General features: G+C 33.4%; 3 pseudogenes; 1 reads left to right on the forward strand and 2 right to left on the reverse strand.

Moving 5' to 3' along the window:
• Window positions 1–35,603: 35,603 nt before the first annotated feature.
• On the forward strand, window positions 35,604–54,378 carry LOC120195089 (annotated as a pseudogene).
• A 2,806-nt stretch (window positions 54,379–57,184) lies between these two features.
• LOC120195120 lies at window positions 57,185–62,031 on the reverse strand (annotated as a pseudogene).
• A 2,281-nt stretch (window positions 62,032–64,312) lies between these two features.
• LOC120194920 lies at window positions 64,313–71,495 on the reverse strand (annotated as a pseudogene).
• Between the last annotated feature and the right edge of the window lie 594 nt (window positions 71,496–72,089).

Consider the following 72,089-nt stretch of genomic DNA (forward strand, 5'->3'; position numbering starts at 1 on the left):
TCAATCCGTCATTAATAACTAAATGAACGATGACATGATAATTGCATTCGTGACGTTATTGATATTATTACCTCATCAAAATGATGTCATTTTAATATAATTATTGTGGTACTCAAAAAGCCCAAAATAACCTCATTTTTATTGATATAAGTGATATTAATTTTTTCAAAAAAAATCATGAAAAAATCTTTTTTTAAGAACCCTACATTTACAAAAATCCCAATTTTTTAAAATTCTTGAAAATTCCAAAACAAATTCAAAACCATAATCCTTAAATTCACTCATCATCGTTGCCGATAGCATAGTGTTGCCACCACACTAAGGTGTCCTTTATCTGCGCATGTTATTAGTTATTTGCTCGTTGATCAGTCATAGTTCATAGTTCGACTGGTTCATTTAACAATCGATGTTTGACAATTGATTAGCATACTATTTTTCGATTTATGTATATGAGAGAGTAGAATAATTAGTGGTAAGAGTTTAACAACAAATGTTATGGGCGATTGCCAATGATTCGTCTACTAGAATATGTGAAATTAGGAGTTTGATATTTAGAGTTTTGGATTTTGGGAGAACTTGAAGAATTCGAAACTTTTATTTAAAAAAAATATTATTTCTATTATAAATTATATATAAAAATATATTATATGTATTAATATTATTTATAATATTATATTATAATATTATATATCTATATTATTTATTATATATAAATATTATTTTAGTTTTAAACATAAATTATAAATAGTTTGAATTGTATAATATGTATATTGTATAATATGATTAAGTTTGAATTAATATTTAAGCAAAATGATGTTATTTTAGCTTTTTTTAGGGATAATTCTACAGCTTTCGACGAGCAGCGATGAGCACTGCTAACGACAAGCACAATTAATTTAATTTATAAAAATTTAAATTCCAAAGGACTCAATGTATAATTTTAAATTAGTTAAAAATTTTAAGAAAAATTATTTAAAAGAAAGGACAAACTATACCAGGACCATCTAACTATTGCCCATTTTCATTTTGATCAATATTTTTGAAATTTTATCAATTAGGTCACTCAATTATTTAAATGCATTTAATTAAGCCACTTAAAATTAATATTTAACAGAGAAGATGATGTGACAGTTAAAATATTTGATATAATTACACATTTGATCATTGTTAGTTATATATTCTATCAATTTTATAATGTAACATTGCATGTTTTGTGTTCTAGGCGTTCAAAGATACCATGATGTAGCTGTGTTTGTTATTTTGTGTGAAATCGTACCTCGCGACTGAAAAGATTTATTTTATAAAGGTTTTGATTGGTGAACTGTGGGTGTCAAAAGAATAAATGTTCTCCCTTTTTTGGTAATAGCTTCTATAATATGTTTACTGCAGAAGTATAGGGTGACAAGAGAAGCTGAGAACTGTACGTGCTTTGTCGAGGAACAATAGCAAGCAAAGCCACGGGAACATAGTCATCATGGATATGTTGTCACATCCTTTTGTAGCGTAAATTAAATTCAATAAATTGTACTTTTATTTAACACAAATATAATTGCAATTGAGCTTTTGTTTTTTCCCTTCACTTTCTCATGAAGAACTTACTACATTTGATCCTTATTATTTAAGATTATGAGGTGTAGTCTTATATTTTTGAGTAAAATTATAATGTTTGATTCATCGATATTATGGGCAATTCATATTAGTCAATTGATAAATTAAATAACGATAAATTAACCTTACTTCATTTGTATTAGTCAATTGATAAATTAAAAAAATGATAAATTAACATTACTTCAATTGTATTAGTCAAGTAAAAATTTTGTTTTGTTATAAATATAGAATATGGCATAACTTTTAAAATTAAAGATTTGAAGGTTAAGTTTATTTTAATTTATTAAAATTAGGACCAAATTGATAGAGTATATAAGTAACACTGACAAAATATTTAATTATATCAAATATTTTAACTGTCACACCAGCTTCTCTGTTAAATATTAACGGCAAGTGACATAATTAAATACATTTAAATAGTTGAGTGACCTGATTAATAAAATTTTAAAAATATTGGTCAAAATGAAAAGGGACATTAATTAGGTGGTCACTGGAATAATTTACCCTTTATTTTAAATAATTTATCTCTAAGTATTTAACTAATTTATAAATACACGTTGAGTCATTTATAATTTAAATTTTTATAAATTAAATTATTTGTCCTTTATAATTTAAATTTTTTATAAATTAAATTATTGGTGCTTGTTGTTAGTGGTGCTCGTTGCTACTTGTCGAGCGTAAAAGAATCATCCTTTTTTAGACATCAAAATATTATGCCAAAATGATGTCGTTTTGATTAGACAATCACATTGGCAACGTCGTGACGCACAACTATCATGTCATCATCCCGTTAGATCATTAACGACATAGTGACATAACTACACTTAAAAGTTAGCGTTAAAATTGATAAAATAAAAGTTTAATGGTATAAATGAGTCAATACTTAATGTTCGACGATATATGAATTAGTTTTCCCTTTTCTAAAATATTTTGAAATGCACTATTTTCACTGAATTAAAACGAAAATAAAACCAATTAAGTTGTCTCAATAATTAAATAAATTATTGATATTTTTACATATTCTAAATTCGAGAAATAATAATTTTAATATATTTAAATATTTATTATCAAATGATTAAAAATCACAACAACAGTTACTAACTTCTATAATCCATTCCAGTCAACATAGTCATCATCATCACCGTACTATGATATGTTTCAGTAATTACATTAGTGGGTAGGGCGATTGGCCTTTATTCTGGGTCCCATTGGAAACTCGGTAGAAATTCATGCACTTGCCAATGTTGGGAATGTCTCAGGAAGATTAATATACGGTTAATATATGATGTCATTAGATATATTAAAAGATATTTAACAAATTTAGTTTAGTACTACCGGAAATATTGACTAATAATAGTGTAGTATGTCTAAGTCATGAAGAAATATTAAAAAATTGTACAACCGGTAAACTTAACTTGTCGGTTCGTGTCGATCCAAATTAAAAATGTATCGATCCACAACGATATAACAGGTAAAACTATGACAAAACCAGTATTGAAATGATAAAACCGGTAAAGCGGTACCGAATATATTTAAAGTGTCGGTATTTTAATATAAGGATCGACACTTCGTTAATTTAAAAGAGAAGCGGTTTTAGCGTCTATAAAGTGTCGATACTTTCAAAAAATATATCGATCAACAACGATATAACAAGTAAAAATATGATAAAACTGGTATCCAAATGATGAAACCGGTAAAACGCTACCGGATATATTGAACGTGTCGAAACTTTATATAAGGATCGACACTTTGTGAATTTAAAGAGAAGCGTTTAGCGCCTATAAAGTGTCGATACTTAAAAAAAATATCGATCAAACACGATATAACAGGTAAAAATATGATAAAACCGGTATCAAAATGATAAAACCGATAAAATGATACCGGATATATTAAAAGTGTCGATACTTTCGTAAGTACGTGTAATAAATTATCGATACTTTCAAAGAAATACGTAATTATCATTTCGAAAGTATCGACACCTGACATAAAAGTATCGACACTTTTGTATTTGTATCGATTAATATAAATACATATCCGATGAAAATATAAAGGTCATAGCTAAATACCTCTGAAAATAGATAGAACGGACGAGTTTTTGAAATCGAATCGTAATTGTTGCTGCATTTCATAATGCGTTTCTAAGCGAAGTTTGTTTGTTTGTTGCTGCAGTCAAATCGAAAAGTATGTTGTCGAAACCCTAATTTTTTATTATTACAATAATCGCAATAGGGTTTTTATGTGTTGTTTGGGGGTTTTGGAGTAAAGAAGCATTTGAGACCGATTGCAGATAGAAAGTGATATTCAAGGAAAAAATAAATGTCGATACTTTATTAAATATTATAGGTAAAAATATTATAGGTTGTATAAATGTGCCGACACATTTTTGTAGTGGCCATCAATTCTTTTGAAGAAAACCGTTTTACACAAGAGTATTATCTATATTGTATATTGAATAAAGTGTATGTAACAAATAATTTGATTTGCGTAAACTGAATATAAGGTCAGAAAAATGGAGTCATGGGTTGGAAATTGTTGGTGGCGCATATGACTTTGAAATTGAGGCCGAGACTCGAAAGCAACCAAGGGGATATTTACTTCTAGTAAGTATCAATGTCTTTTTGTTATTATTGTTGAAATGGTAATTGCATTAAGTATCGTAAACTTTAAATTGATACAAATTTAAATGTTGACAGTATGGTCGAATGCAAAAGGAAGAAGATGGCACACAGAGCGGTTTGATATGTAAAATGAAATTGACATTGAGTATTATTTAGTGTTAATGTATTGATTAAGAAACGTTTATGTTTAATATTAGGTGACAAAATGTGAGGACATGTGGAGGTCTATATTGTACCCAAAGAGTCCATTGCTGCTTTTATCCCGGCTCCTCGGTCTGAAATAATGCATACTCGTTCCCTGGTGACAACATGTAAACGTAAATTTTTAAGGAAAAAAGCCCAAGACTCAGTGTCTTCTCCTTGAACGAGGGCAAACGCAACAGAAGAATATGCGGTTCCATATTGACCACAACCAATAATAAAACTTGCTTGTATTTCCCATACAAGAAGTACCATCAATTTGGACAACTGTTTACAGTACTTGACTGCATTAATACACTGAGGTAAGTCCAAAAGACACGGTAAATTGGCAGCGATCGCGAACCATTCGATCATTCACGTAATGATGTTGAGTTTCGACTCAACAATTGTCCCGGGATTAAGTCTTTGCACAACATAAAACCAACTGGGCAGCTCGTTGTAAGAGGAATCTCATTCGCCATGAAGTTTGCAAATGGCATTCTGTTTGCCAACCACGCTTTTTTATATGAGAGTGTACCCATATTGTGACTGTATAGCAGAAATCAACACTGCAACAGCTATATGAGAGCTTTGCTTCACAATGGGCATGATTGCTTGACAAATAATGTTGGAGTCCAAGTTGGGATGATCCTGGTTTATACCTGTTGTACAACATGTATGAGGATCGTTGTATCTGGTTAGTTCCCATAAGTTGTTCTTCATCTTCCTCTTTGATACACGGACCTCCATTGACATCCGTTGTCACGTTGGACGTAGTAGTAGCAGACATATTTTCCTCTTTGATACACGGACCATCCATTGACATCCGTTGTCACGTTGGACGTAGTAGCAGACATATTTATCCGTGTTAGATCGATCAACTCGGGACTTAACTGAGTTACGAATATTGTAACTCTTTATTGCCATCATTGATTCCTCCTTCGATACGAACTCCATTCCAATATGTAAATTACCGTCATTGACTAATGATTGAAGTCCATAGTTGCCAACATCAGGAAGATCTGGAAATTCAGGCTCATACATTGCATCATAATCAGCCTCATACATATGTGCAGGAAGTTCGGCTGGTGTTGTATTTATCGGAACGTCATCCTCATTATCATCAGAATGTACGTTAAACTGTGGTGAGTCAGATTTAACGAATAATCCTGTTTCAGCACCATCTGCACCTGGCTCCCGAAGAGGTTCTTCTGGTGGAGATGAGGGTTCTTCCGATAATCCAATGTTGAGGTCAAATAAGTTCCCGCTTGCGTGTCCTCCCCTTGAACTTGAGGCCATTGTATCATATGAGATGTGAATAGACTGCTGTCTCGTTGGCATTTCCATATGTAAGTCAAAAATATTGGCAGATGAATGTCTGCCCCTTGAAGTAGAAGAGATGTTGCCATATGGATTATTGGTGAAGCCACGTGGGTTGAGATCATAAGCAGTTGCAGATGAATGCCTTCCTATTGAACTTGATGGCATGGTATCTGGCGTTGGATCAGCCATTAATGATGTGAAATCATTATAGATCAGTTGTGTCGAGCTATCAACTTGATCAACTTGATATGCAATGCCAAAGTGAGAGGAATATGAGAGACCATGAGTTGCACAAACCTCAATAAAAGTGGCATACATTTCAATAAGAGATTGTGAACTCCCCATATGAGCATCAACCATCATAGAAAATCATCATCGTTTGAAAGCTGAAATGATGTATACGTGAGCGGAAAAAGTTCAGTAGGAAATCTGTACTGAAGTGAAGATAGTCTTCTCTGGCCTGCTACACGAATCTTTAACAAAATTTTTGTGATTAACTCCTCAATTGTGATGTTTCTCTTCAAGGTTAATGGGATATAATGATCTGACTCAAAAACAACCCCCTCTTCAGCTTCCTTAATTTCCTCATCATACAAAACAACAGCAGAAAGATGACTCATTTTCAGAGAATTTGACAATTTAGAGTTTGGGAATTTGAGAATTTGAAAGCTTGTGAACTGAAGTTTGTTTTGAAAGTTTATAATACGTTGCATATAATAATGTCTATAATCGGAGTACTATTCACATGAAGGCGCGTTCCCGGGGACGCGCCTTCCATTATTTTGTCAGAGAATATGTTATCATTGCCCTATTATGTCACTCATGTCCCTCGGGGACACTATTCATATCAGTACCTATTATTTCTCAAGGGACTTGAAGGCGCGTTCCCGGGGGCGCACCTTCCATTATTTTTTCAGAGAATATGTTATCATTGCCCTATTATGTCACTCATGTCCCTCGGGGACACTATTCATATCAGTACCTATTATTTCTCAGGGGACTTGAAGGCGCATTCCCGGGGGCGCGCCTTCTATTATTTTGTTAGAGAATATGTTATCATTGCCCTATTATGTCACTCATGTCCCTCGGGACACTATTCATATCAGTACCTATTATTTCTCAGGGACTTGAAGGCGCATTCCCGGGGGTGCGCCTTCCATTATTTTGTCAGAGAATATGTTATCATTGCCTTATTATGCCACGCATGTCCCTCGGGAACACTATTCATATCAGTACCTATTATTTCTCAGGGACTTAAAGGCGCGTTCCCGGGGCGCCTTCCATTATTTGTCATAGAATATGTTATCATTGCCCTATTATGTCACTCATGTCCCTCGGGGACACTATTCATATCAGTACCTATTATTTCTTAGGGGACTTGTAGGCACGTTCCCGGGGGTGCGCCTTCCATTATTTTGTCAGAGAATATGTTATCATTGCCCTATTATGTCACTCATCTCCCTCGGGGACACTAGATGGATTATGAAATCAGGTAAATTATAACCAAAATTTAACTTCTTTTGAAAGTTCAACAAGTTAATAAATTAAATACATATAGATTAATTTAAGTTCATAACTTAAATTAAAACGTTATATGAAGTTTGAATAAATTAGATAAAATGTTATGAATAAATTGAATAAATGTGACGTGATAAGTTGATTGTGACATTGAAATTGTATGGAATGAGCATCGAGATTTTTTTACGAATAAATGTGAAGTGATAAGTTGATTTTAATGTATACGTTTTAATATATATATTAATGATAAAATCATATGTATGGATAAATTTAATTTCAATTTAAGTATTGTGAACTATAATTGGAATATACTTTTAATTTCGAATACAATTGGAATATTATGTTGAATTTAATGTTAAATTTCGAATACTATAATTTATATTTTAATTTTGAATTTTGAATAATTTTTTTATTTTTATTTTAAATTTTGAATAAATAATTTGTATTTTAAAACATTTATCAAACATTTAATGTTAAATTCTGAAATATAACTATTTAAATAACATTAAAATACAACTAGATCACCGATGTCGTCTTCTCGAATGAGTTCCACATGGCGGTGGTTGTCTATTTCGTGGAGGATTTCTTCGTGGAACTTGTTCTTCAGTCTCATCATCTTCACTATCATCATCAGCAGCATTTTCTTCATTTGGTGTAGATGACGCTGAAGGGGCTGAAGGGCCTGTATAAAATAACGACCCTGGAGGAGTGCTAGTAACAATCCCACCGCTCCCCGGGAACTGTAAAAACTGTGGAAACATTGGCATCGATGTCTATGATCCAGATGGAGATTGAGGTGTCTGCGGAGAAGCACCACCAGCCAAATAAGATGCATATGAACCATATGCTGGATCATTAAACATATCGTATATGCACCTCCATATGGTATAAAACCCTACAGGCTAGGCATGTAACCTGGCGGGCTAGGAATGTAACCTTGCGGGCTCGGAATGTAACCCTGTGGGCTCGGAATGTAACCCTGCGAAGATGGCATATGAACTGGTGGGCTTGGCATATGAAGTGGAGGGCTGTGCATGTACCCCTACGGCATCGACGGATAAGGATGTTGTGGTGGGACTGATGCAGAACCGGTAGCGCCTTCTCTCCGTCCACGCATCGGGGGACGATGATATTGAGACGGTTGACGTCTTTCTCGGTGCCTAGGAATGTTAACCCCTTGTGCTTCTGCCGAAAGTAGAAACGGCTTCCCATTTTCATTAAACCAGTTCATATAGTTATCCGTAACCATATGACCAATTTCAGCGTAATATTGTCGAGGGGCCAACAGTGTATATCGGTTCTCCCAAAGCGCAATCCAATCTCTGTGTCTCACCACCCAGTTAACATCTTTCTTTCCTCGTCTATCTATGTTATGCATGTCGTCTAAATTCCTAGGTGCTCCAGGAATATATTGCGTACAACCATACTGACGGAGCACGCGAACAACTGGATGCCACTCAATAATAGCATAACATATAAGAGGTATAACCGATATCCATACCTCTAATGACCCACTAAGGTGGGGTGGGATGCAAGCTTTCACTTCATCGCTCGCATAAGGTATCCACTGAAACTGAAATATAAATATACAATTCAAATAAATAAAATATTCTAATTATATCTAGCATTTTAAATTAAAATATTAATAATTAAACAAATTTAAAAACATACCTCAGACCCAGCTTTCGTATCAATAAGTAAACGAATTTCCTCTAACCCAGTAGGTATACTTTTATGGTCATTTCTTTTCATCGACCACCTATGAAATATAATATACACTAATAATCACCCTGTAACATCCTCAATACCGGGTTAGTGACTCAATTGTAAAGTTTCAGAATTTGGTGACTAAAGTATAAGAATGAAATAGTTCAATGATTATTGGATGTATATGATGAAGGTTAATTAGTAATTATTAAAGGAAATTAAGGGTTAAATGGTCATTTGACCAGAAAGATTTTTATATTCCTTTTTAAGGGTAATATAACGTGGGATATGTGAGAACCATCCAGAGTGCTCTTCTCCTTCTTCTTCATACGTGGGAGAGCAAGGCAAAGGTAAATTTAATTTCAGTTGGTTAATTCTTGAGTTTTAAGCTTAGTTTTGATTCTTTGGGTATTAAATAAGCTTAAGGAAAGCTTATATGGGATTTAAACAATAAGATAAAGGAATTATGAAGGAATTTGCAATATGAGTTTTAAGATGAAATTTTGATATGGTAAGGTTTTTGAAATTCTAAGAATGAATTTGACTTGTCATCAATCTAATTAAGAAGTATGAAGTGTTAGAATTGGAATTAGAACACATTGAAAATTTGGTATGATTCTTGAATCTCATATGGAAGATGGGATTTTGAGGTTTAAGATGAAATAAATGAATATAGATTGGTTTAAGTATGTGTACTAGAGTTAAGAATGAAAAGGGGATGATATATGAAGTGTTTGAGAGAAAATGAAGTAATTTTCGGGATGAAAATATGATTTATGGGCAAGGGGAATCGGTACCCATTCAAGGGGAACCGATATCCCTTCAAACGAACAACATTTCCAGAATGTCATTAGGGAATCGATACCCCCATAGTAGGGAACCGATTCCCCCTAAAGGAAAAATGTGTATATTGGTTTAATAAGTTCGTTTAAGTTGCTAGTATCCAATTACAAGGTGTAGGTATCTAATGATTGCCTCAAAATGTACATTTATGTAGATTCTACGCATAAAGCAATTCCGGAACGTTTGGCAAGTAAGATCGATCAAGGGGAAATATAAGAGATTGGAATTGACTAGTGAGGCCAGGTGAGTGCATATTCAATAGTATACGATGTGCGATGGGAATAAGACTTGCGATGAGTCTATTTCCTAAAGTGTTACACATGAATTCATGATTAAGGCATGAGTGGAATATGCATGTATGTATGCTTGATTATATGGATTGATCTGTTCTTTTATGTGTTAGATGATAAAGTATAAGTAATTACATAAGAAAGGTTATGAAGTTATATGAGAAGATTATAGGAGTTATATGAAATTGATTTAAGTAAACAGATTAGATTATATATATAAAGAAGTAATAGAAGTGAGATGTGTTATAAGTCTGCCATAGATGAATATGAATATGAATTATAAGAGTGATATGATTTATATTAGGATAAATCGTGAGGATATATATATATCTAAGAGAAGGCATAAGAGTAAGATATAAGCAATGTGACTATAAGTATATGTGCTCTAAGTGATATGACTTATAGGTATTTTATTATAATGTTACATGATATGTTATGTATGTTAATGAATTATGTGATGGTATAAGAAATGATATGAAATATATATTTGAAAACAAGTACATGTTATGAGATAAGACCTACGACTATAAGCTACGTGAAAGTGTATAGGTGTTTCTATATATTATATGAAGTATATGATCTTATGTGAATAGATATGATAAGTATGTTTACATGAATAAATGTGATTGGGTGAGAAATGATAGAATTTACGAAAAATGATATACGTGACATGTGAATTATATGGAAATGATCTACGTGTAAGTGAACTACGTGACTATGTGATAATATGAAAAGAAGCTATGTGATACGTGATATGGGAAAGTGAATTACAAGTTTATGTGAATATTTTGAAATGAAATAAATGATAACGCCCATGTTATGTGTCATGAGAGCTAGGGGTATAGTTGGCATGCCAAGAGTCGAGGGTTTACCTATGTTCTACGGAACATATGGACAGTTTTACCTATGTCTTTCGAGAGATATGGACAGTATACCTATGTTCTAAGGAACATATGGACAGTTTACCTAGGTTCTTCGGGACCTATGGACAGTTACCGAGGATCTTTATGACCTCTGGATAGTTACCGAGGATCTTTATGACCTCTGGATAGGTCCCGGGACATTTATGAGCTGTGATGAGCATAGTGGTGCACAACCTCAATAGACTCACATATCTACAGTTCTCACAGGTGTACATGGGCTAATCAAGAGATATAAACAAATATATGCTAGTGATATGATAAATGTATTACAAATGATATGATGTTGTGTGTGTATAGTGTTTGATTGAAAAGGTTAAGCATAAAAGTATGTGATTACATGATAAACTGCTAATGATGATTTATGTGTATGTATGTATTTATTGTTAATTAATCTGATAAAATTTTACATGATATGAGGAAGTCATGTAATTTGGTATAGTATGATAGAACAGAACATGCATATATATTGATATATGTTATAAAGTGCATTATAAGTTTTTATGCCTCACTAAGTCTTCGACTTAGCGTGTGATTGTTTCACACGTAGGTTTCGCGAAGAGTAAAGAGGAATGCGGAGCAAGACAGGTCAGTTTTCCTTACCAAATGTCAGATCAGAAAATATAGGTACTGTTTATAGAGTGTAGTTGGCATGTAGTCTAAAGATAAAAATTGTATGAACTCTGATATATTTTGTAAATGTTTTGAATAAGTTAAATGTTATCAAAGTTTTTAAATTACTCACTATTTTATACGAATAAATGTTTGAAAAGTCAATGTGACACTTCGGACTCGTATCCGGGTCGGATACGGGTTGGGGGTGTTACACACCCTATTTAATTGAATATATTTAAATCAAAATTTAGTTCGAAAATTACCTCAAAAATAAGGGGAATACGTATGGTTCATTCACGATCGAGCATAAGAAAGGCATGCGGAATCACGCCCATGATTGTAGAAGCAAGAGACATCCACCGATAGCAGTTTTCTTATAATTCGTCGCCCGACACATTTCTCTAAAGAGAAATGCCAAAACTGCAGCGCCCCAACTATATCTTCCAGCTTCATCAAAATCGATCAGATGCCGCAACCACATACAATGCACCTGGTTGCGAGATTTATCGGGCATCAATATTCCTCCAATTATTCGTAGAATATATGCCCGAGCACATGCCTTTGCTTGATCCTCTGAAGCATTTTCATTTAAAACCTCAAAATTAGCTTTCAACCAAGATAAAACTATTCTACCTCCATTAAACTCTGGCGGAGTAGCTCCAAGATAATCAATGCACATTGACTGCCAATAACCATCCGCCATACCACACATAATATTTCCGTTGACGGGAAGCCCCAGATGCATAGAGACATCCTCTAATGTAATTGTGGCCTCTCCACATGGAAGGTGAAAAGTGTGTGTCTCGGGCCTCCACCTCTCAATCAGTGCAGAAATTAGGACAGGTTCGAGTTTGCAACCGCCAATAATTGTTGCAATATACCCGAACCCGGCAGAAGCCAAATATGGCAAAAATACGTTCGGTATACGTGGATTTTTAATAAAAGTCTCTAAAATACGATCAGTACTAAATAATATACATTATAAAAAATAAAAATTAATATAAATTCATAATAACTTTAAAATAAATAAATTTAAATATTAACATTAATTATAAAAAATATTACCATATCGCTAAAATGTCTAGAGATATGATCAATATCCAATCGCAACAGCATTTCGTTTTCCATTATAACTGTAGACAAAACAATATAATTAGCACAAAATAATTAATAAAATAAATAATAATTATAAATATTATTTAATAAAAAAAAATATTTACATAATATATTAATAAATATAATAACTATTTAAAAAAATACTAACATAAAAATAAATTCTTATCATTAATAACAAATTTTAAACTCAAATAGTTGGAGAATTTGAGTTTATAAGAGGAGAATATGATTTTGTGAAGAACGAGGGAGGGATGAGGGGTTTATATAGGGGAGGAGGAGCGGTAGTTAGGGAAAACGGATGGGGGCATTTATAGCATTTAATGGAAGGCGCGTCCCCGGGGATGCGCTTTCCACACGTGGCAGTCGAGTCAGTGAAGGCGCGTCCCCGGGGATGCGCCTTCCACACGTGGCATCTAACTCAGTAAAAACAAGAGTAAAACGCGTCCCCGGGGACGCGCCTTTCGCCAGCTCAGCCGAAAGGGTGCCACTTCAAAAAATATATATTAAACGGTGCTAAAAAAAATTAATATTCGTTAAATATATATCAGTTTGATCAAATCGTCCTCGGTAGAAATTCATGCACTTGCCAATGTTTCATCATAATCTGAAAAAGAATCTTGGGCATGGAACACATGACAGGCACCGGCAATTGTCATTGGCCTTTATTCTGGGTCCCATTGGAAAATCAGTAGAAATTCATTCACTTGCCAATGTTTCAAATAAATGATTTTGTTTCATCATAATCTGAAAAAGAAACTTTGGACTTGCCATATAAACTTAATACCCGACTCTTACACATAATTTATTGGCATTATTACAACATAATTTAATTCTACACATAAACAATAACAAATATTGACATTAAATTTGAGAGAATCAATTTTAAAAAATAAGAACATTTTTGAGTCATTAAAGTAATTTTTTTTATTTTTAAGGGTCATTATATAGCTACATGATTTTTTTCAAAAAAATATCTAAAGGTCATGAAGTAAATTTCTTTGTTTCAAAATTTTGGGGTTAAGACCTTGATCCACCTGTAAAAACAACCCCCCAACTTTTGACGTAGACCAGCTTCGAAGTTGGAGGGACATAAAATCTAAGGGAGACTTGAAAGCTTCTCGAAAATGCAGGCGATTTTTTCCAAAAATCACCGGTGATCGGTATATATATCGATCTACCACCGGTCATATTATATTTTCCGATCTAACACCCGTAGCAGTAAAGCGCCCCCCTGAACCGCATTATATGTTGATTTGGTGTCACGTTGAGTATAGCGCGCCCCCTGTACCGCGCTATACGCTGACTGGGTTACACGTGGGGTATAACGCGCCCCCTGCTCCGCGCTATACGCCACGTAGGGGTATAGCGCGGATCAGGGGCCGCGTTATACGCCGTACCAAAATTATATTTAACGCGGTACTGCACCGCGCCTTATATGTTTATAAATACATCCGGTCTCGCATCTCGCCTCACATCTCCTCGCATCTCTCATCTCTTATAAATTAATACAACAATTCCGTCAACGAGTAATAATTCTGGCAATCTTCTTATATTTGATTTAATTATACTTATTGTTATTATCATTATTTGAAAAAATGTTATACTAATTATTTTTAATTAATTTTTATGTTTGTAAATTAAAAAGCGAGAGCATACGTCGAAATAGTTTTTGCGGTGCAGGTAATAATATAAAATTATATTATTTAAATTATTTACGTTGATGTGTAAAAAAATTTGTGTTATATTTTCGTTTATATATAATTTATTTAATCAGGTTTGTTTACGTTATTTTTTTTGCAGATATAATATTGTCGCACTTTTAAACTCAAAGAATGGCGCGACTTTCAGCTATTGTTTATTATAATGGTGAAATTCGAGAAGATGAAACTGGCATTGTTTTCGTATCAAATGAGCATGTTAAAATATCATTCAAGAGAAACATAACTCTTGAGGAGCTGATAACGAAGATTCCGAGGAAGATTCATGTTGGAAGTAACAGAAGAATGTCGTCGTTGCAGTACAGATTTCCAACATCATTGTTGCCATTAACTTATACAGCGTTCAAACTTTCGAACAATGATGTTCAAATGATTTGAAGCTCAAAGTAATTATTCAGACGCCGCTATTGAGATGTATGCATATTTTGTTCAAGTGCGTGCTGTTCGGGGTCAATCTTTAAGCTCACACTATTGGCTGGCTGAACAAGTTGATCAAGTTGACAGCCTGACTACAGTAATGTGTAATGATTTTAATGCCATAATGGGGAGACATTCATCCGCAACTCCTTATGATATGTACCGAGGTGGGTCCACGAAGAATCCGTATGGCAACACCGCGACCAGTTCAAGGGGAAGGCATTCATTGCAAATATCTTTGACCATATGGAGATGCCATCGACGCAACCATCTGTGCAGTTTCCATTTGACACGATGGCTTCAAGCTCTAGGGGGAGGCATTCGACTACGAGCTTTTTCGATCTCAATGTCGATATGCCTTCCAGTTCAAGGGGAAGGCGTGCAAGTAGTAGGTTCTTCGACCTAAATGTGGAGAGCATGAAGGAACCATCATCTCCACTAGAAGAACCGCTTCGTGAGCCTGGTGCTGATGGTGCTGAGACTGGACTATTCATTCACCCAGAATAATCGCAATTCAACTCCGATGATGATGAAGTTCCAGGAAATGTGGCACAAACTGACCCTCCTGCACACATGTATGAAGTTGATTATGGTGCAATGTACGGGCCAGAATTTGCGGATATGCCTAATCTCGGTGTTATGGATATTACTCATCAATAAATAATGGTGAGTTATCTTTAGGCATGGAGTTTTCAAGCAAAGAAGAAGTGATGATGGCTATAAAAAATTACAATATCCGTAATTCTATTCAGTCCAGAGTCAACCGATCGACGACCGAAAAATATGTATGCTACTGTGCTCGACGCGAAAACGGATGCAATTGGATGGTTCGCATATCGAAAATGAAGAGGTAAAACAACATATGGGAACTAACATTATACAACGGTCCTCACACATGTTGTGCTGGAGGGGTTAACCAAGATCATCCCAACTTGGACTCTAAAGTGATATGCCAAGCCATCATGCCCATGGTAAAAGCAAGCTCTCATATAGCTATTGCAGTGTTGATTTTAGCTATACAATCGCAGTATGGGTACACCGTCTCCTATAAAAAAGCTTGGTTGGCAAAACAAAATGTCATTGTCAAACTTCATGGCGAATGGATGCATCTTACAATGAACTTCCAGGTTGGTTTAGGTTGGTGCGGACGTTGAATCCTGGGACAATTGTGGACTTCGAAACCTCCTATGCATACCATAATGATCGAGTTCTTCGCGATCAATGCCAATTCTACCGGGTTTTTTGGAGTTACCCACAGTGCGTTAATACAAGCAAGTTTTACGTGCACTTTCTTGTATGGAAAATACAAGCAAGTTTTATTATTGGCAGTTGTCCAAGATAGCAATCGCAACATTCTTCCAATTGCTTTTGCTCTTGTCGAAGGAGAAGATATAGATTCTTGGGCTTTTTTCTTCGAAATTTACGTGCACATGTTATCACGAGGGAAAAAATCTGTGTCATTTCAGATCGCGGAGCTAGGATCAAAGCAGCAATGGAGTCTTTGGGTCCAATGTGGCAACCACCCTTTGTCCAACATAGGTATTATCTCCGACACATTGCTGCGAACTATCATGGAAGGTACAAGAAGAATGATGAACGTCAATTAATTGTGCGCATGGGTAAGTGAAAGCAAGTTAGTAAGTTATACATTTTTTGATCATTTTAATTTTGCAAAGAAAGCAAGTTATTAAGTTATACATTTTTTGATCAGGTTACGAACTACTTCCTCGAACGTTTGAATCAATGCTTCAAGATTTACGGGTGAAGAACGAGGAAGGATACAATTACATCAGCCTCATCGATAAAGAAATGTGGACGAACACATATGATGGTGGATATCGATATGGACACATGACGACCAACTTGGCTGAGGCAATCAATTCAATCTTAAAGGGTGTACGTCACTTACCTGTAGCGGCTTTGGTAAAAACTACATATTTTCATTTGGGGGCGCTTTTTGCGAAGCTCGGGGGACAAGCTCAAACCTGGATGCAAGGCAGTCATGTCTATCACCCTAGATTAGTTGAAGATCTACAGAAAAAAATTGTTGCATCAAATGGAATGTCTGTAACAAGCTTCTCAAGAAGGCATGAAATGTTTCATGTCACAGAGTTGCCGCGACCTCTTCAAAGGATTGAAGCTGTGTCATTAAGAGTAAATCTAAGGGACAGAACGTGCGACTGCGGGTTTTTTCAAGCTCTGAAGTATTCATGCTCTCATGTGATAGCAGCTTGCTCGCATACACGTCAAGACTATAACCATTTTGTGGATCCCGTATACCTACTATCTGAAGTTTTTAAGGTATATGAATTTGAGTTTCCCCCATAGGTAATGATAAAGACCCTGATGAGGTTCAAGATTGGCTTCCGATTGTACCAAATCCGAGTTTATTGAGGGAGCGTGGTCGTCCAAAATCCAATCGAATTCATTGCGATATGGATATTCGAGAAAGATCTAGACAAGACAGAAGATATGGCCATTGTAGAAACCCAGGACACACTAGAAAAACATGTCCACTTCTGTTGTCATCAAGTAACAATTGATGAGGAAATGATGTATTTGTTTATCAAATAATAATTCTTGTATTTTAATTTGCATTTACTTCAAGTTAATGTCATTCGATAATCGCTGATGAAGATTAAAAAAATGAACACAATCATTAAATTTTATCAAACTAATAACAATTTGGTATTTAAATACAACAAACTTACAATAAGAATTAAATGGTAAATGATAACCAAATTACAATAACAAATATTAAATGGTAATAAACAAAATTAACTGAAATATATTAAAAAAAAGTTCAATAAATTTAACAAAATAAAGTAAATATTAAATGAGAAATAATAAAAAATTACAATTAAACAAAATAAAGTAAATACAAATATAATAAAAAAATCTATCGAAGCCTGCATCGCGAATGTGTTCCGTAAGGCGGTGGCTGTCGATCTCGAGGAGGATTTCTTCGTATCACTGGTTCTGACTCCTCGCTGTCGTCGTCGTCGTCGTCACCATCGTCATCATCGTCGTCGTCGTCCTGAGCAGGTACATTAGGTTGATGAGGAGCTGATGATGATGAATCACCTCCATAGAATAAGGACCATGGAGGTGTATGACTGATTATCCCACCGGCCTGCGAAAACTGGGAAAACTGGGATAACTCAGGCATCGCTGAGTGTGAAAACTGTACAAGAGGTGTCTGTGCTACGACCATAGGTGATGAGGCTGAACCCGCCAAATATCCAGCATATGAACCCCAAGTCGGTTCTGCAAACATAGACCCATAATAGCCTCCAGGAGGGGTCATCTGTGACGGTGGCGGTAGCGGGGTCATAAAACCAGGTGAAGGCGGCGGCGGCGGCATCTGGTAATGGAAAGGCGATGGCGGCATCATATATGGTTGTGGTGGCTGCTGGGAAGGACCTGCTCTCCGTCCACGAGTCGGGGGATGATGGTGTTGTGTCGGTGAACGTCTCTGTCGACGTCGTGGAAAGGTCTGCCCTCGTGCATCCTCGGGAAGTAGAAACGGTTTCCCGTTACTGTTGAACCACTCATAATAATCCTCAGCATACATCAAGAGGTCATCAAAAATGGGCTCTCTACGGGGAATGCGCCGATGTCGATTCTCCCACAACACGACTCACTCATGATGCCTCACCAGCCAATCTGTATATGTCTTGCCGCGTCTATCTAAGCTATGCAACTCGTCCATATTGCGAGGTGCTTCCGGAATTGGTTGAAAACAACCAAACTGCCGGAGCACGCGATCAGTGGAGTGCCACTCGACGGTCGCATAATAGATCAGAGGGACCATCGCCATCCAAACATCTGATGGACCCCTCAACTCAGGTGAGATCACCGCCCTCACATCATCAGTATAATATGACACCCATTCAAACTAAAACAAATAATATATAATTTTTATCAAAATAATAATCTAATTATATAACTATAATCTAAAATCGATTTTTAAACCTTAAAATTCATACCTGTGTGCCAGCCTTCTGATCGATTAGCACCCTAATTTTTTCTAAATCATCAGGTAGCTCCTGATGATTTTTCCTATCAGTAGATCACCTATCCAAGGAAAAAAATTATTATATGCTGTATAAAATTATTAATATACAAAATCAGTTTTATAATTATCTCAGAAGTAGTGGAAATACGAATGGGTTTTTTACAACAGGACATAAAAAGGGCAATCGATACCATGCCCAAGACTGCAGCAGCAGGAGACATCCACTGATAGCATTACGTCTGTAGTCAGTGGCTCCACACTTCTCCCTCTATAGCAAACCCAAAACTGCTGAGCCCCAACTGAATGATCCGACGAGACGAAAGTCGCTAAGATGTCGTAACCACATGTAGTGAACTAGGTTGCGCAATTTGTCCGGCATCAGCAACCCTCCTATCAACTGCAGTATGCATGCCCGTGCATACATCTTAACCTCATCCTCAGAGGCGTCTGCGCTCAACTCCCGAAAATTGGCATCTAACCAATTTAACGGTATTCTACCTCCGATAAAATTTTCCGGGACACGTCTTAGACTATCCCCACACAAAGTAGTCCAAGAACCAGAAGCTATCCCCGATATCACATCTCCATCCACCGGAAGCCCCAGGTGCATAGAAACATCCTCAAGCGTGATCGTGCACTCTTCGCACGGAAGATGGAATGTGTGGGTCTCCGGCCTCCACCGCTCTACTAAGGCAGAAATCAGGTATGACTCTATCTTACAATGACCCTGATATCTACCTATGTAACCGAATCCAGCCTCTACTAAATACGGCAAGACACGACTGTGTATCACTAACTTAAGATTCATAATAAAAGGATCTAATACACGGTTCTTCTCCTAAAAATAAATAATTACAAAAATTAATTCTTACTCTAATAATCATGCATTAAATAAATCAACTAATTATTACTAATAATTTAAATTAAATTAAAACGTTAAAATGTTACCGTATCAGCAAAGTGTCGAGATATTTAATTCTTAATCTAATAATCATGCATTAAATAAATCAACTAATTATTACTAATAATTTAAATTAAATTAAAACGTTAAAATGTTACCGTATCAGGAAAGTGTCGAGATATTTAATTCTTAATCTAATAATCATGCATTAAATAAATCAACTAAATAATACTAATAATTTAAATTAAATTAAAACATTAAAATGTTACCGTATCAGCAAAGTGTAGAGATATATGATTTACATCCGAGCGAAGTAGACTGCCTTCCATTATATATCTGCAAAATAATTATATTAGTAAAATATTAAATAAAGTAAATACATAATAGTAAAAATATTATAAAATATACCTTAAAAAGATAGAGTATTTGAGAGAAATTTAGAGAATTTGAGAGAATTTGGTGTGATAAAAGTGATTGAAGATAGGGGTATTTATAAGGAGGATGAGGACGTGAAGGGTTGGGTATTTAGGAGTATAACGCGCCCAATGCACCGCGCTATACCCCACGTGTTAGATACTCAGGTATAGTGCAGATCAGAGGGCGCGCTATACCTACGTGACGCCAGATCACCGTATATCGCGGGGTAGGAGGCGCGTTATACCCACGTGACGCCAAATCAACGTATAACACGATTCAGAGGGCGCACTTTACTGCTACGGGTGTTAGATAAGGAAATATAATCTAACCTATTATTTATCGGGAAAATTGCCGAAAATGCATGCCTTAGGACCCCACAATTGTCATCATTACGTTATAACTGTCGTTGGATTTATGTTAAAGAAAGAAGCATGGCTTGTATGGGCATTTGGTCTGCTTTCTCCAATAAAGCTAAAAGTAAAATGATTGATTTTATAGGTGTCTACCACAAATTAACTCAAGCGTTGGATCATTCAACATGGATAATATAAACGTTTAATAATAAATCAAGTTATATAACAAATAAATGATAAATCTTAAAAGATAATATCAAAATTAACATGTCATAATCAACTGGAATTGGTTTAAATGATAATCAACTTAATATGTCATTTAAACAAGATCTCTGATTCAAGTAATTGTGTATATAAAAAATTCTTCTTAGAATACTCACCCATCAAAATTAAGTGTATAACTCAGATCGATCCAAATTAACCAGAGTAATACCTTAGAACACAAGGATAAGAAAAAAAATTAACATGTCATGGATATATACAAGTTTAACGACTCTTATCACCCTATTAAAATAAACGATTTGATGAGTAGGAGTCAATGACAAACAAGAGAGACGGATTATTATCATGTGTATACTTTAATGACTATATAAAAGTACATATAAAATACATATTAAATAATTTAATATATATTAAAGTTATGTTATTTTCAATATATATCATGTGTATTCTTCAATGTTGTTTTTGAAAAAAAAAAGCATTGACTAGAATAAGAAAGAATAATGGATTGGTGATAAATAATGTAGTTTACCCTTATTATTACTAGAGAGTAGGGATATGCACAAATATCTGATTCGAATGATTTGATCCGTTTATCAGATGTTCCGATCCAAATTTTTTGGATAATTCGTATCATATTTTTAATAAAAAATCGGATAATCGGATCGGATACGGATAAAAAATATCTCAATTTCGGATTATCTGAATATCCGAAAAATTATTGGGCTTTTAGCCCTAGCCCAGTAACCGTAAAAGCTTTCCAAAGTATCGGCCTTCTGCGCAGATTTTTCTCCACGGCCATTCAAAATGGGGCTTTATACAATTGAAAAAAAATCAAATTTATTGTAACTTTTAGTTTATGATTTAATCGATTCTAATCCAACACATAAATATTGAACGTTATAATTCAATCTTCAATCTAAAAACTGAGATTAACTGCATTTTATTTTTAAAAATAAATAGAGTCAATATATGAAAAATATTAATTTTATCTTAAAAATCCAAAATTAGTAAAACAATATAATTTTACAAATTTCTATTTTTTGTTCTCTTTATTAAAATTATATGATTAAACTGTCAAATCAACTAATTCCTAACTTAATTAATTGAATAGATCAAACCGATTTAATTTTTAAAGCCATTAGCCCATTACCAAAGATCAATTCTGATTGATTTCTAAGTCGTGATTATTCGAATGATATTATATTAAATATATTAATTAGTTAACAATTAATCAAAAAAATAATTAGTTCACAAATTTACGTATTAGTTTAATGAAATTGCTTTTATTAAAAGATTTTTTTTACCGAATATCATTACTTAAAAAAGAATTAATTCTAAATAAAATAAGGTATATTTTTGGATCGGATATCCAATCCGAAAATTCGGAAATACAATTTTTCGGATCGAATTCTGATCTCTATTTTACTATCTAAAATTTTAAATATCCGAAATTTCTGATTTGATCAAATCTGATATCCGAATTTGCACACAGAGATATTCCATGTACCCATCTTCATAAGTAATAGTATAAGTTGGAGAGAGGGGAAAGGAAAGCGAAACCGCGTATTACCATTTTTCAGAGAAATTAAAAAGCAAAAGCTTTCCCTGGAAGAAGGAGAAGATGGGAGTGAAAGTGGTGCCGGGGGAGCCAAGACTTGGACGAGTCTCAGCTGAACGAGGCATGATGAAGCAGCAGGATGGCCATGGCCATGGGAGTGTGTTTCCCAGGAAGAGGAAGCTAGTTAAGAAGATGATCCTCCGTTCCATACTTAACTCTTTATCTTCTCTTTTTCCCTCATCTTTCAACTGATTATATCAGTGCTCTCGTAAGAAAAAGGATGTGATGTTCCAATTTTATATCGATGATCAGTATAGACTTGTTATATACTCCATATGTTTTACAGTTTTGATTGATTTCAATTTTATTTATTTAGCTAAGTTAAGCAGCAGGGAGATGCCACAGAGAGAACCTAACTGAAACGCTCTGTGGTTAAATACTGACAACAATGGAGTTGTAATTACACAGTTACATAGAGACAGGGGAAGGCTAGATTTTTGTTTTCTTTCTCACCTCATTTTTCATCTGAGACTGAGGCCGAGACCCTCCAAATCATATGGAGCTCGACCAAATCCGAAGTCGAGCCTGGGCAAGCTGATCCAGGAGTACGGTTGAGTGTTTTTATCAGGTGGGTTCTCAGATGGAGGAGAAGACAAGAAAAAGAGGGCGGAGGCCTCATCCAGTGGGGCATGGGCATAGGGAACTCCCAATTAGTGCTCACAATACTGAGGAAGAGAGCGGATTTCCGTCTAGAAACATTCATCATGACTCTTAAATTTGACGTTAACACTAAGGTGAGTATTTAAAACCACCTTATATGGTTGTTGAGGGGATGTTTTCTATCACGATTTCACGGTATATAAAATTATCGACTATGACTTTCCGTCCAAAAGCCACCCACAATAGTCATAACTTCAATTTTCCAACAACAAACTTTAATAAAATAAAATAAAAATTGAATTCCATTGTCCATATTATCAATTGTAAGTTAAAATTTCGGATATATATTCATATATATGTTAGACTCTATGTTTTTTCTAAGTTTGAAGATGAACCAAAATTTCAATTTTTTGCAACTTGATCGATTTTAACATTCCTGAAGGTTTAATGTCTCGAATACCGTAGTAATATTTGGACATCATAACTTGATAATCAAGTTGGTGGAGCAGCCCAAAACCAAAGCTGACCCCTATCTATCTGATCTCAGTGCTCTCGTCATCTCTATTGCGTCTTGGTGCTTGCGTGTTTCCTGCGTCTTATTTTATTGACTTTTGCACCATTTGATATTATCTTCTTCTTCTTCTTTGGCGAAAAAACATCTAAGGTCCCTGAACTTTTAAAAAAAATCAATATAGCTCTCATCCTAGTTTTTGGATCAATGTGGCCCTTTAATTACCATTTTCCGATCAATGGTTTCATTAATTACTTCTGTTATAAATTGGGTAAATTATACCACTCATCACTAAACTATTTTCTTCTCTTCTATTTTGGTCACTAAGCTCTAAAAATTTTAATTTCAAAAATTTTAGAGACTTCAGGGACTTAGGTTATAGTTAACCCATTTTATTTTAAGGTAAACCATGTTCACTTTTGTTTCATGGATAGATTATTGATCATGGGTTCTTTGTAAATCCAAAATAGTTTAAGGATAAAATATCAATTTACTCTTTTTCGTAACCAGAAAGATTGAAGAAGTTAAAATCGAGTGCCCCCATTTTTATCTCAGCAAATGAGAAACAAATCGTAAAAAACTTTTCTTTCTTCGGATAAAGAAAAAGGTCGACCAAGAAGATTGTGTTGGCGCAATAGTAGAAATCCTAGCATACACAGAAATGCATCATTCTTGATTCTATCTTTCAAAAAATTTCTTGAAAACAAGTCTGAATTGAGCCGAGTGATGACTCACTAGAAGTTAAAAATTTCATCTCTTAAAGCGGTAGTACATTCATCGAAGAGAAACAAAGGTGACATAAAACACAACATACATAAGGAGTATCTTGCGGTCTTGAATCAGAATTTCAAATTCAAAAAGAACAAAGAGCAAAAATCGTTAATGGATTCAGATCCAACAATGATAAATTCCATGAATTCAAAGCTGAGTTAACTCACTAGCTCCCAATAGAAAGCAAAACCCTCTAAACCCTAGAACCCCCAAGAGATGTGTCACCTAAAACATTAAAATCCACAGAAAGGAAAACATTAAAAATAAAAAAATTATAACTTATGATTTATGGCATAGAAGATAGGTTTGGAAAAGAAAACATATAGAAAAAAAGGAGTAAATTGATATTTTATTTCTAAACTATTATAGGTTCACAAAAGACCCATGATAAATAATTTATCCCTGAAAAAAAGTGATCATATGTGCAGTTTACCCTTAAATAAAATGGGTTAACTATAGCCTTAATTCTTGAAGTCTATAAAGTTTTTGAAATTGAAAAATTTTAGATTTAGTGACCAAAATAGAAGAGAATAAAATAGTCGGGTGATGAATGGTATAATTTACCTAATTTATAACAACATAAATTAACATAACCATTGGTCAAAGGGTTACATTGAGTTCTTTTTTTCGAAGTGGAGGGTCACATTAATCTAGAAAATATGATGAGGTCCACATTGATTTTTTTTTGAAAAGTTTAGAGACCTTAGGTGTCTTTTTGTTTTTTTTTTCTTGCTCTATATCTTATTTTAATTATATTTTGTGTTGCTATATTTCATATTAAAAAATAGACAGATAACTATTTTCAAAATCTATAATGTTAAAACGAACCGTGTGTATCAAGTTGCAATTCCACTGCAACAGTATTAGGCTACTTAAGGCGATGCTCGATATTAAAGATTTGTCACTATTTTCTTCTTTCCATAAGCCCTAGTTGGATGATCATACTTATTACTTCATTTGTGAGTTGGGCCGGACCTTTTATTTTTGTGAAATTTGGCTGGAAAGTTCATAATAGTTTTTTTGTCAAAATTCTAAAATTACCCTTTAATACCTATCTAATTTTCAATTACACCTTCATTCTTCTTTTACTTTTTTACACGCCACCTTATTTTTTTAATAAATAGGCTCAATCTGGTCGAAAATATGCATGGTTGTGTTGGATTAAAAAATGAGGTTGTTATTACATGTCAAAAATGGTGGTGGCTGAAAAAGTTTTGAGTTAGTCAAGTTTATGGTTATCATTTCATCATTCAAATAATATTTAAGTTTTTTTGAGTAAATTCGAGTTTATGAATTTTGAGTCAAATCCAATTATATTCTTTTTCACGTGTGAAAAATTTGTAATATTATTTAATAAATCAAATATCATCTAAAATTATATAATCTATTTATTTTATTCTTTTAGAATGCATTTTGAGACTAAGTATTGATGCGAGTCAAGTAATTGATGAGAATAAAAAATTTGTAAAGAATTATAATCAGATGACCAAATTGAATAAAATATAAAGTTAACAGACTAAATTGGAAAAATGACATTTTTGTAAAAAAACATTGAATTTACATATGTATTCTAAAGTGGTATAGGGTTCAATTTTGATAAAATTGGATTGAAAACAAAGGAGGAATTTAAGAAATATGAAAATTATGTAAAGTTGAGGAATCAAGTTGAAAAAAGAGAAAATTAATTTTCAAAAAATAGAAAGTGAAGCTACATAGGTATTATAAAGTGGTTGGGGATCATGTGATTCGAATTTAGCAAAAAGAAATAGACATAATGAAGAAATAATTGAAGAAACAAGAAAATTATAGATCAAATAACAAAACGATCAGATTATTTAGCTAAATATCATAATGAAAACATTTTAAGTTTTATGTTTTGTTTCAATCAAACTCTGAGAAATTGAACTCAATTCAAACTCTAAACTACGTGACAATTTTTAGCTTTTCAAGAATTTAAAATTAGATCATTAACAAAATAAAAAATAAAAAAATCTAAGTTATGTGACAATTTTAGCTTTTCAAGAAATACGATCACCCATCAATAACTCTCAATCTATCCGTAACTATAACATTTGTACAATAGCGATCAATAATAGAAATTATTGGTCAAATAATTTATAAGCATGCACGTTTTATTTAATGACAATTTAGAAGCAGAAATACATCACATTGGACCCATGAAATAATGGTACTATGAAGCAGATTTGGGTGCACTGGGCAGGGGATTCCGCAGGTAGTCTTTTGTGGTGGTTTGTATGGACAACGAGGGGGGGGGGGTCTTTCAAGGTGATACAAAATTTGAGGAAGTGATTGATGCAATAATTATGGTGCAATGGAAAAATCTTGCTACCATATCTTTGAAAATCAAATCAGATCGGTAGGTTCAATCGAGAATTATTGACTAGTCTAGTTCAATCTACATCGGTTGAACCGTTATTAATGAGCTGGCCGGAATCGTTAAATCGTTCGAATCGGACCGGCTGAAAACCGAAAAAAACAAAAGAAAACGTTAATTTTGTTTTTTAAAAAAAATTAAATCAAACGACGTCGTTTGTTAAACGAGCCAAGTCGAACTCGAATATTGCTGAGCTCGACTCGAACTTGAAAACTTTAAAAGTAAGCTCAACTTGACTCAAACTCACGAGCTAAAAATTATCAAGTTCAACTCGAACTCGAAATATAATATTGAAACTTGAACTCAAAAAAAAAATTAGGAGCTCGATTGAAGCCTAAAATTCGAGCTTGATTGAAGTGAAAGAATAGTTCACTCAATGCTCTCCAAAAGACTCCATGATTTTGAATGTCAAATTACCTCTATTATTTATAGAAGTTAGTTGGGATGCTCTTCTATGTTTCTTAACCATGTGAGATTGTTTTGTTCTCATATTTATACTCTTTAGACTTTTGGGATGATCTTCTATGTTTCTTAGCCATGTAGGATTTTTTTTTTTAAAATAAACCAAACAATATCATTTTGTTATGATTTTTTTAGCCCCAAATTTATTTTTTTGATTATAGTTATATAATTATATTTATTATTTAATATATTTTACCTTAAATATTATGTTGTAGTTAATTTAAATCATTTTGTTTCACTTGATTTTATGGTTTTTAACGTATACTTGTTATGACTTGCTTTGAATATGACTTGTAATATAAAAAATATTTTTTATTAAATATTTTTGATATTTTTATTTAATTTTTTAAATAATTATGACGTCGTCTGGTTCTTCCGACCGATCGGACCAATTCAACCGATTGAACCAATGAACCGATAGCATGACTGATTTGCTAACCGGTCCGGTTATGAAAATTATGATCATATCTCTTCTCTCTGTCCAATAATGTCCACCCGCACTTTTCAGGTTCCCTCTCAATAATCAAATGACGAGAAACCCCAAAAGTAATTGATAATCTGTAGAACTAATATTAGGAGATTTGAATTTAGAGAAAATAATCTCAGTGACTAAAAATGTCTTATAATATACGATTTTAACCAACTTTTTTTGGATTTGCCAAAATGACCAACTAAATCGCAATGCGATCGATAATTCGCAACGCGATCTCCGGTATCGCAAATCAGTTTCCAAATTCGCAACGCGATTCTGACTATCGCATTGCGATTTTCCAAATTCGCGTTGCGACTTTCCTAATTCCCAATGCGAATACGTAAATCGCAATGTGAATACGTAAATCGCAACGTGAATCTGACTATCGCAATGCGATTTACATAGCTCCATTCGTATCCAACGAGTATTTTTTTTCAAATTCCAAACACGAATATATTAATATATCGGAACACTGAACCATCCACAGTATATTCCGTAATCGTAACTCATAACCTAAAACCCTAAATCACAACTCAGTCTCATCTCCATCTCTCACTCTCTAAGGCGACATCCGTCCCCATCTCCGACGAAATCAGTCCTCATCTCCGACGATATCAGTCTCCATCTCCGGCGAAATCATTCACGGTCAGAAATGAAAAATCAACCAAATCAACCACCGAGGGTTAGTTTTTTTAATTATTTTTATTTTGAAATTTTTGCATTATTATTAGGTTTTTCATATTGAAATTGATGATAAGTTTACTGGTGTTTTCAATAATAGATTAACCATTTCACTTAGATTGCTTATTATATTCGTTCGATTGCTGCCAATACTGCTAAACTGTTTAGTCTTTAACCATGTGAAGTTAGTATTTGTCTTTGTTTTGTCTTTTTGGTTGAAGTAATGCAATCCATTCAAGTTTCTTTCAATTTTAGTATTTGAAACCGAGAATGACTATCGCAATGCGATTATGTCGTTGCGATTTTCATTTCGCGTTGCGATAGTCAAATTCGCGTTGCGATAGTCATTTTCGTGTTGCGATTTTCATTTTCGTGTTGCGATTTTAAGTTTCAGAAACTCTTCTTCTTCTGCAAATTGAAACTTGAATGAATTGCATTACTTCAACCAAAAAACAAAGACAAATACTAAATTTACAGTGTTGCAAATTTAAGTTTGAAGAATAAACTACTACTCTTTATGTTTATTGTTCTTGTTATATCTTCACAGTGTAGTTTTTTGGTATATCTAACTTGGTATGTTTATTTTTTTTGCAGAACTTTTATTCGGCTCAATTGATCTTAAGAAATAAAGTAAGCCTGGCCAAAAAAATTGCGTCGAAGCTTTCACCTGCACAAAGAAAAATATTTGAGGATACTTGCTTCGGGCCATGGCTGAAAGTACAACATCCGGGTGGAGATGCTATGTTGACCCATCTGTTTCTTCAAATCATGACTAGCGATCTACCAGAGACTATACAACGTCGTGATGAAGAGATATGGTTTGATTTTCCACCGGCGTATACGTGTTTTGGGCGGGAGGAGTTTTGCTTAATCACCGGTCTACGCTTCGGACACGATGATGTAGATCGGTACACTAGACATATTACCCGCCTATCATGGTTTTCCCGGGTTTTTCCTGAGCTGTCAACGGAGAAGTCAAATTTACACGTGGAAGACTTGACGAGATTATTGAATAAGAAAGATGGTTTTACTCAGGATGGATGACGTCGATGTTGTCCGAGTATGCCTTCTAATACTTTTGCAAGCTGGCTTTTTAGGCAGAGAGGCCCGACAACCTATTCCTAATGATCTAATTAAATTAGTAGAGGACCTAAATGCATGGAACCTGTTTCTGTGGGGTTCGTATCTATGGAAAGCTACATGGAATAAGTTGTCGTCTGCCTTTGATGATCGGAAAAGTTTGCATGGCGATGGTTCCAAATACACTTTGTCAGGCTTTATTTGGGCCTTTAAGGTAATAATTTTTATATAATGTTTCCAAAATTATAATTAATTCTTTAACAATTACTAATGTTTGTTATTATATTGTTTGTAGATTTGGATATTTGAGGCCTTTCCCGCCATGCAGACATATGCATTAAAAACTTCTAATGATATTTCTAGGGCTATTTCCTGGAAGAGGAAATGGTCCTTGCAGCAATGGGAAGATTTACTACCGTATACTACAATAAATAATGTAAGTTAACACAAATACTACCATATGTTTATAAACAAGTTATTACTAGTACACATTTAACTTTGTTTGAGCTTTTATATTGTTAGGAGGCCAACACTCCATTACATAGGCTGACACCCACGGAAGCTGAGCTTGTCACTGATTGGTGGCAAGCTAGTAAGCGTTTTTTTGATGGCATGAATGATGAGCAGCCACCACTTCAAGAGCCATCACCTCACCCAGAGCCATCACATGATCGACCCGAATATACACCTCCACAACGAGAGTCATCACCTATTCTGTCACATCATCGAGCCTCTTCTCCACCATCACCTCATGATAGGCGACCGGCAAAGATGTCACGACGTTTATCTCCCTATTCTCCACCTCCACCTCCACCTCCACGGGATGAGTTAGGGGAGTTACGTAATGAGGTCAATGCCTTGCGTGAGGAGGTCAGTACTTTACGCGATGACAATGGTGCATGGCGTGTTGAGGTGTCTACTTTACGTGGTGAGGTAGCAGCTCTACGTGAGATTGTAGCATCGTTGCAGAATGAGGTTCATACTCTACGCAACGAGGTAAGTTTAATATTTTTCATATTTAACTTGATGATAAATTTACTCGTAATTTCACTTAGATTGCTTAGTAAATTCATTCGGTTGCTGCCAATACTGTTTAACTGTTTATTCTTTAACCCTGTGAAGTTAGTATTTGTTTTTTGTTGTCTTTTGGTTGAAGTAATGCAATTCATTCAAGTTTCAATTTGCAGAAGAAGAATAGTTTACTATCACAAAGCGAAAATGACTATCGCAACGCGAAAATGACTATCGCAATGAGAGAATCGCAATGCGAAATGAAAAAACGCAACAACAAAATCGCAACGCGAAAATGACTATCGCAATGCGAAAATGACTATCGCAATGCGAATTTGACTATCGCAACGAAAGAATCGCAATGCGAAATGAAAATCGCATTGCGATTATCTCGTTGTGATAGTCAAATTCGCATTACGATAGTCATTTTTGCATTGCGATAGTCATTTTCGCGTTGCGATTTTAAGTTTCAAATTCTATTCTTTTTCTGCAAATTGAAACTTGAATGAATTGCATTACTTCAACCAAAAGACAAATACTAACTTCACAGTGTTAAAAATTTAAGTTTCAAGAATAAACTATTACTCTTTATGTTGTCATTGAACCTGCACTAAACTTATATGTTGTCCTTTTAAATGTTTATATAAGTGCTTACTTCTGGAATGTTATCTGATGCATTTTGTGAACAATGATATAATAATGACTTGGGTGAATACCGTACAAGTTTGAAATATATTTGTCTTTGTTTTCACTGTTTAATATCATGTATGTTTATTTACTGATTTATGTATTAATTTATTTTTAGTGGCCCGCTAAGGTGGATGCTCTACGTCGGATTTTTCTTGCAAGACGGAGTTCATGCATCAGACGACGTGCATGTGCCATTACGTCTCCGTTCACCCCAATAGTGCGAAGAATCCGTAAGAAAAATCCCGACTCACCTGTCATCGTTCAAGAGGCCTCCCCTATCATTCAAGAGGCCCCTATCATCCCTCAAGAGTCCCCTCCCATCGTTCAAGAGGCCACTGTCATCGTTGAAGAGGTCCCTCCCAACATTCTAGAGCCCGATTCACACGGCGTAATATATCGAATTATTGAGAAGCCCCCTCACGTGCTGGACATGATGGATGACTGTTGGCTTTCGTATAAGTTACCGGCCAGTACCATTCCGGCAGATGAAGTGGAGAGGAAACAATTACCGGAAACAATTCTGGATAATACCCTTTGGGCTAAGATCGCAGATGATTTTTATCTACATGAGCGGAGCCAAGAGTGTTACTCTGACATATACAAACTCAACGATGATATGCATTTGTTGATTGAACGGTCTTGGTGGGGTGTATTATTAGGGGTTGAAGACAACGACTATTTCGATGGGGGGTAAGTCTTATATTTCTTCTTATATTTCAGTTTGATTAATTTTTTTAAATTTATGTAATTCACTAATATATGTCTTTTTTTGTAAAACAGCATATTGATGCATGGGTGACACGTCTTCTAATTGTAAGGAAATTGAAGAATATGAGATACTAATCTTGAACCGAGCATTCATGTCAGTCATAATTTCATGTCCCCGATATACCCTGCCATTCAAAAACATTAACTCAGCCAGAAAACCACCCAACACCTTTTTGTTTGCCTGTCTATGGTGAGGAAAAACTTGCGTTCTTGAACATGTATGTTTATCAATAAAAGTCCTAACTTGAAACATTTCGCAATCTTTTATCCTCTTTGCAATCATACGCCACGTACAGTTTTTGTCAATCATACACCTTGTTTGATTTGTTAACTTTTAGTTGATAGCCATCTTCCACACATTTCGTATACAAAGCTATCTTCAAGTCTTCCTTTGTATCAAAACAATCATCTTTCTTGATACGAATAATTTTTGTGTAACAATCAACTGCTATCTTTACCAACTCTTCTTCTGGTATCTGAAGTAATTCTGGCATATTCCAGTTATACTCCCGTGGCATTTTCTTCTAGGACTTTTCTTTGGGGATTTATTATTCTTCTTCTTCTTCTTCAGGGTTATATGAATTACAGAATGGATGTTCAACATGTTCATTTACAGTCGTAACTTCCTCCTCATTATCATCAACAACATCTTCCTCGGCAACGGCTGTTTCATCATCAAAATTCGGGTATTGACCAATATCAAAATCATTACACGCAGGGTCTGTTTCTTCTTCTGAAAAATCATCAAAATCCGAGTATTGACCAAGATCAAAGTCCGGGTATTGACCAAGATCAAATTTTGAATACTGACTAGTACTCACAATTTTTTCTGTTGGCTCATCATCGTCTAACTGGTCAATACGAAAACCGAAATTTGGTGCTGAAAGTTGATTGAGATTTGGATTTGGATTAGGGAAAGGTTATGGGTTTTGAGATTGTGTTTGGTATTGGAAATGTGGTGAAACAATATTTGCTTGGTGATGAAATTGTGGTGGAACCATTAAATTTTGAGCACCATAAACTGGGGTTGAAAAACTTAGTTGATTACTACTCGCTACTGACCCAACTTCACTACTTCTAGGTTCAACAACATACAATGTAACATCGTCACTTGAAACACTAATGTAAGCAATGAATCGTTCAACATCTTCATTGTCGGTTAACAAATAAACTTTACCATTTCTCTATAAGATAGCCTAAATCCACTTAGGGGCTCTAAATTCAATTTATTTGCAACACGTAACATTAGAGTTTCATAAGTTAACTTTTTTAATGACAGTTTTAGTTGAAGATTCATGGGTAAAGACATATATTGTAAAACACCATGAACATTCTCCCATGACCTCCAAAACACAAATCTATCCAAACATGATCAACATTAGATGATTTCATTATTGTAAATTAATTTACTAAACAAACGAGCTGCGAAACTAAAACCTGTTGCCGGATGGGGAAGGATGTCGTTGGATATAGGAACGGATGTCGCCGGAGAGAGTGATAGATGGAGATGGAATGAGTTGCGATTTAGGGATTTAGGTTATGAGTTGCTGCTGCTGCGTAGTTATATACCCAAAACATTTGTGTTGCAAAACTAAAACCTGTTGCGAATTCAGAAATCGAGTTACGAATTTGAAATTCAGTATTGCGATAGTCAGAATCGCGTTGCGATAGTCAGAATCTCGTTGCGATAGTCAGAATCTCGTTGTGATAGTCACATTCGCGTTGCGATTTACGTATTCGTATTGCGATTTACGTATTCGCATTGCGATTTACGTATTCGCATTGCGAATTAGAAAAATCGCAACGCGAATATGGAAAATCGCAATGCGATAGTCAGAATCGCGATGCGAATCTGGAAACTGATTTGCGATACCGGAGATCGCGTTGCGAATTATCGATCGCATTGCGATTTAGTTGGTCATTTTGGCAAATCCAAAAAAAGTTGGTTAAAATCGTATATTATAAGACATTTTTAGTCATTGAAGTTATTTTCTCTTGAATTTATTAATCTCTTTAGGAATCTTAATCTATCTCAACATGTAATCTACATTTTTCGTCCGATTTAAACTTGCTCAGAAAACTATACTTATTTTAAGTGTAGGAGAGGGAAATCATACTCTTACACAAAATGTTTTAGTGCTTAAAAATGGCACATGGCAAGAACTATTTCCGAATTACCAAAAAAATAATAATTACATTCTGAAAATTTATTCACTTTACTGTCTTTTATATTATCATATTTTAAGGATGATTTTTTTCCTTTATCTAAAAAACATTGTTGTAAGTTGTTATTTAGAAACTAATTTTAAATAAATTAAGGACGTTTACAAATAAATTGAAATAATATTTTTTTATTAGTAATAATCATGAACAATGCGATGAAATAAATCAATAAAATAATTTATTTCTCATTAGATCCACCAGAAGAAATATTTTAAAACGTGTTTCTCCCAAAAATTTTGGGAATCAACTCCGTGGACCAACGCTTCACTTTCCATTATTTCATTATGTGACCCCCGTTGTTTATTTTATTTCTCCAATAAGAAGGTGCTAGATAGTTTTTGACGATTTGATTGGAAATGAATTTAGGGGTGTTCAAAACATATTTCAAATTATTTGACTCGTTAATTCATCAATTTGGTTTAAACCAAATTTACATGTAGGATATTTTACCTGTTAATTTTCGGGTTTTCGGGTCAGATCTAAATCATTTAACTGGTTATCTGACTATTTGGTAATCAATTTTTATTTTTATTTTTATTTATATTATATTTTTATTTCTTAAACTATTTCACCCTAATATTTTAAATTATTTATCAAATTATTTATTTTAACTTCAAAAATTATAGTGTAAATTATATGTTATAGACTTTTAAATTTTAGATTTTCATGTAATTATTTTAAAAATAAATAATTAAAAAAATGAATCAGATATTTATAATTTAGAAATATAGATATATGAATTTTACGAGTACCCATATTACAAGTAGTGGATTTAATTATCGTTTATTCTTATTTCTATTGTGATTTTAAGTTAGATTTTATTATGATCAAGATGCGATAGACTTCTTTTAAAAACTTCCTTGTTTTTTTTAAATATTCATTTGAACAATTTAAAATGAGAATATCTATAGAAATAAAGTTTTGAAAATGCATTAATACTAAACTATGTAGATGTATTAGTCTTTTTAGACTAGGTTAGTTAATGTTTTAGAGTTTATTTTTGTTGTCACCAGCACAGCCATGTATACGATTGTGGGTAAATCGATCCGTAATTTTTTAAAAATAGACTATATCGTCTCATTAAAATATTCTTTATTGACTTTTTATAAGTAAAAAATTTTAAACTTTGACCATGATTATTTAAATATTTTAAAAGTTTAAATTTTATTAAATGTATATTTCAAACCTATTTGATTGAAGATTTTTAAAATATATATGAATTAAAATTGAAAAAGATTGATAAAAATCAATAAGAGATAATTATAGTGGGATAGCCGGAGTAATTAGTTATGTAAATGGCAAATTGGCCCTATAAAAAACTTTAGAAAATATTTTGTAAAATTATTTTTATAAAATTATATTATTCTCATTTCATTTAGTGAAATTATTAAATTCTTTAATATATTTATTTTATTTCAAAATTCACCACTTTTTACCTCAAATCTGGGAAATAACCCGAACGCATGAACCAAAGGTTCCTTGGCATCATTTAATCTGGTTTCCACTGCATATTCCCAAACATAGTATGTTAACTTGGATGGTTCTTCTCGATCATCTTCCTACCAGAGATCGCCTCCAACGAATGGGAATCTGTTCTGAAGGCATTTGTATCAACTACAACCTCTTCCAAGAGTCTCGGAACCATCTTTTCTTCCACTGCCTCATAACAGCTGAACTCTGGAGTTCTGTCCTGCAGCTTACTGGTATGAACTCATCTTTCACGTCTTGGGATGACTTAATAGTTTCGGCTTGTTCTACTTGGAAAGGAAAATCTCTAATCATTGTCATTTTGAAGCTTGCATGGTCTGCTTTCATTTATTTTTTGTGGCAAGAACGCAACAACATAATTTTCCTAGGACATCAGAGAAGTGTTGAAGCTTTGCTCAAAGAAATCAAGAATGTTGTAGGCATCCGACTAAGGGGCAAATCCATAAATATATTAGATAGTATTAACCTTACTCTTTGTAGTGCCTGGAATATAGCCTAACCAATCTTTTGTTTGTTTTGTATGTTCATAGTTCTTTTGTTGGTTGATTGGTTGTAGCAAACTTTGCTATTTGGGTAATAAAATTTTGAATTATCCAAAAAAAAAATTCTCTTATTCTCTCCTACTTTCTCTAGAATTTATCGGAATATAATCAACCTTTCGTGGATTTACAAGTACGCCTTTTTAATTTGGTAATTGTTATTTTTTTTCTTTTCAAGTTTTATTAATTAATATTCATAAAATTAGGATTACAGCTTTATTTGTAGTGAATTATGACTTTTACGGAAGATTTTTTTTTATTAATTAAGTGTAAGAGTTCTTTTCTTTAACCTAATTTTCTTTCTCAATATTCTTGTGTCATCTTCTTTTATTCTTTTGGTTTTTGTTTAGTCTGCGGCGATATCAATTTAAATATTAATTGTCTACCGTCAATGATTTTTATTTTTTTATTCTTTTTCATATTATGTCTTTGTCTTTTTTTTTCTTGAGCTTTTTCACTTCTAAATAAGAATATCTGTTTTTGTGACATGTTTTTTCTTTGCTCTTGTAGTATATTCCTTATGATTTTCGATAAGTTTTTCGCATACTTCTACAACCGTGTTGGTGCTTCTACAAAAATCCTCATGGCATTTATTTTCTGATTGGTTTGTCGGTTGTCACGTATTGTCAGATCCCTCTTTTGTAAATGGTCGTTTGCCGATGTAATTAAATTGTGTAGCGAAGCAGTCTATTAAATTGTTTGGTTCACTGACCACTCCTTTATCATATCATAGAGTGTCTTGTTCGATTGAGACAAGGATTTTTATGAAGGTTATTGAATTATTTTTATGTTTGGAAGGTTCATTCTCTTCGTATCTTTCCGTTTAATATTTTAATTTTATGTATGAGTTTTTGGTGATTACGGTCTCCAATTTTCTCTTTAAATGAGTTGGAATTTTGGTTCCTTCATTTTTATTAATAAAATCAGTTATTATTGTTAATAAAATTAGGTTAGACATATTGAGTTCTTATATTACCAAAAAAATAATAAATATTGGATATGGAATAATAAGATACACTACACTCCTGAGATAACTCATTTTCAAATCGTTAAAACAACACTTATAGATGAACATTTACGAACTCCAAGTATGAATAATTAAATAAACATAAAAGATTACGGGGAAAACAATTAATTTTTTATTTTTATTAAAAACGGCTCTACAATCAAACTTTTCTATCTTCAACCTTACTTGCATTTCCTTCCAAAATTAATTCAAACAATTTACGTAATTATTCTTAAAAAAACAACATTTAATGTATTTAAAGAGTGGTAAGTGAGTACCCTTAAGTAAACCATATTATAGTACATTTCAATTTATTTCATAAAGAAGGATTTCATAGGAATTAAACTCTGGACACTAGAGAACTTTAAAGGCATTTCACCATTAGATCAATAGCTTCTAATCGGCTTATATTTATTATATTTACTGCAACTCTCCAAACTTGTAGTCATAATCTCAACTCCATTTCTTGTTTCCCTAACGGATTCAACAGCCTCTGCATCAAATCATCTCCTTCCTTCTCAGTTTCAGATTCGAGATCAAACACCAATGAACCAAGAAAATTCTTCTAATGGCTCGTCTTTTCTCCAAAACCAAACCAACGTAACCAAAGAATTTATTTGGCCCAAAGTTGATTTAGTTAATGCTCATCAAGAACTCTTGGAACCGCTTGTAGATCTTGAAGGATGCTTCAGAGGTGATGAGTTGGCAATTCAACAGGCTGCCGAGCTCATTAGGGCTGCTTAAACCCACGGTTGCTTTCAAGTGATCAATCACGGGGTTGATTACCGTCTCATTAACGCTGCATATGATCACCTCAATCGTTTCTTCCGGTTGCCTGTTAGCCGGAAACTAAAGGCTTGAAAGACAGCAGGATTAAAGACCTTGAGTTATTCCGGTGCACATTCGGATCGTTTCTCCTCGAATTTACCCTGGAAGGAAACGTTAACTTTCCCCTTCAGAGAGGAATAAAGTGTCGTGGATTTGTTCAAATCCAGTCTAGGTGGTGATTTTTAAGGAACGGGGTTAGTGATTACTATTTTATTACCCTAACCCTAATTTCTGCTCATTGACATATAAAAACAACAAAATCTTACTCAACAGCGGTTCTCTCCATTTTTTTTAGCATAACGTATCAAAGGTATTGTGAAGGAATCAAGAGGTTAGCTCTAACTGTGATGGAAATACTAGCAATCAGCTTGGGAGTTGATCGGTTGCACTACAAAAAGTACTTCGATGACGGTGGGTCGATCATGCGATTCAACTATTTCCTCCATGCCCGGAGCCTGGTCTCACCTTCGGCACTGGTCCGCATTGTGACACCACATCTTTAACCATTCTTCACCAAACGAAGTCGGGGGCTTGGAAATCTTTGCCAACAACAAATGGCAGATCGTTCGACCTCGTCAGGATGCCCTAGTAATCAACATCGGTGAGATCTTCACGGTACGTTGCATATCTTTCCATCACTACAATAAATTTATCAATTTATGACAAAATTTCTATATGACGTTGCATATAAAGTCACAAAATATACTATAACATGACATTTTTTGTTTTTGTCACATTTAGTGATTGATGACATATCTTTTATGACAATTTTAAAAATGGTCATTGATTTTCGTCGCATTATGTTTGGCGCCAAAATTTGCTTCCAAAAAATTTGGTGGGAAATCTTTCAATAACATTTAGACAAAATAGTGACGTTATAAATTCGTCCCTGATAAAATAAAAGTATTAGTGACGATTTATTATTATAATGATTTGATTTACATTAGTGACGTTATAAATTAGCCACCAATAAGTTTTATTCGTGACGATTTGATTTGTCATATTTAAATAATATTTAAAAGGTGACATTTTATTTGTGCAACAAAAATAGATTTAATATGACAAAATTAATGATTTGTCACTCCTTTTTATATTTGTTTTTTTATGTGATTATTTTAAAAGACATTAAATGATTGTGTAGTTTAATCTCTCACACCAAGAATTAACTAAAAAATTGGAGGGAAAATTTTAAGGAGACATGTTGGATGTAACACTAATTCAAAATCTAATTAGTGAAAATGTTTAAATGTATTTGATTTTATGCTCATAATTTCAGCTGCTCCTATTAGTTTTCTCAAAGTTTGGTTCCATAAATATTATATGTAAGACCTTTTTGGGTAAATATTAGTTTAAGGTATCAAAAAACTTTTAAATGTTTGAAAATAACAAGTCAGTCCATAAATTTTATTTTGCACCCAATTAAGTTATTGTATTGAGAAAATTAAATTAATTAAGTTTTCAAATTATAAAATTATATCAATTAATCCTTGATCAATTTTATTCATTACATTTAAATATTTTCAATTTATCTGCTATGTGGTAACACACTAGAGCACGTCTCATGACGAACTCTAGTGAAGCCACATGATATTTCTAGAATTTTTATCATTTATTTTTTAAAAAAAATAAAAATCTTTAAAATTTTTATTATTTTAAAAATATTTCAAAATTATAAAAATATTAAACTATTTATATTTTTCAAAAAATTTAAAATTTAATTAAAAACAAAACAATATTAAATAAGAATAAAGTCATTAAATATATTAGAAAATTTTCAAAATTATAAAATATTATAATTAAATTTTTGAAAAATGTTAAAATATTTTAGTTTTATGAAAAATTTTGAAAATTATTTAAAAATAATAAAATATTAATTATTATTAAAATTGTAAAAGATGATTAAATTTTTAATATTTCAAAAGTATAACATATTTATCTTAAAATGATAAAAATATTAAACACTTATTCTATAATATTAAATAATTATTATTAAAATGGAAAATATATATAAAATCTCAAATATAAAAATATAAAATTTCTTATGAGATAATGTAATTATAGTGCGAGTTCCCTATGATTGGGTGTATAATGTAGATATTTTGCTAATAAAAGAGTGTGGTTAAGGTTTGATCTCAATAATAATAATAATAATAAAACTTAAAATAAAATAATTAGGTCTAAATTAACAAAAATATAAGAATAATTGTCAAAATAGTAATTAAACATGCAAAATAAGGATTATATTAGAATTTCTACAAACTAAAGGGAGCTAAATCTGTAATTAACCAAAAAATGATGAAAATATGAGAGCCCAACATCAATTAGTCAAAATAAAAATCCAATTATGGAGTTTAATTAAAAATAAATTTGAAGTTTGAATTAAACCAATAATTTATGAAAATTTAGAGTCCAAATTGCTAAAGTTAGAAAGCTATAGATCAGTTCCATATTTTCACCTTTTTCTTTATTTCTTATACCTTATATTTTCATTCTCCCGTTGATTCCTTGGGTATTTCTAAACCCAAATCTCCTTGGTCTGTACTTTACTTTCCTCTGGTCCTTTTTAACCTCTTTGAGCACAGAATCGTCGGCTGGTTTTTTATCGATCATCTCATTCGCATTCCTTTCGTATCTCTTTGAGTTGCCCGCTCTTCCATCTACATCGTTGATAGACATAGTTGTGCCTTTAATATCATACCTAAATCTTCTTAATTCTCACTCTATCGTTTCACACTTTTCTGCATTGAGAAATCCCGACGCTCTGATTCTTATGGCCCTCATACGAATTGGCTGCCAAATTTTGTATATGTTATATCGATGTGCTCGTCCGGCTTATGTTAGAGCTTCTTTTGAAGGTATCTTGAAACGTCTAGATGTTGATTGTATTGATCTTTATTATCAGCATCGGATTGATGCCAAGGTTCCCATTGAAATCACGGTTTATTTTTATTTTTTAATTTTCATCCTTTTGCTTAATGGTCATGTAGTTGACAAAATGTTTGTCTTAATGTCACACTGAAATGGATATTTATATTAATGGATTTTAACCCAAATTGGACACCTTAAGAAACTAGTTGATAGTGGTGTGCAGTTAGAGTGGTCTTTGTGGTCCAGAGATGTCGAGGCTGGCATTGTTCCAACCTGCAGGTTTATTTATTCATAACACTTGAAAAAGGTTTAAGCAAGAGAGTGATTTCTTTTATGATTTTCCAGAGAACTTGGCATTGAGATTGTTGCTTACAGTCCCCTTGGGAGAGTGTTCTTTTCATCAGACCCTAAAATTGTGAAAACTTTGTCCAATGATGACAGCAGGAATGTGTCTAGCTTATCTTTCACAATCTCCTGAATAATTTCTCATCCTGGCTGAGACTTGTGACCGAAATATGGATTGTATATATATATAAACATGAGTTATATAGTTGTATTATTTTTACTATTTTTCTTATTTTGCAGTTTGACATATATAGTTTAATTGTTGGACCAATCGGTTGAACCGACTTGTTCGATTAATTTTTTAAATCCATGTGAATGACTCTTGTCTAGAGTTTTGCAAAACCATAAGTTCCTCTTGTGCTCCATAGCATCACTCGAGGATAAAAAAACTTTTATTTAGTTGTATTGTTGTCTTGGTCTAGAGCAGCTCTTCCATTTTAGATTGTGCATGATTGCTTCACGTTATCTTGTTCCCCTGTTACGTCTAAATTAAGCAAATCTGGTTTCATTTTTTGCAGTATTTTTAAAAATTTTGTTGTTGACAATCACGTTTTGAAAGGTAATGTATTCTTTTCCCCTTATTTTATTATACATGTTGTAAAGTAAAATTGGTTTCTATTAGTGATTCTTTATCCTTTAGGATGGTTTCGTAATAGAAACTAAATATCTCCAATATTAATTAAATATTACATATATATGTTGATAATGCTCATTGAATATTGGAAAATGCTCAAGTTAGGTATTTCCACTAGCATTGGAAAAATGCTCAATTTAGGTTTTTCCACTAGCATTGGAAATAACTATTTTACCCTCACTATTTAGCCTATAAATAGTGAGCAATTTCATTCATTTTAGATATCCCAAGCAAAACATTTGCTTTGAAACACTCTTCTCTTTTGAGTGTTGTTTGAGTTGAGAGAAGAGCAATACCACCAAGTTCACTTCAGTTTTCGGGTGTACGAATTCTTGGAGAGCCGTGTTAACCTCAGGGGGTTGTTCGTCCATTGTAGCGATTACACACATTGGGGCGAATTTGCTTCTAAGGCAGTGGTTAATACCACGACACGGTTAATCGGTTCTTTATTTATATATTTCAATATATATTTTTCCAGTCAATGTTAATGCCTCGTTTTGCAGCAGTCTATTTTGCCAATAATTTAGAAGCAAATTCTTACTGCTGCTAAATACGACAATAATTATTATTGTTCGTGTTGTGAAGAAAGATGGATTCTATGATCAATGGAAAATTATGGTAAGAAACTAAAACGGTTCTTGCTTATAAGATGAACATATGTTAGAAATGTTTAAAAACAAAATATTTTAGCTTAAATCAAATTTTGCACGATAAACACATCTTTTTAACAACTATTTTTAATGTTTTGTTAAATGCCTTTATGCATGAGGTCTAAAACCATGTAAACGTTAGAAATTAAAACTAATTAACATTGGTTTCAACATTGGTTTTAAAGATAAATAAAAAGGCATTTGTGATTAAGCTATGTGATAAAGTCTTTGGGTGGTATATTAAATTACAAATGAAACCACCAACTATGTGATAGAACCACTAATTTTAGAGTGGTCTAAAAAGACACGTTTGACCACATTGGGTGGTTCTAAAACCATGCAGAATATATGATAATATGTTATCATGATTAATTGGAACTTTGGTGTTAAGTGTACATCGACTGTGCATGCATTAATAGTATTTTTTTAATTTATGATTCATTTGAATTTTAAATGAATTAATGTTTGAATAAAAAAATAAAAGCATTTATTGCTTTTAACGTGTATAGATAGCTATATTGGTGAATTAGCCATTTTCTCATTTTAATGAATATATATTACTAATATTTGTGCAATAAAGATTATGATTTAATGACTCCATTATAATGGAAATTGATTCTATTGGAGAATAACAACCTTTAGTTCATGTGGAGATGTGTAACTATTTATTTTCATGTGAGGTAAGATTATTCAGTTTCTGAATATTAAGTTGAAAATAAATATCAACTATTTTATCATACTAATAATTTCTTTTGAGAAATTTATAAAGACAACAGAACAGTTGTAATTTTGGAGAATCATGAAGGTGATGATGTTGAACAAGGAGATTCTCCAAACTGAATAGTTGTTAAATTTGAGTTTGATTTCCACAATCTCTGAAAGATAAGGAACCAAAATCCCGAAGATAAGGATCTTGTCACTATCAATATTTTTTTTAAATTATTGTTAGTAAATTAATTTCGTGACTAACCATGTATATTCTTCATTTGTCTTCAGAAGATACAAAATAGATGTTGGTTCAGATGAAGTGATTGTCATGATGAATTTTGGGATCATGCTGATTAAAAATGATGATGCAAAGAATGAAGTTGTATGCATGGTGAACAAGTCTATTTAGAATTGTGATTCTACCTACGAGGTCAGATTATTTAGACTTGTTGCCTATTAATTCATGCTTTTTAAATACATGAATTAGATTGCATGAGCCTTTAAGATAGTCTTTAAAACTCAGTGGATACTATGAAATGAGATAAAACCACTAGTAAAGACAAATGTAGTACTACTAAGACTAAGGGAGTAGTGTGAGCCCAAAAATATATATATGCTTAATAAGATATTATTGTGAGTAAAAGTGTCAAGCATAATTCTTTAAAGAGATCTTATTTAAAGAAAGAGAAAATCTATAAATGATTTATTGGAAAGTAGTGTGATGAGTATGAAAGTGCATGTCTAGGATTGGTTCTGTGAAGACTTGGTACTTAAGCGTACCTAGTGCACCACCTCTTTTTCATAGAAACCTACTTGGTGCATTGTTCATTACTATGCTTACTATTCCAATTTATAAAATACTATGACAAGATAAAAAAATCTTAAAACTTAGTGCAGAAGTTAAAAGAGTAGAGATTAATTTGGTTGAGTGGAATACCAAATTTAGTCATAGTAAATAAAATATATAATGATCTCTTTAAGGCTAATATATTAAATATCATGAATGAGAATATAATAGACTATATTGCTACTAAGAGTGTGTTGTAGCTATTAAATCTCTAAGTGCTTTTCCTACGTAGAGGAAAGAAAAGAGATTATCTATTTCATAATGGTTTATGCATTTTAATCTTAATGGTAACTTCCCAAAACTTTGAGAATATAATTATGTGTAAACAAAACTTGAGTTTATTAAAATATAGTTTTATGGCTAAAACTCATAACAAACTTTACTCTAGTATGATTGAGTATTTATTTACATGTTTTACAAGACACTTATGGATATCCCAAAATGTTAGAAATGTGAGGGTGTCTTAAAATGTAGATTAAATGTAAAAACTCAAATAAAAAATATTTTATCTACTTCTTCTAGTATTCCTGTTAGGTCTTCTCAAGAAATTGATTTTGAGCCTAGAAGAAGTAAAAGGCTATTAGGACCAAATTTTATCACTTCCTTTATTTATGAGATAAATGATTTAGACTCTCTTTCTGATCATATAGCTTAAATATTAGATGAGGATCCTAAAAAAGCTATAAGATCTATCGATGTTAGTTTCTAGAAAAGCGCTTTTAATGATGAACTAGAATCGATAATGTCTAATCATACTTGAGAATTAGTTGACTTGCCTAGAGGATTTAAACTAATATGTAGCAAATGAATCTTCCGAAAGAAAATGAAACCAGATGGTTTGATCCAGTGGTACAAGGCAAGACTAGTTGTCAAAGGGTTCACTCACAAGTTTGTTTTAGACTACTTTGATTCTTACTTCCCCATTATGAACATCTCAACGATCCATGCATTATTTGCACTAGCCTCTATTCATAAGTTGCAAGTACATCAAATGGATGTTAAGACTGCATTTTTGAATGGAGATCTAGATGAGGAGATCTATATGGGAACAATGGTATAAGAAATTTCATAAAACTATACTTAGTTTTGGTTTTATTGTGAATGGTTCGGATGCTTGTGTGTATTCGAGGATGTTTGGTACTGATTACATCATCATAAGTTTTGTATGTTGATGACATGTTGATTTTCAGTTCTAACATTGAGTCCATTAACAAAAAAACAAACAGTTTCTTGTCCACTAAATTTGAGATGACAGATTTGGGAGAAGTCGATGTAATCTTAGGAGTCAAAATTACCAAAACTGAAAAGGGTTTTTTCTTCTTAAAGTCAAACACACTATCTTGATAAAGTGTTAAAGAAATTTGACAGTTTTGATGTCGTCCCTATTCGAACCCTTATGACCCTAGCATATATCTCTTTAAGAATAAAGAAAGTAGCGTTTCTCAAACAAAATATGCTAAATTAATCGGAAGCTTATGTTATTAATGAACTATACTTGGCCCGATATTGCTTATGTTGTGAGTTGACTAAGTAGATATACTCATAATCCGAGTGGTGAATACTGGATTGCTCTTAGACACTTACTGAAGTATCTTAAGGGTACTTTGGATTGGAAACTTGAGTTTGTTAGGCTATCATGCGGTACTAGAAGGATATTGTGATGCCAACTGGGTTTCTGATAATGATGAGGTAAGCTCTACGAGTGGGTATGTTTTTATTTTATATAGAGCAGCAATCTCGTAGAAATCATCAAAGAAGACTTGTATTGCTCGTTCTACTATGGAGTCAGAGTTTATATCTATTGACCTAGCTAGGCAAGAAGTCGAGTGGCTCAGAAGCTTGTTAGTAGATATTCCGTTGTGGGGAAGATCGACTCCTCCGATTTCTTTATTGTGTGATTCACAAGCTGCGATATGTGCGGCTAAAAACCAAGCTTACAATGGTAAGAAAAGACACATTCGCATAAGACATGAATCAGTTAGACACTTAATAAAGAATGAAGTGCTCTCTTTAGAGTATGTGAAGACAGAAAGGAACCTAGCATATCCACTTACCAAAGGGTTAAGTAGGAAGTTGGTCCTAGATTCGTCGAGGGGATGGGTCTAAAGCCCATTGGTTGAGGAATTCATGGTGGATACCCAACTTAGTTATCTAAGTTTCATGTGGTCAAATGAAACCATGGAAAGACGCATAGTGCACATTCCTACTGCCTATCCCTATGATGAATAATGTCCTTGCCTAGGATGAGCTTAATTGCTCTTAATAAATTCATAGCCAAAGATTTGGGTGGTCTTAGTGAGAAAGACTTGATGAATTTACCGATTTTTGCTGAATATCTATTTTTAATAAGTTCATAACCCAGAGTTGAGTGGGTAGTTCTAATCGCGAAGGACTAGATGAACTTACCGCTTGAGATGATGAGTTTTATTAAACTCTTAATGAATTCAAACCCAAGAGTTTTGGAGTTCCTAGTGAAAATGACATATTGAATGGGAGTTCCTAGTGAGAAGGACACATTGAATTCACCGAATTATGAGGTTGAATATTTATTCTTAATGACTTCTTATCCTAGAGTTTGGGTGGTTCATTTTTAATGAACTTGAAGAAAGTCACCATACCCTTTATGAGATTGAGCTATTATAAAAGCTCTTAAATATTTCATAGTTCAGCTCAGTTTGAGTGGTTTATGTTGAGATAAACTTTATGAAATAACCTACGTAAGTGAGAATGATTAGCCACCTTCTATGAAAAACGTTGGGCCATTTTTCTAGTACACTTATTAAAATCTTGAGGAAAGATGGCTAAACATATATACACTTTTGTATATACTCTTTGTAGACACATCGAGGACTTTAGTGGATGAAGGGGTTAGTTGTGTGCTATGAGTTTACCCAAATCTTAGAAAGTTCAAGACTAGTTTCACTTATCTAAGAGAATGATTGCTCATCATCACTATGTACTAGTTCCAGATACGTTCACTAGTGCTTAAGCAACTAATCTCGCTATTGCTCTTCTCATGTTTTAACTTTATTGCTCTCATCTTTACGAAAAAATTCTTTCGCATTAGTGGGGGAATGTTGATAATGCTCATTGAATATTGGAAAATGCTCAAGTTAGGTATTTCCACTAGCATTGGAAAAATGCTCAAGTTAGGTTTTTCCACTAGCATTGGAAATGACTATTTTACCCTCACTATTTAGCCTATAAATAGTGAGCAATTTCATTCATTTTAGATATCCCAAGCAAAACATTTGCTTTGAAACACTCATCTCTTTTGAGTGTTGTTTGAGTTGAGAGAAGAGCAATACCACCAAGTTCACTCCAGTTTTCGGGTGTACGAATTCTTGGAGAGCCGTGTTAACCTCAGGGGGTTGTTCGTCCATTGTAGCGATTACACACATCGAGGTGAATTTGCTTCTAAGGCAGCGATTACACCAAGTTCCAGATACGTTCACTAGTGCTTAAGCAACTAATCTCGCTATTGCTCTTCTCATGTTTTAACTTTATTGCTCTCATCTTTACGAAAACATTCTTTCGCATTAGTGGGGGAATGTTGATAATGCTCATTGAATATTGGAAAATGCTCAAGTTAGGTATTTCCACTAGCATTGAAAAAATGCCAAGTTAGGTTTTTCCACTAGCATTGGAAATGACTATTTTACCCTCACTATTTAGCCTATAAATAGTGACCAATTTCATTCATTTTAGATATCCCAAGCAAAACATTTGCTTTGAAACACTCATCTCTTTTTAGTGTTGTTTGAGTTGAGAGAAGAGCAATACCACCAAGTTCACTCCAGTTTTCGGGTGTACGAATTCTTGGAGAGCCGTGTTAACCTCAGGGGGTTGTTCGTCCATTGTAGAGATTACACACATCGAGACGAATTTGCTTCTAAGGCAGTGGTTAATACCACGACACGGTTAATCGATTCTTTATTTATATATTTCAATATATATTTTTCCAGTCAATACTAATGCCTCGTTTTGCAGCAGTCTATTTTACCAACAATATAGTATACACCTTTTGATTGAATATTAAAATAATTTGATTCATAGAATGAATATACTTTTCTGTTTGGGATTTACGTAATTAATTTATTTGTTTGATTTTTAACACGAGGGAAACCAACACTTTTGCATATATACATACTGTTTGTAATATTGCGCTAATGGGGTGTTACATTGCCTTTTACCTTTGTTATTTTCAACTACACTGGCTTTTACCTTTGTTATTTTCAACTACACTGGCTTTTACCTTTGTTATTTTCAACCAACCACTGTCGGATCATAATGGTCTTCAAGTATGGTTGTCCCTTTACTACTACGAGATTACACACCACTCAGATTTGTCAAATGTGGTCTCAGCCGTCGTGGAGCAGAGGTCGGATTTTCCTTTCTTTTCCTATTTGATTTCTTCTCTAATTTTTTATCTTTTTCCTTCGCATGATTTTTTTCAGAGGTGGAGATGTGTGGACTGTTTAAGGTTTTTGTCCCGATGCTATCATCGGGAAACCATGATTGTGTCATGGCCGGATTTTATGAGAGAACAATGTGGTGGCAGAGGTTGTACCTATAGACCTAGATTGGCTAGGGTTGTGTCAAGCGCCGACAACAACAACTAGGGAATTAATTAACCTGAATATCAAGGGTTTTGTTCCTTTTTGTTTGTTTGCATTTTGTCCTTTAATTGTATTTCATAATAATTTGTATCTTTTATCATAATTTATAAATAGTTTTGTATTTTATTTTAATTTATAAACGTTTTATACTTAATTTTAATTTATAAAAATATGTACTTTTTTGTAATTTATAAAAAGTTTGTACTTTATTGTAATTAAAAAATAGTTTTATCCTTTATGATAAATTTTAAAAAGTTTAGCCTTTTATTGTAATTTTAAGTTTTTTAGTTTTAATAAATAACTGGTGACTATATTTCTTCGTCGCTAATGTAATAAAATTATTACATTATTTGTGACGATATGAATAATTAGAGACAAAATTTTGTATCATTTAATGACATAATTAAATGCCATTAAATATAAATTATTAGGCGACGAAGTGCATTAATGTCACTATATCTTTAACAATATGTGACAAAAATATATAAATTGTCACATTTAACATTTAGTGATACACCTAACGTGACGTAAAGGTATGTTTTAGCGATAATATTTTAGATGCCACAAATAAACAAATTTGTTGTAGTGTATGGAGATTCCCTATTTGTTTTGTTGTTTTCTTAAACAGTACCGAGACACTCCACATTATCTTTACACCTTCGTATGGGTTACGATAACAACTAAGCTATTAATATGAATGGCCCTAGTCAATTACATAGGCTTTGAATTTTCATACGTGCGATGCCCATAAACTAGTCACCAATGGGTTACCCTATACACAGCCCGTAGAGAGAACAAGAGAATCGCTGTGTTGAAGGAGCTTGCTCAGTTGCAGTTACGTTAATGCTTACAGAAACTTGAGTGGCAGCTCAAGAAAAAGCAGGTGCCAAAGCAGCCACTGGCGGTGGGCACGATGATGGAACAGAAAGTAACGTTAGACAAAATGGTTAATCCGAGATAATGATAATAATAATAAAAAAATATTTATTGCATAATCAAATGAAACAAAATAAATAAAATTTAAAGTAGAGGCAAGAAATTGTTTTACTCATATTTTGACACTAAATCGGATGAGAAGAGTAAGATAAATCGAAGAAGGGTTTTTGTTGAGGCCTGTATGAACAATTTCCTTAAGACAGATTCATCCTCTCCTAGGTGCATTGAGTAACGTTGGACGTCGGTCTCCCAGGATATAACAAAAAATGATCACAACAGTAAGCACAATCGTAGTGATCAGTCGAACACAATCTTACCTTTCTCTATCATCGGAAAGAACGAATTTGGAAGGAATTTTTTAAGTGTTTTCTAATTCAACATTGTGAATTGTGTCTTGTAACTTATGTTGTGTTGTTTCTTGTAACTTGTGTCTAATTGTGCCTAAACTAGCCTATATATAGGGAGAGGAAATGGATTCAGAGGTTAAGATCTTTTGATAAAAGGAATTAACCTTTTGATTAAAAGACTTCTCCTTTTAATGAAAGGACTTAACCTTTTCATGAAAGAATTTAATCTTTTCATGAAGAGAATTGTTGAATATGTATGATTGAATGGATGCAACTTTAAACCAAAAATTAAGTTCATTCACCAAGTGATATGAATTATAATTAATTAGTTACAAATAACATCAATTCATTTTTCCCAACAGTCCCCCACATGAACGAACTCGATGGTTCAAACACTAACTCGATGTGGTGATAATTCTACATTCGATATTTGCATAGGATAGGTAGGTGTCTCCCTTTGAACATTCCCTTGTGAAAATATGTTTACCTTACTGGCTGTCCAGTAGACACGATGTCCTTGAACTGTCCTATTGTTGGTGTAAGCGATGACATGCCTCACACAAATATCTCATTGAGAAGAATTTTGTTCTCATGGTTATGTCCGTATAGCCGTGAACATCTCTTGGTTTTGCAAGAGTTTAGAGAACTATGTCTCAATAGTCTCTTTGAAGCGGCTCCACTTCTCTCTCACATAGGTGACTTATGTTGTTCGGCTCACCGAAACACATATCGATCATTAAAAGCATTGCTTAATCTTTTTCACAATTTAGTCTCTGTTTTCATCACATGAATGGACTTAGGGATAAAAACCTCCCACAGTGACCTCACAAGGTCTATGCAAGTAGGTTGTCCTATTGAACTTAGATCTTGGGATCTCCTGTCAACTAAGTTGGGTTTTCTTTCACATAGCGCCTTAAATATTAATGGGCTTTAGTCACATTCCTTTTGATGTTTGTCAACTTGATCTCGATCCAAATCATTGTTTAGCGGATCCACAATGTTATATTTTGATCTTAGTTGAGATCAATTGTTTAATAATATTATGTCAACAACGTACGTGTCTCAACTTACCATTATACTTATACAAGGCACCCCACACTTTGATGTAGTTGTAGGAAAGTTTTCTACATTTCCATAACTCATATGATGTCTCGCCTATTTTCTTGTAAGTTACCTTATTTAAAGGTAATTTGCTAATTAAATAGCTTCCTCCTCATGTTCTGTGACAACTCATAATATGACCAAATGTCATTCATAATTCGTTAGCAATCTTATGGATAATATACACTTCATATGGTGTATCTGACAATCCATTCAACATGTAATTCTGACATAGAAACTTAGAATGCTTTCAAGCTTTAATGACAAGAATGTATATCTCTTCTTCTTTATGAATAGGATGATCATCCTATATTTGTCCATATTCTTCATGATTAAATATAACATCTTATGTCGCTATGTCTTGAAATTCTATACATGAATTTCACATGCTTCTCTTTGTGGCTCACAACCACTAACATCGTTGAATTTTATTCAAAGTCTGAATATGAATCAATATTTCAAATCACAAATTAGGTGAATGAGTGAGGTTACCATTGTTTCGTTTAAAACACGTAACCAAAATTTGTAAATATTCCAACAATAAATTGAAAGTTAATTCAATTTATTTTACCATTTGTTTATGATAAACAACAAAATTTAATTATAAATTAAAATTCTAAAACACAATTTGTAACAATATTGTTACCTCCAAACGATTTATGTTATCAACAGTAAATCAAATAAATTTTGTTGAACAACAGAATTAAAATCCTTAAACATAATTGTAGGCCCAATTTTTGTTCACAGACATATCATAATTTCGTTCGGTACCTTATTTATCGCAACGAATTTTAGTCAAAACTAAAATCCAACAATTGAGTAATTTCTGTTAAACAACGAGAATTTAGTAAAACCAAAACCCGAAACAGAAATGTACAATCAACACTATTTTGTTGAATCCGTTAAATGTAAGGATTTAAAACTAAAATCTGAAACAAAACTAACTTCTGTAGGACAATGGAATTAAAACCCAAAACAAAATCGATTTATGTTGAACGACGAGAATTTAATAAATTAAATATCGAAACAAAACTAACTTATATTGAACTGTGAGAATTTAATAAAACCTGAAACAATAGTATAATCTCAATGTATAAATACACATACCTTTTTGATTTTTTGATCGAAATTCACCATTCGTCACAAAAAAATGAGCTTATCACGATATATCAAGGCTTGTGGATGAGATAAAAATAGAGATTCTTTTCTTTGAACCTGCAAAAGGTTCTAAAGTCATAACACAAAGTTAAAAGGGCCTTACCCTATGCTTTCATAATGCCTTCAACTTCCTTAAGGATTGAGCACGAAGATAACTATTTGTTGATCTTCTAGGAGCCATTCATATGTGGAATGTCCTTTCCAACCAACCAATGTAATTTGATCAATCACAATTATTAGACATTAGAAATATCTCGTCAATTTTTCTTTTTCATTATTCTTGTAAAGACACATAATGCCAAAAGGTAAACAAATCAATGAATTTTAATATTATTTAAAAATCCAATAGATATGTAAGATGACTTTACAAACAAAGTCCCATGCACTAACTGAATCACCAAGGCATGTCCTTCGTTTTTGGAATAATCATGTTACCACACAATGATAACATTGGTTTTGGGGTACTATAGAATGGTTTTGTACCCTCGTTGAACACCACTTTTACCCTTCCATGGCAAGTTGATAGACATGTGAAAAGAGAGCTTTACTAGCCAACAGCATACCACGCTTGAAACAACATAATCTTATGCCAAGGATTATGTAAAAATCAACATGCATAAAAGTTAGTGGGACATAAGTTTTGTGTCCAACATACCTTAATCTGCAAATACGAAATTTCTCCTTGTGTTGGAATTTGCATTGTAATTATGCATTCAACTATCAATTAGGCATTAGATCTGTAAATAGGATTTTTGAAGTTGTACTTCGTCTGTAGGTCAGAATTCAATAGTATATGCGCCACCATCAACATTATACACGGCTTGGGGTCACATAATTTTTCCTTCGTATATATACCTCGGATTAAATATATATATATATATCTGTCTTAAGGTTGTTAGACAAAATGGTTAATCCGAGATAATAACAATAATAATAAACAAATATTTATTACATATTCGAACAAAACAAAATAAAAAAAATTAAAGTAGAGGCAAGAAATTGTTTTACTCATATTTAGACACTATCGGATGAGTAGAGTAAGATAAATCGAAGAAATTTTTTTGTTGAGGCATGTATGAACAGTTTCTTTAAGATAAATTCGTCATCTCCTAGGTGCTTTGAGTAACGTTGGATGTCGGTCTCCCAGGATACAACAACAAATGATCACAACAGTAAGCATAATCGTAGTGATCAGTCGAACACAATCTTGCCTTTCTCTATCACCAGAAAGAACAAACTTGGAAGGAATTTTTTAAGTGTTTTCTAATTCAACACTGTGAATTGTGTTTTATAACTTATGTTGTGTTGTTTCTTGTAACTTGTGTCTAATTGTGCCTAAATTAGCCTGTATATAGGGAGAGGAAATGGATTGAGAGGTTAAAATCTTTTGATGAAAGAAATTAACCTTTTGATGAATGAAATTAACCTTTCGATTAAAAGACTTCTCTTTTTGATGAAAGGGTTTAACTTTTTCATGAAAGTATTTAATCTTTTCATGAAGAGAATTGTTGAATATGTATGATTGAATGGATTGAACTTTAAACCAAAAATTAAGTTCATTTAGCAAGTGACATGACTTATAATTAATTAGTTACAAATGACATCAATTCATTCAATTTTTCCAACAAGTAATGCGTACCTAATCTCAAAAGATCCGTCGCTGAAAGTAGATGCGGATGTGGGAATATCAACTACCGTCCCATACCCTTTTGGAAGTGGCAGTTCTGATTGTAATATTCAGTGGGAGGAGCTTATTTCTTCATTTCGCCCAAGCCAAGTTGATGGTTTTCAGGGCAACCCTTATCTCAAAGAACATGGTTAAACAACTCAACTCCTTACTCTGGATTGGAAAAACTCCTTCCAAATTAAAAATCCTTGGACGAGGAGGTAAGGGTTACTGTTTACAAAGGAAGTATTGTCAGACGGTCGCAGTGTTTACGTAAAAAAAAAATCCATCATTGGAGATCAAAGCCAGGTTCAACAATTTATTAATCAAGTTATTGTGTTCTCCTTGATCAAATGAGGTGAAACTCTTGGGATGTTGTTTCAACACCAATCCTTTTGTTGATATATGAATACGTAAGAAATGGCCATCACCTGCAGAATGCTGCTCATGCATCTGTCCCTTTGCTTGATGCTTATGATTGTTGCATTGGCTATGATGGTTTGACTAGCATCTCTATGGGGGCTGATACCATGAAAACACAAGTTCCGTTTCAAATCTATAGTGCTCTGTGATTTTCTTTAAATAAAAAAAGGGACACAATATTTGTTGTTATTTATTGTCTGGTGTTGCTGTAGTATATAACTGCTGGAAGAATGATTAGCAATAAAATCTCATTTGCCGAGGAAAAAGGATCATATATTCGCATTTAGGTTAGGGATGTAAAAAGATCGCAACCTGTAAAACTGACAAAAACCGATATGAGTTAAAATTGTTTCTGATCCGAGATGGTGATGATCTAAAATCGATTTGAGTTCGAATTAATGTTGACCTGAACCTGAATTGGACCTAGAAATTTATGATTTGCACTCGATATGTACCCGACCCGAGAACAACCTGAACCCGAATTGAACTTAATAATGTGATAACCGAACCTGACCTGCATCCGACCTGATATGAATACGAACCCGAGATTAACCCAGTAAATAAATGATATTACCCGACCTGTTATTAACCTGATATGTTATAAACATGATATGTAGTTTACTCAACTTGTAAATGATCCAACCTGTTATTGAACTGATTTAATATTTACTTAACTTGATATTTACCTAACTTATAAGTTACAATTGATGAAGTGATGAGATTTTAATGAATTAAGATTTTAAAAGGTAGGAGAATTTTCTAAAATAAAAATTGGTTTTTGAGGGAAAAATTAGTTTCTTTTAAGGGATTTTTTTTGTAATTTTGAAGGGAACCGCGGGAGCTTTTGTCCCAAAATATTTTGGGTTTATTAGGCTTGCGCTCCTCCAACAATCAATACTTTTCTATGTTGTAATCTGATTATAATTTTCTTCTTGAATTTTTAATTTAAAGCAATTTTGACATATCTCAAATTATAATAAATATTTACAATTACAATCGTAAATTAAGCACATAATTAAGAATTTTTCTTATAATTATTGAAACAAAACTAGTAACTTAAGATCACATAAGGATTATACAAGGAAAGATTAAATCTAACCAAGAAACTCGAACAAAAATAGATACAAATAGATCTAATTGCATCGGCAAACGAACCATAAAAGGGGATCAAGCTATTAAAAGACCACCGACAAACTGCAAATCAAACTCGAGCGACATGAAAGTTATCCACAAACGCAAATCGGGTATTCAAATCCAATTCGAGGGTCTGAAGTAGGGAAGATCACAATATATCATAGAAACGTCATTCTTGATCAATCATGGCGATATCAAATCAACCTTTAGAAAGAAAAAAAATAAAAACGGCCAAAGAACTAAAAAATGCCAAAAATCATAAGAAAAAGTGTCATAAAGACATATGAAAACGTGCAACACAAGCAGACTCGTTGAAAATAAAAAACAAAAGAAAAATAAATATATGATATATATATAAAAAATAAAATAAAGAATATCAGCGATTGACAACCAACATTAAAGTTGGTGTCATCACCAATCAATAAAGATGAAAAAGAAAAGAGATAAATAACACATCAATACAAGAAAACTAGGTTTTCAGGTTTTTTCAAGTATATAATATATATATATATATATATAAAAGTTTAAGTGTAATATATACTTATATTATATGCTTAAAAGTATAATGTATACTTTATAATAATATATAATATATATATATATATATATATATATATATATATGTGTGTGTGTATATATATATATTATATACTTATAAGTATAATGTATATATATATATATATATATATATATATATATATATAACATATATATATATATATATTAACATATATTAAAATTATTTTAATTTTTTCTTAATTTTTAAAATTAATGCAATTTAGTCAATTTTTATATTAATTTCAGTTTTATATTTTACAATTATTTGAATTTAGTCCCTACATGTTTATTTATTTAATTATTAATTTATTCAATTTAGTCCTTAAAATTATACTTTTATATGAAATTAGCCCATATTTATTTATATTTTTGTAATTTACTTCAATTTTGTCATTGAAATTATGTTTGTATATGAAATTTGCTCATACTTATTTATATTTGATCCCTCAGACATGCTTGTTTGTTAATTTACTTAAAATTTTGTTTGTAATTTATTGTTTATTCAATTTAATCCTTAAAATTATATTTTATTAAAATTGACTCACAATTATTTATATTTTTTGTAATTTACTCCAAATTATATACAATTAAAAATTACAATTCATCGTTCATGAAATTCATCGTTCATGAAAGAGGAAAACTAATTAACCCAAAAATGGCCCGACTTGAAGTCAATCCATACCCGATAAGATCCAACCTGAATTTTGTATGTCAATGATGTGACACGATCTGAACAATATCCAAACTGAACTCCATCCGAACCTGAATTAACCTGAAATTTAACTGTTTCATACCTGAATTTTTTTTGACTTGAACTAAAATTAACCCGATCCGAACCCGAACTGAATCTGATGTTAAAATCAACCTAAAAAAGACCCGAGTTGATTTGACCCAGACTTGAATATGATCTGAGTCGAACCATCAATTTGACCTGACACAACATGTATATGATTTAACCCGACCTGTCAAAACTCGATTAAAACATGAACGATTACCTTATTTTACCTTCCTAATTTAGCTGCTCTTCATATCTATATTTTCTCTACTCTTCTTATTGTGTGGTGAAAGATGTAATCTTTATAGCTTACTATAGTAGTTTTTCACACACACACACAACAAAAGCCACAGTTCCCTTTATAATCTCTTGGTTTTCACAATAAAATGTATTAAATTAAGAGTTAAACATTCTGATTTTCTTATAAACGAAACTATGCATTTTAGTCCAGTCTGGAAATTTCGGCACAAAAATAGTAATTGATTGAAGTCAGAATGTAGCCAACTACATAATTTTGCATTAGCAGATGGGATACCTGTGAGAGTAGCACAGTGTTGCTGTGATGTAAAACTAAGCATCATGATCAAACAATGGCGTTCTTTATAGGTTCTACTTCTGTGGGGCGCCAAAATGTTTTGCAAACACAAAGCAATCCCTCATTGTCCTTGGAATAAATCATTCGGATCTCCCATTGTAGTGATTTAACCATGCCCTCCACCTCACTTATGGTTTCGCTATTGTCTCGTATGATCAGCTTTCCTTCTGGCCTCAGAATTCGGTCAACTTCTGCAATTACCGTAACCAGCTTGCACCTGTGGCCAGTAGCGCATCATCATATCAGCGAAGCAATCTTGGTTGAGAATAATCTACAAGAATTATAGCAGGGAAGAGAGCAAACCTCTGTTTGATGCTGGAGAAGAGATGATCGGCATGAAGGACATCATAAGTTCTGGGGTATGTATTAAATGACTCGCACCAATCATGATATATTCCGAACAAGCCCCGTTCGTATATTATTGGAAGGGTATCAGGAGAGTCAATTGGAACTACATTCATAACCCAAACTTTCAAGTCTTTCAGGGCAGCAGCAAACCTGTACACAAAAGCACAAATGCATGGGAAGAATAAGAGCCAAGAGGACAGGAAACATGAGTTCACAATTAAGGCACTTCATATTTCTGCCATAACCAGGGACAGGTCAAACAAAATACCCTCCATAAACGGCTTTCATATCCATGACATTTCTCACGGAAGACCAGTCGATACCCATCCCCTTCAAATATGACTGGGAGACTACTGCTTTCAGTGCTTGTAGTCTGCAGTAAAGTCTTCCTGAGCAGTTTTACCGTAAACGCCAACTTGAGAATTCAACCAATTTGGCGATTGCTCTAACCGTAAAGGCCATTGTGCAGGCCACAGGGATCCACGCTTTGTTGAATCTATTGGCACTTTGTGCATGCAGGCCTGAAGGGGTACATCCCTGATGACATAAACCAGAAAACATTGCCCAATTGAAGAATTGCAAAACATTGTTTGTCAAACAAGTAGGAAGTACATTTCTTGAAGAGAGATGTCCTTTAATAAAAGGTATATACATACTTTAAAACCATTTTCCAATTGATTATAATCCTTAGTTAATACATTATTTAGGAATAATATGCACTTTAAAGGAATTGTACAAATAGCTTTCAACCAAGGCGAAATATATTACCAGGCTGCATTGGGGTCGTCAAATTCTTCACAAAGTGGAGGTGCGTTTTTAGATCTTTTCTTGTAGCAATCATTGGAAGTTGGCTTTCGATATATTGCAGCTCCAATATTGTTCAGTTTGTCCCTTTTAACGACCACCAGATCCCAGCACATCGATTTTGTTAGGCGAGACATTTCTGCCATCGGTAACCACAACTCACAAAAATTGAAAGGAGGATACGTAAAGCTAAATCAAAGTATTGTTCTCCTTGGAGACATATGACTAGTTTATAAAGCATTTTACCTTGCCAAATGCCTAAATCTTCAGGGCCCTTCCTATAAACTGGTGTAGCAGACCAAACAAAGTAACCACCAGATCGCAGGACACGATTGAGTTCTAACAGAAGTTTGCCACCTGAAAAATGCCTCAAAATGTCTCTGTATTAAAAAATAACACAACAGTATATAACTAAATGGTGATAGATATAAGAAAAATGAAATCCCACCTTCAACGTGCCAGGGTACCCTGCAACGTGCACAGTGCACAAGATCGAAAACTGAACTAGGAAAAGGTAACCTTTTAGTGCCCATCACATTTAATATGGCAGGAATTCCCCGTTCAAGTGCAAACTGCACTTGGGCTTCATGCTCATCCTTAGGCGCAAATGACATTGCAAGAACATCTCTTTCGAAAAGAAAGCCTCCAAAGCTAGCCACCCCACACCCGACATCAAGTATCACACGGGTTCTTTCCCCCCATGCAATTTGGGGAACAGCCTGCAATTGAAGCGAATACGCATTCAAATTTACATTGGCAGACAAACCAATTTCAGAAAATAAATAAATGCCATTCGAACTGATCATAATGCTGTTAGCTTATCTGAATAAAATATTACACAAGTAGAAGCAAGGAGCAAAATAAAAAAGTTAAGGAATGGATTAATAAAACGGAGCACAAAAAACATTAACAAATACAAGCGATAGATGATGTTTTGAATAGAATTTCTCGAAGAAAAAAATGATGCTAAAGTTTTGAAATGGCTTCAAGTTTTTTGAGGTGGCTCAGGTTACACAATTGGAAATAAGTTGACAATAAGCCAGATATATTCCTGCTTCATGAGATGAGACGATGTATCAAAGAGAAAGAAACTCCCTGTAGCTAAAAATAGGCTTTTGCAGTTTGCTTATTGGAAAGAGTTAAGTTTGTGCTCAAGCACATCTTTATATGATTGTATACAAGTAGACATGTACAGAATGCGAGATACAACTTATTAGACTTATGTATATACATGTGTGTACAGGTCGAAGCTTATGATAGACCTCATTCGGATATTTTGTATGATTAGCCTGGATATGTCATTTATGTGGCTTTTCCGCACAATATCTATATTGATGCTAAAGATTAAAAGGAATCTTAAAATTATTCTTCCCAATAATCATCTGCTTTTTCCTTCGAAAATATAATAAGAGTAGCTAGTAGTCACATAACATCAGAGAAAAATGCAAAATATAAAGAAGACCATATCCAGACAGGCTATGTTAGTACACAATATATATATATATATATATATATATATATATATATATATGAAAAGGACTTACATTTTGAATAAAATCAATGTAGTGAAGAGCACCATTCACAAACTGAGTCCCACCACCAGGGAATGTAAGGTATTCGCCAGTTACTTTAACCCAATTTTGATGCCCTTTAACCTCTGCAAGCTTGGTATGGGGGACATTGTAGTACCAGATCTGCAACAAGCACCAAAATAAATTTCAACCAAAGCAAATACACAAAAAGAAAGCACTTGTTAATGCAGCAAATGGTTGCTTACTTTATCTCTACTTTTAGGCCACTTAACAGAGCGCTTATATCCTTGAGGCAGAGGGACAAGACATGTAGGAGCTTCATCAGGACAGTGCCTCTCGCGGTGTTCATAGTGCGATGTGCTTGGAAGCTTTCTGATAACTTTCCAATTGTCTAGGCAAGGTATGTAATCTGGCCCAGCAGTTGTCTTGCAAAGTTTCCAGTGGTGATCATTACTTTCATTGGATATAAAAGAATGTTGTGATTTCTTCTCATTCAGGGATTTTACAGCTTGAGTTGACCGAGCTCCATTTCGAGTAGTAGACTCTGTCAAAATTTCTGATTGAGAACTAGCATGGAGAATCTCCGTTGAAGCTTGATCATCTTCCTTGCTTTCCACTCTGTTACCAACTTCACTCTGTTCCAAATGCACATCTTGGTTTTCATCATTCTTCCTCTCGGTCAAAATAGCCTCTTTGCCAACATGTTCATCATCTTCATCCATCCTTTTTTGTGCACTTTCCAACTCAGTTTTCTCATGCGAACTCTCATTTGCATGCGTTTCTTCCTGGTTTTCCTCAGCTGAATTGTGAGACTCCTTTTCCTCATTATTACTCTCAACCACTAAGTTCTTCGTGGAATTATCCTCATCAGTGATCCCGGAAACTTTACTAGGCAGACTACCACCATCTTCTCTTGTATCAGCCCCGGATAGATCACCTGAGGTATCATCAAATTGCTTAGAATCACCTTTTGGCACTGATTGTTTCGCTTCGTTTCCGGTTACCAAAGATAAAATTTCTGAATCCTTAACTGAAACAATTGATGAAGACATGAACATCCAAATACCAACAAAACAGAAAACAACAAAGATGACTATAGTTGCTATAGAACAGTAACGCGATGTCTTCCTCCCACCAACTCTGGAATACTTCCCGGTAGCCATGTTTCCTTTTAATGGATTTTCTTGATATATACAGCTGGAAGAGCAATAACTAGCCATTAGTATCAAAAGCATCGTGCAATCGTATTTCAACTTAAAAAAAAGCATATAAAATTTGCTGCTCTCATACACTAGAAAAACAACCAGATAGGTAAAAGAATACTACGAGCAATAGGGAAGGAAATGATCCAGACAGCTAAATCCATACACAACTGTCGAAACAAAGGAAGGTAACTGAAAAACTTAAATCTATGCATAATTTTTTTCCACAAGGAAAATCAATAGCTAAAAAAGCTAAAGCCAAAACCTCCAGCAGAAGTGAAGTGACCATTAAATGTTGCTAGTCTTGCCAATAAACGTCATAGGGAACTATAAATCAGACTAATAGTCTAATTTAGCGTTTACCTAATGCAATCTTTCAAATAAAGTTTGAAACTTTACACTCAAAATGAAACATTTTCTGGATTAACGAAAGAAACACAGTTTCCAAATCAAATGTGATTTTTAATCTTTAGCCACTAAAGTTGAACTTAGGGAATACCTGATAAAAACAGAGAAAGCAACTTAAAACACCGTTAGAAGCACTTCAATTACATATAAAAACACATAAACAAGACAATCCCTTAACTGATAATGAAGAACTTAGCCGCAACAACCAAGAGATAGATAACGTGTGAACAACAAAGGAGAACGGGGAGAAAGCAGCATGTTCAAGCAAGACTGTACCTTTGGTGGAGGGACTTGTTCTAGGGCTTAGGGTTTGAGGATATTTAAGCACTCTGGTGGTTAAGATGAAAGGGGAAGACTGAAAAAGAAGCAGCAGAAATTGAAGCTTGCTTCATTTTATTTCCCCTCTTTTGTTAATGAAAACGGAGGAATTCCAACGGCAGGTGAGTAGTATTTTATGGTAGGCTGGATTCTTTACTTCCCTAAGGAAAGCGTAACAAGTGGAAACATTATACGGATTTTTTGTTATATTGAATATTGTGTAATTATTACTTACCCTGATTGACTCATTGATGAATTCACATGCATCTATCTGACTCCACTCCCAATGATTCTCGGGGAATTCGTTTGGCATAAATTTCACTAAATAAATTATGTCTTAAATTCATACTAGCCAATATATATATATATATATATATATATATATATATATATATATTCTCGATGAAGAAATATTGAAAGATTTATTACGTTAATGTTAGCAAATCACATCCTGCTCACTGTATAGCATAATAAGCCACTTAAATGGTTGTATTGAATATCATTCTATAAACTAATTCTATGTAGGATAAAACGGTTAACTGCATTATTGATTATTTATATTTATCTTTTATATTTTCCTTTTATTAATTTCAAAAATATAATATATGATTTATTTTGTTTTTATTAATTAAGATATGATGACTTTAGTTTTTATTTAATTAAGATATGATCATCATAGGTTAATTATTTTTAATAGTTAACAAATTAGGTGAAGTGGTATTTTGGTATAATCACACATTTGGTCCATATTATTTTTATATTCTCTCAATTTAATCCTATTTTTAATAAATTAAAATAAAAATGAAATATTTTAAAATTAACTTAATAATAAAATATATTTAATAAGTTAATATAAAAAATATTTTTTTAAGTTAATATATAAAAATAATTATGAATTTAAGTTAAGTATTTATATACTAAGATACAAATTGTATACATATTGTTGTCTATCTTAGACTAATCATTGGCCTTGGCTCAATGGTTGAGTACATGCTTGAATTTGCAAGTGATCTAGGTTCAAATCTCTTTCGCCTCAATTAGTGATACATGTCATTTTCTTTGATTGGTGAAAAATAAGTATATTAAATTAAAATAAATGTAGTCCTTCAACTAAATGGCAATATATGGTATCGTTTGATTAAATTTATTTGAATTTATTAAAGTCGAACTAAATTGAGAGAATATCTAAATATAGAGACTAAATGTGTGATTATACCAAATATTTAATTCAGTTAACTCGCGGTGACTATATCTTAATTTAATAAAAACGAAAGTGATCATATATTATATTTTTGAAATTAGTGAGAAAAAATAGATAAAACACAAACATAAGTAATCAATCATTTAATTAACCCATATTCAATTTAAATTTTTATATTAGATTTAATAGAATTTTTAGGGTAGAAGTGATGGACATTTAATTATTTGGTATAATTATCATTATCTTATTTATTGATCAATTAATCTAGATTGGGCATTGCAGAGGCAAGAGCGACCCTCCCAACCCAATTTACTCTATTCACAGTCATCAGGATTCGAACAACTGCCTTACGTAAGAGATCTAGTGCTTATCCCACTAGACCAACTAGTTATTGGTATATATATGTATTATTTAATTGTTATTATTTAATGAATTTATATTAATATAAAGGGTAAAGTATACAAATGGTCTTTCGACTATAGGGTATTGGTTTATTCAGTCTCGGTTATTAAAAATTACAAAATGATTCATCGACTATAGGATGTTGCTTTGTTGAGTCACCGACTATTAAAAGTTACAAAATGATCACCTAACTATTGATTCTATTCTAAATTCATCATTTTTCGTTAAAAATTGATGAAGTCTAAGCTGGTTGTTAATCTACTATTTGATATATGATAAAATATGATCTCAAAATCTTAAACGACTATCATATCTCACACAACAAACTAACATTCAACTTAGATTGTCGTGAATTTTCTAACAGAAAAGTACGAGTTTAGAACATAATAAATAGTCAGATGAACATTTTATAACTTTTAATAATCAATGAATTCAATAAAATAACATCCTAGAATTCAGGGACCATTTTGTAACCTTTAATAATTCAATAACTCGATAAAACAATATCCTATAGCCGATGAACCATTTGTGTATTTTACCCTAATATAAAACCATTTAAGTTTTATAGATAAAATTATTAAATTTATTCCAAATATATTTCAAATTTCCGATAATTGTTGAATATGATGAAAAGAAAGTGAATAAAAACTCAAGTAATCAATTAAAATAGATTCAATTTAGGTGGTAATCTTAAAATGGAAGAATGATCCTATATGATAATAATAAAAAATCTAATCAACATTTTAAATTTTAAATTTTAAATTTTGGTCGTGATTTTTCCTGTGTATTCAATCCCAATTTCATCAGAGATAGAAATCAGACTGACGAAACGGTACACCCAGTATTAATTACATGCAAAATATATTGAGTTTGTCTCAAACTAAACCGATAAACAGCATACAAAACCCATAAGCCATGTGTAAATGCATGTTTATGATAATCTAATAACTATTGACGACCTGTACCATCCTACTGGAGATGATCAAAATGACCTGCTATTGTTGGGCTTCGATGATGAAGACGACTTAGCTTTGGCAAAATCAAGCAGGTCTTTGAAGAGAGCGTCTTTTGGTTTTACTTCTTTGGTTGGGGTCGTCGAGTTAAGGGATAGATTTTGAGTTTGTCCAACCAAGCTGTCATAAGAACTGGATCCATTACTCGAATTAGAAGAACCACCAGGATAACCGTGTTGGTGCTCAAGGAATTGGTGTCTCTGATTAAACTTTGACGTGGGTGGTGGAATGTTTCCTGCAGGAGTGTCCCAGGGTGCTGGAGGCAGCAACTCAGCATCAGCGGATTTGTACAAGGAAGCTGGTTTGTCATATACAGGCTGACCGCTGAACAGAGGTGAGGAACCGGAATCACCAGAATGGTATGGAGGTGATGATGAAGCTAGAGGGTTTGTGCGATTACGAGTGCGAACGGAATGAGGTGCAGGTTCTCTTCTTTCGGGGGAATCCCAGTTTTGTAGGTATCGCCACTAAGGTAATCAACCACACCAGCATTTGTAACGACCGGACTTTTCGATGCCAGTGGAGGAAGAAAAGGATCAACTCGCCCAGGCTCACTTTTAGGTACTCTCCTGTCCTGTCCTTGAGAATTATCCCTTGATGATCTGTTATAAGTGAGTACAGGGATTCATTAAATTTAAATCAAAAGCCAAAAAAAAAAGAAGCATCATAAGACAGGAAATAGGGGGTCTTGCCAATAATCAAGGTCTGTTACTCAAATCTTAAAAACCTATATTCAAAGCAGTTTTTATGCATGTTTAACAAGATGCAATTTAGAGAATAAATAGACAAGACAAAAAAACTGCTGCACTTACATCCATACAATATGGTTAAGTGCCGATATAATTCATTTATAAATAACGCATTCCCCCAATGAAAACAAAAAATCCAATGAATATCAGAGAATGCAACACATGAGCCAAACATGGTTAAGTGTCCATAGTTCATTTCCATGTGCTAAGTAGATGGGATTCAACTGATAGAAATTCTTTTGAGTTTTTCATGGTTTAAAATTGCAAGGCTAAAAATCCAGTGGGGGTGAGGGAATGCAATACAGGAACACAATATGGTGTAAGTGTCCACAGTTCATTTCCATGTGCTAAAAGATGAATTTCAACTGGTAGAAAATTTCTAAGTTTTTCATGTTTTCAAAGTGCAAGGCTAGTATGGTGCATTAGAAAAGTTTCCAGTAAATTAGCAGAAAAATGTTAAAATGCAAACAGATAGAGTGAGGAAGAATAACAAGATAAATTCACCTATGAGATAGCTGGGCAAATTCATCTTCTGACTCGTCATCCTCATGGTTAATATTAGCAAGTGGCACAACAGGAGTTTCCGCTACCGCTCCTGTTGGAACAGTATTTCCTTTCAGAATGTCATCATGCCAGGAAAGAACACGCTGCAAGCTGTCATTTAGTGTTAATGCCTGACATAAAAGTTCCTCCTCCCTGAAAACGCAAAAGCAATCATCAGCATTATTCTAACGGGGGAAATCAACTGAAGATACAAACAGATTCTCACGTGGTATTGTTAACAAGAAGCATCACATGCTTCTGGTAAGAACGGCATTGATCAACAAGGTCCAAGATGACTTCTTGCTTCACAGCCTGTATAACATCAAAAACATTAAAGGGGTAATTATTTAACTTGCATCAGGCTAAAAATATCATTACTTTAATAACCTGGCATGCATTAAGATGTTCAGTTAGAAATTATTATCACATAAGAACAACTAAAGAAGCTCAGAAAAAAAAAAAGAATGATCCTACCAAGAAACATATATGCAGTGCAAAAACTAGATCAGAACATAAATTAATAAGATTATCCAATAACTTTTGTAATACAGTAAGCAAAGGGAACCATTTAAGAGGCTGTAGCAGAGGTGTTAAGCATCCCACCTAAAACCAGTTAGTAATAGGTGAAGAGACCCAACTTGAATACAGGACATGAAAACCCAGTACTTAATATATGTGGTATAACACCACTTAACACCCCCCCCAACAAATGTGTAAAGAAAAAAGATCTTACACGTGGACAACCCCAATGAGGGTCATCAACCTAACATGGGGATAGGCAGGAACAACAAAACACTCCTGGGCTCTGACCTTAATGAGAGCTGCTGGTAATGCGATTTTAATGATTTTCGAAGACAATGCTTCACTGAGAAGTGTAAAGAACGATAAATCAAAGATTCTCGCAGAGTGGTTCTCCTTAGTCGAAGCTTGGTCAGAGAGTTTGGTAATGGAGTGTCGTCGAGTATGGTTAGTTTGCGAGGGTGTTCCTTTTCACACATGGAATTGGAATACTTTCAAGAACATTGCTGATAAGTGGGGTTTATTACTAGCTATCGACGAAAGTTGTCATTCTCCATCATCCTTTGATCGGGCAAAAATTCAAGTCCTCACAAAGGCTGATGCGAGAATTGATGCGATGGTGGAATTGAAGGTTGGTGACAACTTCTTCAAGGTCATGGTGCATGAGATAGAGCCTTCATTCAAACCAAACTCTTGGGCTCCTGAAGAAGACGAGTCTCATTAGATCTTGTTTCTTCAATTGTGGTTTTGTTTTAGTTCATATGGCTGTAGGTGTTGCTTTTAATTTGCATTATGTTCTGTTGCGCTATTTTATTCCTACTGCTGGTGGTGTAATTAGAAGTAAGGTGATTAGATTGTGGCTTTGTATGAGGTTATATGAGGTTAAGGTGTTTGTTGTAATGGTGTTCATCACCATGAGAGGATATTCCGTGGTGTCTTTTGTATCGGGTATTATTATCAATAAAATTTGAGGTACTCTTTTCTTCCTTCCAATGTTCGTTAACATACTTTAAGTATGTGAACGAATAAGAAGGGAGTTTTTAATGAGACCTCCAACTTCTATCAAAAAAAAAATTTGTTGTAGGCAGAAGGTGTCTAACTTGAATATATGACCATAGATAAATGGGGGATAACACCGCTTAACAAGAAAGTGTAGATAACTTAGATTCACTTGAAGTTGAGGAATTATTCCTAATGAGAGGGAGAAAAATTGGGGGGGGGGGGGAGGAATCAGACAGCACTGCAGCCGCAGAATTAAGAAAGCACGTTGCTCAAAAGTGAAATAGGAAAAGAGAAAATGAAAGCACTACGTTTATCAGCAATCAGATAATAAGAAAACTAGAGCAGCATAGACCATGTGACAAGCATAATGACGCGTCTGCAGGGAAATGGTTTTACCTCAGGAGTCTTTGGATCCAATGCACTAAGCATTTCCATTAATACATCTGCTAGTCCACTAGCATTTTGAATCTCCGGCAAGCTGGAAAAGCACAAGGTTCAACTGCAATTTCTTGATAACAGAAATAATGCATGTTTATGCAGGAAAATTTGCATGTCAGCAGCAGAGAGAGAAGAAAGATGCAGCAGAGTATCTTTGCAGTGAATTAAACCCCCGTAAATTTTCTAACTCCAATTATCTGGAACAATTTACTAATGAGCTTAACTACTAAATAAGAAAAAGATGTCTAAAGAAAGGTGTTCAGAAAATGCACTGCATCAGTTTCAGTTATTAAAGAAAATAAAACCACAGACAATAGAGATTGTGAGATAACAATGCAAATTATAAAGATCAAAATTTAGCGTACGGTACACAAACAATGACATAATTTACTCACTATTAGATGATTTGCAGTTTATATATGAACAAAGAAAAAACATGACAGAGAATAGAAACGTAATCCAGGGAAACAGTTATGATTTTGCAGACACCTAACACAAATCTTCTTTTCTGAATCTAATTGAACTTTGATCTAAGAAGCAAATGTTATAAAATAACTCATTGGAGCAATAATTTCAAAATCTCTGTCGCATAAAAAATATTGGTGTCAAAGAAAACTATATGACCCACAAATAGAAAATAACAGCTCTAGCAAAGGTAGTACCTGAGGCCCGAATCATCAGACTGAAGAGAGGCCTCAACAGCAGCATCCTCATATGCTGAAGCAGGGTGATGACTTATCGGACGAGTCTGAGGTGGAGTAAATAATGGTACAGTATTCTCTTCTCGAGGTGGAAATTCAACTCCAGCAGCCTGGTAAATACCAAAAAGGAGAACTTTAGGAAACAGACATGGATAGATATGATGGAGAAAACACTAGGAAAGGATGTTTCGTCTTTTTCAAATCAGAAAATGCAACAAATGATTTTTAGTACTGAAAGGCCTAGGAAATCAATATACAAATTTACATCACCAAAATTGCTCCAAGCAATCAACCTCATAAGTAAAGGAAAAGAAAGATGAAAATTGTAATCAATGGAAGAGGCCACAGGATTATATGCACATAAGTAATGAAGATAACACTTACCCGTAGTTCATTATATGCAGCAAAATATTGAGGAAACTTCCCACTAGATCCTCCAAAGGCTTCTTGCCACGTGTCTATCAAAATAAGTATCTTTTCCCTAACATTCAAGTCAGGCTGCACAGTAAACCAGAAGCAAGAACACAAATGGTGAGTTCGAGAAAGGGGGGAAACTAGCAAGAAAAATCATCAAAATTTAGAGGAAAATAAGAAACCTTTTTCTTTACTATTTTAACCATTTCACGCAAGATATCACGCTCAACAATCTGCTGAAAAACATGCTCGCCACAATTTTTGCTGAGAGAATCCAATACCTGAACCAAGAAATGGCATACATTGTATCTTATTACCTCTTATCATCATGCACCACAAAGAGGAGTGGAAGGGTAGTACTAAGTTAATAGTTGAGATCATGTGATTGAAGTAAATTATTAAGAACCAACATATAGTTGTTATTAAACCACAAAAGTGGATTTCAAGTAAAATACTTAAGAGTTATATATGTATGAAATATGAACTTGAAAAGAAACATGTAACTCACAAAAAGAGCTAGTAGCTGTAATTTTGGATTTTTACTGCCTAGCCGCTTCTTGAGGATTTTCATTGCATCCTTAGCCTGGCTGCAGTAGAAAAAAATGAAGAATGTCAATCAAATAAGCTAGGATCCATCATGCATCAGGTAATGTGAATAAAGGCTAAGAAGTTATAACAAGGCAAACATTAATTCATCCCAATCATGGGCGTAAGATAACCATGCCACTTCCAAAACAGATAGTGCTTCTGATCTATTGAAACCTTGGATCAGAAAAATTCATACTTCAAACAAAAAAAATTGATGAAACTAGCGTACACTTCTATTTATTAGCATCACACTAGATCTTTTTTCTTATTCAAACATTTTCAAACGTGTTCAAACTTCAAATCCTTCAACCCTTTCCTAGTAAAAGCGGTAAGTATAACCCCAAGAAACTACCCAAATAAATATGTGTGTGTGTGTGTGTATATTAGAGGAAAGAATGAGAAGTTAATAGTGCCACATAGGCATATATACAAAACAATATAGTTCCAAGAGAATACAGAATAGCAAGGCTCATAAATTATATGGAGTCGAGCGTACACTCTAGCTGGGTATCTATCTTAATGATTCACTAATAGACATTTTTTTAAACCTAAAAGGAATCTAGGAGTAGAGTACAACTATGCATGTGCCTTGAAACTCCTCTTCCTTTGTCAATGCCACAGCACATACAAGATTCAAAAATTCTTTCACATAAAATTTCTCTCTCGTCCTACATGATCCATAGTGTACCTACATGGAAGATCCAAAATTCTTTTCCTTCCACAATCTCTCCCTTTGAAACTCTCTGGGAAAAATAAAGTTGTGACAACTCGCCATTAATGATAGAGCCAAGCTATCTTTTTAACCGAATTTGGAAAACCCAACTCTTACCTACATCAATCGCAGAGCAAATCAAGTTAAGCAAGCAATCTCCTTCCGAATTCTACCTCTTTCCTTTTTGAGGAACAACTGAATTACAGTGAAGTGACCCACAAAAGTGCATCACAATCTATTCTAATGTTATATTATACTAGTCAAAGGTGGATAGGGTCACAAATTAGGCCTATAAAACAATTTAAATATTGATTAGTGCACTTTTTGACAAACAAGGCTTGTAAGCTGAAGATTCTTAAAGTGCCCACATTGCAGAATTCATATCACAATTCCCATAGGTAGAAGTACTTGACTTGTGCTTCCAAGTAAATCAAAATAACAATTCCAACATAAAAATCATAGGTACTAGAATGCATCAAAGAACAGAAATTAGAGAAGCACAGCGTAAAGGTTGCCAACATAAAAATAAAAAGAATGATATACCCTGGATCCATGTTTATAATGTCACATAGCTCAATGTTTAGAGCCCAATCTGGACCGATCAGCGTATCACTGGTTGCCCTCTCAGCAAATGCTGCCACGCTATGAGCCATGTTATCAGCCTCTCTTATAAAGTAACAAATCCCTCTTTATTGTATGAGCACAACCTACAGGAAAAAAAAATCATAAAATCATTCGGTATCATGAACTTGAGGGGGAAAATTATAAGCCTAACAAAAACAATAAAAGATCAGAGTCGTTGATAGGTAAAATCTAATCAAGTCAGCTCTAGAGCATGATCATCAATGAACCCAATTTTACAATTAAAAAAACTATAGCAACTCTCCTAAGAACAATAACAATTTATAAGGGGCTAAAAAAGTAGCTAATATGGGTACCAAGAATTTAATCCCCAAAATTACCCATGTCTCCTTAAACGCCATACATCGTAGACAAAGAAGAAAAACCCAGGACAGTAATCGAAAACCCAGAAAGGAAATCAACAAGCTTGATAGTGATTGCAATCCAATAGTAATCGTGAATAACATTACCTTGCCCCAAGTGATCAAACGAATAAACCCCCCACTTCCCCCCTAAAGAAAAAGAAACAAAAGAAATCCTTGAAGGGTTTAGGATTGAGGATTCTTCCTAACAAAATAGACCAAGATGAAGAAGAAGAAAGAGATTGAGTTTGCAGTATGCCTAAACTTAATCTTATCTACGCTTTCTGTTGGACGTTGTTAAAGACCTTTGCTTTTGTTTCCTCGAGGCTTTTTGTTTGTTTTTATTTTATTTTTTCAATTTTGGCTTTTGCGTCAACCATTGGGTAGTCATTAGAAGTTTAGAACCAAATTGGAATTCTTTTCCTTCTTTATTTTTCTGGAAAAAAAGCTTTTATTTATTTCATTTTCTAGGAAAAAGAAGAAGAATAAAGAATTGAGTTTGGCTTAGGCTGAATTTTCAATGGTTTTAAATATTTGACCTAAAAAATATTTATGACAGGCTGTGATGAGATTATATTAAAAAATTAATATCGCTTATTAATCTACGCTTTAGTAGAAAATTAGCCTCAATAGAACATAACCCTTGCTTTTATATAAAGAAAAATTTAATGAAATGCATAATATATTTATTTTATAAATTTAAGATGCTGACAAATAACTTAAGCGTACTACCTTTCAGTAAAGCTTGCGGGATTTAAAAAATCAACATTAATTCTAGAAAAAATTTAAAATTATATTTCAAAGAAGATTATTCTTAAGTTTAACTAATTGAAGCGGCTCTCATTTGTCCTTCTCGTTTTCATATTTCAAAAATATTACTATTAATCGTAATAATAAATACATATGCCAACAAGATATATA

This window comes from Hibiscus syriacus, unplaced genomic scaffold, assembly GCF_006381635.1.
Source record: "Hibiscus syriacus cultivar Baekdansim isolate YM2019G1 unplaced genomic scaffold, ASM638163v2 tig00117005_pilon, whole genome shotgun sequence".
NCBI lineage: Eukaryota > Viridiplantae > Streptophyta > Magnoliopsida > Malvales > Malvaceae > Hibiscus > Hibiscus syriacus.